This window comes from Castor canadensis, chromosome 8 (genome assembly GCF_047511655.1).
Source record: "Castor canadensis chromosome 8, mCasCan1.hap1v2, whole genome shotgun sequence".
Taxonomy (NCBI): domain Eukaryota; kingdom Metazoa; phylum Chordata; class Mammalia; order Rodentia; family Castoridae; genus Castor; species Castor canadensis.
The window spans coordinates 69,723,102-69,795,190 of record NC_133393.1 but is presented as its reverse complement, the minus strand read 5'-3'; positions in this window follow the sequence as shown (position 1 = coordinate 69,795,190).

The window sequence follows — 72,089 nt, the reverse complement described above, 5'->3', positions numbered from 1 at the left end:
ACAATCTCCACTGCCTTTAACCTTGATTCCCTGTGAGATTAGAGGTAGTTTTTGAGTGGAATACTTCTGCAAAGGAGAATTTTCAGGCTGGAAAAGCCTCTTTTTGTTGGACTAAGCCTATTCAGCTGAGTTGAAGAAGCACATTTTTCTCTCTAAAGAAAATCATCTGTGTTAGAAGAAGGAGAATCTAGCACATTGTTTCCTATGAGAAGTGAGTTAGTGTTTGAAAAGAACGCTGACTGCAACCTAGGTGTTTCAAGGTGGAGATTGGCTCTATTTCCTCCAATAAGCCTATTCAGATGAGTTTGAGAAACTCATGTATCTCTCCAAGGAAAATGGTCTACGTGAGCAGCATCAAATCGACCACATTGTTTCCTTCTGAGTATTGAGTTAGGTTTTGAAAGCAACACGTTTAGCAAATCAGAATTTTCAAGCTAGAGAAAGGCTCATTTTGTCCAAAGAGGACGATTCGGCTCAATTGAAGACAGACATGTATCTCTCCACACAATACCATCTATGCTTCAACCTGCAGCAATTACCACATTGTTTCCCTGCAAGAATTGACTTAGTTTTTGAAAGGACTACTACTGGCAACTTTTGAGTTTCACTGTGGAGATAGTCTCTGTTTGCTTCAAACAGGCCTTTTTAGCTGAGATGAAGAAGCACATGTGTATCTTGAAAAAGTACCATCTACGTTGGAAGCTGTAATTTCTATCACACTGTTTCCCTCTGACAATTTAGTTTGTTTTAGAAAGGAGTATTTCCTGCAAATCAGAATTTACAACATGGATTGAAGTTCACTTGCTCCAAACAAGCCTAGGTTGAAGAAACACACCTATTTCTTGAAAGAAAACCATCTGTGTTAGAAGAAAGTGCATCTAGCACATTGTTTCCCTGTGAGAACTGAGTTAGTTTTTAAAGGAACTCGTCCTGCAAATTAGCACTTTGAAGGGGGCCATATGTTTCTTTGTTTCAAATTGGCCTATTCACCTGAATTGTCTAAACACGTGTTCCTCTTGAAACATCACAATATGTTTTAGAAAGAGGAACAACTAGCCTATTGCTTCCTTGTGAGAAGACTTAGTCTTGGAAAGGAATGTACCTGCAACTGACAGATTTCAATGTGGAGATATGCCCTGATTGCTGCAAATAGGCCTATATAGCTGAGTTGAAGAAACACATGTCTAACTCTAATGACAACCATCTATGCTAGAAACTGTAGCGTCAAGCACATTGTTCCCCTATGAAATTTCAATTAGTTATGGAAATGAATAACTTCTGAATAACAGATTTTCAAAGTGTAGGAAAGCTCATTTTGTCCAAATAGGCCATTTCAGCTATGTTGAAGAAACACATGCATCTCTCCAACGAAATCATGTAGGTTAGAATCAGCATCATCTAGAACACGGTTTCCTTGTGAGAATTGATTTAGTTCGTGAAAGGCGTATTTCCTGCAAATCATCCTTTTCAAGATGAAGTAAGGCTCATTTTGTTCCAAATAGGTCTATACAGCTGAGTTGAAGAAACACATGTACCTTTCCAAAGAAAACCATCTATGGTAGATCTACCACTTTATTTCCCTGTGTGAATTGACATAGATTTCAAAGGAACATTTAATGGAAATGATAACTTAGAAGGCAGAGAAAGGATCATTTTTTCCAAATGGGCCAAATCACATGAGATGTCAAAAACCATTTGTGTGGAAAGGAAAACTGTCATAGAAACAGGTGTTTCCTGCACATTCTTTCCCTGTGAAAATTGAGTTAATTTTTAAAAGCATACTTCCTACATCTTAAGTGTTTCAATGTGGAGATAGGTTCTGTTTACTCCAGGGAGGCGTATTCAAGGTGGTTTGAGAAACGCATGTATCTCCCAAAGAAAGAGATCTATGTTAAATGCTTCACAATCCCGCCTGTTGTTTGCCTGTGAGAATTGAATGAGTTTTTGAATGCAATACTTCTGGAAATCCTCATTTTCAAGAAGAAGAAAGGCTCCTTTTGTCCCAAGTATGCGTATTTTGCTGAGGTGAAGAAACACATTTAGCTCTCCACAGAAAGCCATCTGTGCCAGAAGTCAAAACATTAACAACATTGCTTCATTCTGTAAATGAGTTACTTTTGGAAAGGAATATTTCCTGAAAATTAGAACTTTCAAGGTGGAGAGATGTTCATTTTCTTCCAAATAAGCCTATTGACCTGAAAGTGGGAACACATTTGTCTCTCGAAAGAAAATGGTCAGTGTTAGAAAGAGAGAAGTGTCTAGACCATTGTTTCCGTGTGAGAATTGACTTAGTTTTGAAAGGAATACTTACTGCAAATCCTAATTTTCAAGGTGGAGAAAGGGTGATTTTCCTCAAATGGGCCTCTTTATCTGAGGGGAAGAAACACATGTATCCCTCCAAAGAAAACCATTTCTGCTAGAAGCTGCAGCATCTGACACATTTTTACCTGTGAGAATTGAGTTCACTTTTGAAAGGAATATTTCCTGCATATCGTGGTTATCATGGTAGGGGAAGGCTCATTTTGGTACAAAAATGCCTAATCAGCTGATTTGAAGAAACACATTTATTTCTCCAAATAACACCATCTAAGCTTGAAGCTACAGTTGCTAGCACATTGTTTCCCTGTGACAATTGGCTTAGTTTTTGAAAGGAAGACTTCCTGACAATCTGAATTTTCAGGGTATTCTTAGGCTGAGTGTGTCCAAGTAGGCCCATTCAGCTAAGTTGTATAGAGACATGTATCTCTCAAAGAAAAATCTTTGTTAGAACAACGAGCATCTAGGGCATTGTTTCCCTGTGAGAACTGAGTAAGATATTGAAAGGAATACTTCCTGCGACTTAAGATGTTTCAAAGTGGAGAAAGGCTCATTTTGTTCCAAATGGGGCCGTTCATCATTGGGGAAGAAACACAAGTATCCCTCCGAAGAAACCCATTTATGGTAGAAGCTGCAGCATCTACCATATTGTTTTCCTGTGAGAATTGAGTTCGTTTTGGGAAGAATACTTCCTGCAAATCAGAAATTCCAACGTGAACAAAGGTTCATTTTGTTTCCCAAAGGCCTATTCACCTAAGATGAAGAAAGGCCTGTATGTCCAAAAGAGGACAAGCTGGGTCCGAAGCTCAAGCACGTAGAACGTTGTTTACCAGTGATACTTGAATTACTTTTTGAATGGAATGCTCCTGCAAATCAGAATTGTCGGGGTGGATGAAGATCATTTTGTTCTGAATAGGCCTATTTGCCTGAGTTGAAAAAACACATGTACCTCTCAAAAGAAAACCAGCAGTGTTAGAAGCAGGAGCATCTAGCACATTGTTTTCCTGTGAGAATTCAGTGCGTTTTTGAAAGGAAGACTGCTGCAAATCAGCGTTTTCGAGGTGTAGAAAGCTTCATTTTGTTCCAAATAGGACAGTTTAGAACAGTTGAAGAAACAAATGTAAATCTCAAAAGAAAACTATGTGTGTTAGAAACCAGAGCATCTATCACATTCTTTGCTGTGAGAATAGTGTTAGTTTTTGGAAGGAATATACCTGCAACTTAGGGGATCAACGTGGAGATAGCCTCTTTCTGTTCCAAATTGGCCTATTCAGCTAAGTTGAAGGAACACATGTACCTCTCAAAAAAAACCATCTCTGTATGATGCTGGAATATCTAGAACATTGTTTCCCTGTGAGAACTGAGTGTGGTTTTGAAATAACTACTACAGGAAACCTGAGAGTTTCAAAGGGGCGATAGGCTCTGTTTGCTCGAAATAGGTCTTTTCAGCTGAGTTGAAGACACACGCATCTTTCTCAAGAAAACCATCTATGTTAGAAAGTGCAGCAGCTACCACATGGTTTCTCTGTCACAATTGAGAGAGCTTTTGAAAGGAGTACTTCCTGCAATTCAGAACTTGCAAGGTCAACAAAGGTTCATTCTGTGCCAAATAGGTGTTTTCACCTGACATGTTGAAACACATGTTTCTCTCACAAGAAACTCTCTGTGTTAGACGGTCCATCGCATAGAACATTGTTTACCTGTGAGATTTGAGTTCGTTTTCATTGGAGAACTTTTGCAAATCAGAATTTCAGGGTGGAAAAGGCTACTTTGTTCCTAATAGCCCTATTGAGCTGCATTGAAAAAACACATGGATCTCGCGAGAGAAAACCATCTGTGTTAGAAGCAGGATCATCCGGCACATTGTTTCCCTGTGAGAATCGAGTGAATATTTGAAAGGAGTACTTCCTGCCAATCATGGATTTCAAGGTGTACAACAGCTCACTTTACTCCAAATAGGACTATTTAGCTGAGTGGAAGAAACAACATGTATATCTCGCAAGAGAACTATATGTGTAAGAAGCCTGAGCATCTAGAACATTTTGAAAGGAATACCTCCTGCAAATGCTAGATTTGAAGGTGGAGAAAGGCTGCTTTTGTTCAAAATAGGCCTATTGATTTGAGGGGAAGTAACAAATGGATACTTCCAAAGAAAACCATTTCTGGTAGAAGCTGAAGCATGTACATATTGCTTCCCTGGGAGAATTCAGTTCGTTTGGAAAAGAATATTCCTGCAAATCAGAACTTCCAAGGTGCACCAAGCTTCATTTCATTCTAAACAGGCCTATTCCACTGAGATGTTGAAACACATGTTTCTCTGGAAAGAAAACAATCCATGTTACAATCTCCACTGCCTTTAACCTTGATTCCCTGTGAGATTAGAGGTAGTTTTTGAGTGGAATACTTCTGCAAAGGAGAATTTTCAGGCTGGAAAAGCCTCTTTTTGTTGGACTAAGCCTATTCAGCTGAGTTGAAGAAGCACATTTTTCTCTCTAAAGAAAATCATCTGTGTTAGAAGAAGGAGAATCTAGCACATTGTTTCCTATGAGAAGTGAGTTAGTGTTTGAAAAGAACGCTGACTGCAACCTAGGTGTTTCAAGGTGGAGATTGGCTCTATTTCCTCCAATAAGCCTATTCAGATGAGTTTGAGAAACTCATGTATCTCTCCAAGGAAAATGGTCTACGTGAGCAGCATCAAATCGACCACATTGTTTCCTTCTGAGTATTGAGTTAGGTTTTGAAAGCAACACGTTTAGCAAATCAGAATTTTCAAGCTAGAGAAAGGCTCATTTTGTCCAAAGAGGACGATTCGGCTCAATTGAAGACAGACATGTATCTCTCCACACAATACCATCTATGCTTCAACCTGCAGCAATTACCACATTGTTTCCCTGCAAGAATTGACTTAGTTTTTGAAAGGACTACTACTGGCAACTTTTGAGTTTCACTGTGGAGATAGTCTCTGTTTGCTTCAAACAGGCCTTTTTAGCTGAGATGAAGAAGCACATGTGTATCTTGAAAAAGTACCATCTACGTTGGAAGCTGTAATTTCTATCACACTGTTTCCCTCTGACAATTTAGTTTGTTTTAGAAAGGAGTATTTCCTGCAAATCAGAATTTCCAACATGGATTGAAGTTCACTTGCTCCAAACAAGCCTAGGTTGAAGAAACACACATATTTCTTGAAAGAAAACCATCTGTGTTAGAAGAAAGTGCATCTAGCACATTGTTTCCCTGTGAGAACTGAGTTAGTTTTTAAAGGAACTCGTCCTGCAAATTAGCACTTTGAAGGGGGCCATATGTTTCTTTGTTTCAAATTGGCCTATTCACCTGAATTGTCTAAACACGTGTTCCTCTTGAAACATCACAATATGTTTTAGAAAGAGGAACAACTAGCCTATTGCTTCCTTGTGAGAAGACTTAGTCTTGGAAAGGAATGTACCTGCAACTGACAGATTTCAATGTGGAGATATGCCCTGATTGCTGCAAATAGGCCTATATAGCTGAGTTGAAGAAACACATGTCTAACTCTAATGACAACCATCTATGCTAGAAACTGTAGCGTCAAGCACATTGTTCCCCTATGAAATTTCAATTAGTTATGGAAATGAATAACTTCTGAATAACAGATTTTCAAAGTGTAGGAAAGCTCATTTTGTCCAAATAGGCCATTTCAGCTATGTTGAAGAAACACATGCATCTCTCCAACGAAATCATGTAGGTTAGAATCAGCATCATCTAGAACACGGTTTCCTTGTGAGAATTGATTTAGTTCGTGAAAGGCGTATTTCCTGCAAATCATCCTTTTCAAGATGAAGTAAGGCTCATTTTGTTCCAAATAGGTCTATACAGCTGAGTTGAAGAAACACATGTACCTTTCCAAAGAAAACCATCTATGGTAGATCTACCACTTTATTTCCCTGTGTGAATTGACATAGATTTCAAAGGAACATTTAATGGAAATGATAACTTAGAAGGCAGAGAAAGGATCATTTTTTCCAAATGGGCCAAATCACATGAGATGTCAAAAACCATTTGTGTGGAAAGGAAAACTGTCATAGAAACAGGTGTTTCCTGCACATTCTTTCCCTGTGAAAATTGAGTTAATTTTTAAAAGCATACTTCCTACATCTTAAGTGTTTCAATGTGGAGATAGGTTCTGTTTACTCCAGGGAGGCGTATTCAAGGTGGTTTGAGAAACGCATGTATCTCCCAAAGAAAGAGATCTATGTTAAATGCTTCACAATCCCGCCTGTTGTTTGCCTGTGAGAATTGAATGAGTTTTTGAATGCAATACTTCTGGAAATCCTCATTTTCAAGAAGAAGAAAGGCTCCTTTTGTCCCAAGTATGCGTATTTTGCTGAGGTGAAGAAACACATTTAGCTCTCCACAGAAAGCCATCTGTGCCAGAAGTCAAAACATTAACAACATTGCTTCATTCTGTAAATGAGTTACTTTTGGAAAGGAATATTTCCTGAAAATTAGAACTTTCAAGGTGGAGAGATGTTCATTTTCTTCCAAATAAGCCTATTGACCTGAAAGTGGGAACACATTTGTCTCTCGAAAGAAAATGGTCAGTGTTAGAAAGAGAGAAGTGTCTAGACCATTGTTTCCGTGTGAGAATTGACTTAGTTTTGAAAGGAATACTTACTGCAAATCCTAATTTTCAAGGTGGAGAAAGGGTGATTTTCCTCAAATGGGCCTCTTTATCTGAGGGGAAGAAACACATGTATCCCTCCAAAGAAAACCATTTCTGCTAGAAGCTGCAGCATCTGACACATTTTTACCTGTGAGAATTGAGTTCACTTTTGAAAGGAATATTTCCTGCATATCGTGGTTATCATGGTAGGGGAAGGCTCATTTTGGTACAAAAATGCCTAATCAGCTGATTTGAAGAAACACATTTATTTCTCCAAATAACACCATCTAAGCTTGAAGCTACAGTTGCTAGCACATTGTTTCCCTGTGACAATTGGCTTAGTTTTTGAAAGGAAGACTTCCTGACAATCTGAATTTTCAGGGTATTCTTAGGCTGAGTGTGTCCAAGTAGGCCCATTCAGCTAAGTTGTATAGAGACATGTATCTCTCAAAGAAAAATCTTTGTTAGAACAACGAGCATCTAGGGCATTGTTTCCCTGTGAGAACTGAGTAAGATATTGAAAGGAATACTTCCTGCGACTTAAGATGTTTCAAAGTGGAGAAAGGCTCATTTTGTTCCAAATGGGGCCGTTCATCATTGGGGAAGAAACACAAGTATCCCTCCGAAGAAACCCATTTATGGTAGAAGCTGCAGCATCTACCATATTGTTTTCCTGTGAGAATTGAGTTCGTTTTGGGAAGAATACTTCCTGCAAATCAGAAATTCCAACGTGAACAAAGGTTCATTTTGTTTCCCAAAGGCCTATTCACCTAAGATGAAGAAAGGCCTGTATGTCCAAAAGAGGACAAGCTGGGTCCGAAGCTCAAGCACGTAGAACGTTGTTTACCAGTGATACTTGAATTACTTTTTGAATGGAATGCTCCTGCAAATCAGAATTGTCGGGGTGGATGAAGATCATTTTGTTCTGAATAGGCCTATTTGCCTGAGTTGAAAAAACACATGTACCTCTCAAAAGAAAACCAGCAGTGTTAGAAGCAGGAGCATCTAGCACATTGTTTTCCTGTGAGAATTCTGTGAGTTTTTGAAAGGAAGACTGCTGCAAATCAGCGTTTTCGAGGTGTAGAAAGCTTCATTTTGTTCCAAATAGGACAGTTTAGAACAGTTGAAGAAACAAATGTAAATCTCAAAAGAAAACTATGTGTGTTAGAAACCAGAGCATCTATCACATTGTTTGCTGTGAGAATAGTGTTAGTTTTTGGAAGGAATATACCTGCAACTTAGGGGATCAACGTGGAGATAGCCTCTTTCTGTTCCAAATTGGCCTATTCAGCTAAGTTGAAGGAACACATGTACCTCTCAAAAAAAACCATCTCTGTATGATGCTGGAATATCTAGAACATTGTTTCCCTGTGAGAACTGAGTGTGGTTTTGAAATGACTACTACAGGAAACCTGAGAGTTTCAAAGGGGCGATAGGCTCTGTTTGCTCGAAATAGGTCTTTTCAGCTGAGTTGAAGACACACGCATCTTTCCCAAGAAAACCATCTATGTTAGAAAGTGCAGCAGCTACCACATGGTTTCTCTGTCACAATTGAGAGAGCTTTTGAAAGGAGTACTTCCTGCAATTCAGAACTTGCAAGGTCAACAAAGGTTCATTCTGTGCCAAATAGGCGTTTTCACCTGACATGTTGAAACACATGTTTCTCTCACAAGAAACTCTCTGTGTTAGACGGTCCATCGCATAGAACATTGTTTACCTGTGAGATTTGAGTTCGTTTTCATTGGAGAACTTTTGCAAATCAGAATTTCAGGGTGGAAAAGGCTACTTTGTTCCTAATAGCCCTATTGAGCTGCATTGAAAAAACACATGGATCTCGCGAGAGAAAACCATCTGTGTTAGAAGCAGGATCATCCGGCACATTGTTTCCCTGTGAGAATCGAGTGAATATTTGAAAGGAGTACTTCCTGCCAATCATGGATTTCAAGGTGTACAACAGCTCACTTTACTCCAAATAGGACTATTTAGCTGAGTGGAAGAAACAACATGTATATCTCGCAAGAGAACTATATGTGTAAGAAGCCTGAGCATCTAGAACATTGATTCCTTGTGAGAACCGAGTTACGTTTGAAAGGAATACCTCCTGCAAATGCTAGATTTGAAGGTGGAGAAAGGCTGCTTTTGTTCAAAATAGGCCTATTGATTTGAGGGGAAGTAACAAATGGATACTTCCAAAGAAAACCATTTCTGGTAGAAGCTGAAGCATGTACATATTGCTTCCCTGGGAGAATTCAGTTCGTTTGGAAAAGAATATTCCTGCAAATCAGAACTTCCAAGGTGCACCAAGCTTCATTTCATTCTAAATAGGCCTATTCCACTGAGATGTTGAAACACATGTTTCTCTGGAAAGAAAACAATCCATGTTACAATCTCCACTGCCTTTAACCTTGATTCCCTGTGAGATTAGAGGTAGTTTTTGAGTGGAATACTTCTGCAAAGGAGAATTTTCAGGCTGGAAAAGCCTCTTTTTGTTGGACTAAGCCTATTCAGCTGAGTTGAAGAAGCACATTTTTCTCTCTAAAGAAAATCATCTGTGTTAGAAGAAGGAGAATCTAGCACATTGTTTCCTATGAGAAGTGAGTTAGTGTTTGAAAAGAACGCTGACTGCAACCTAGGTGTTTCAAGGTGGAGATTGGCTCTATTTCCTCCAATAAGCCTATTCAGATGAGTTTGAGAAACTCATGTATCTCTCCAAGGAAAATGGTCTACGTGAGCAGCATCAAATCGACCACATTGTTTCCTTCTGAGTATTGAGTTAGGTTTTGAAAGCAACACGTTTAGCAAATCAGAATTTTCAAGCTAGAGAAAGGCTCATTTTGTCCAAAGAGGACGATTCGGCTCAATTGAAGACAGACATGTATCTCTCCTCACAATACCATCTATGCTTCAACCTGCAGCAATTACCACATTGTTTCCCTGCAAGAATTGACTTAGTTTTTGAAAGGACTACTACTGGCAACTTTTGAGTTTCACTGTGGAGATAGTCTCTGTTTGCTTCAAACAGGCCTTTTTAGCTGAGATGAAGAAGCACGTGTGTATCTTGAAAAAGTACCATCTACGTTGGAAGCTGTAATTTCTATCACACTGTTTCCCTCTGACGATTTAGTTTGTTTTAGAAAGGAGTATTTCCTGCAAATCAGAATTTCCAACATGGATTGAAGTTCACTTGCTCCAAACAAGCCTAGGTTGAAGAAACACACCTATTTCTTGAAAGAAAACCATCTGTGTTAGAAGAAAGTGCATCTAGCACATTGTTTCCCTGTGAGAACTGAGTTAGTTTTTAAAGGAACTCGTCCTGCAAATTAGCACTTTGAAGGGGGCCATATGTTTCTTTGTTTCAAATTGGCCTATTCACCTGAATTGTCTAAACACGTGTTCCTCTTGAAACATCACAATATGTTTTAGAAAGAGGAACAACTAGCCTATTGCTTCCTTGTGAGAAGACTTAGTCTTGGAAAGGAATGTACCTGCAACTGACAGATTTCAATGTGGAGATATGCCCTGATTGCTGCAAATAGGCCTATATAGCTGAGTTGAAGAAACACATGTCTAACTCTAATGACAACCATCTATGCTAGAAACTGTAGCGTCAAGCACATTGTTCCCCTATGAAATTTCAATTAGTTATGGAAATGAATAACTTCTGAATAACAGATTTTCAAAGTGTAGGAAAGCTCATTTTGTCCAAATAGGCCATTTCAGCTATGTTGAAGAAACACATGCATCTCTCCAACGAAATCATGTAGGTTAGAATCAGCATCATCTAGAACACGGTTTCCTTGTGAGAATTGATTTAGTTCGTGAAAGGCGTATTTCCTGCAAATCATCCTTTTCAAGATGAAGTAAGGCTCATTTTGTTCCAAATAGGTCTATACAGCTGAGTTGAAGAAACACATGTACCTTTCCAAAGAAAACCATCTATGGTAGATCTACCACTTTATTTCCCTGTGTGAATTGACATAGATTTCAAAGGAACATTTAATGGAAATGATAACTTAGAAGGCAGAGAAAGGATCATTTTTTCCAAATGGGCCAAATCACATGAGATGTCAAAAACCATTTGTGTGGAAAGGAAAACTGTCATAGAAACAGGTGTTTCCTGCACATTCTTTCCCTGTGAAAATTGAGTTAATTTTTAAAAGCATACTTCCTACATCTTAAGTGTTTCAATGTGGAGATAGGTTCTGTTTACTCCAGGGAGGCGTATTCAAGGTGGTTTGAGAAACGCATGTATCTCCCAAAGAAAGAGATCTATGTTAAATGCTTCACAATCCCGCCTGTTGTTTGCCTGTGAGAATTGAATGAGTTTTTGAATGCAATACTTCTGGAAATCCTCATTTTCAAGAAGAAGAAAGGCTCCTTTTGTCCCAAGTATGCGTATTTTGCTGAGGTGAAGAAACACATTTAGCTCTCCACAGAAAGCCATCTGTGCCAGAAGTCAAAACATTAACAACATTGCTTCATTCTGTAAATGAGTTACTTTTGGAAAGGAATATTTCCTGAAAATTAGAACTTTCAAGGTGGAGAGATGTTCATTTTCTTCCAAATAAGCCTATTGACCTGAAAGTGGGAACACATTTGTCTCTCGAAAGAAAATGGTCAGTGTTAGAAAGAGAGAAGTGTCTAGACCATTGTTTCCGTGTGAGAATTGACTTAGTTTTGAAAGGAATACTTACTGCAAATCCTAATTTTCAAGGTGGAGAAAGGGTGATTTTCCTCAAATGGGCCTCTTTATCTGAGGGGAAGAAACACATGTATCCCTCCAAAGAAAACCATTTCTGCTAGAAGCTGCAGCATCTGACACATTGTTACCTGTGAGAATTGAGTTCACTTTTGAAAGGAATATTTCCTGCATATCGTGGTTATCATGGTAGGGGAAGGCTCATTTTGGTACAAAAATGCCTAATCAGCTGATTTGAAGAAACACATTTATTTCTCCAAATAACACCATCTAAGCTTGAAGCTACAGTTGCTAGCACATTGTTTCCCTGTGACAATTGGCTTAGTTTTTGAAAGGAAGACTTCCTGACAATCTGAATTTTCAGGGTATTCTTAGGCTGAGTGTGTCCAAGTAGGCCCATTCAGCTAAGTTGTATAGAAACATGTATCTCTCAAAGAAAAATCTTTGTTAGAACCACGAGCATCTAGGGCATTGTTTCCCTGTGAGAACTGAGTAAGTTATTGAAAGGAATACTTCCTGCGACTTAAGATGTTTCAAAGTGGAGAAAGGCTCATTTTGTTCCAAATGGGGCCGTTCATCATTGGGGAAGAAACACAAGTATCCCTCCGAAGAAACCCATTTATGGTAGAAGCTGCAGCATCTACCATATTGTTTTCCTGTGAGAATTGAGTTCGTTTTGGGAAGAATACTTCCTGCAAATCAGAAATTCCAACGTGAACAAAGGTTCATTTTGTTTCCCAAAGGCCTATTCACCTAAGATGAAGAAAGGCCTGTATGTCCAAAAGAGGACAAGCTGGGTCCGAAGCTCAAGCACGTAGAACGTTGTTTACCAGTGATACTTGAATTACTTTTTGAATGGAATGCTCCTGCAAATCAGAATTGTCGGGGTGGATGAAGATCATTTTGTTCTGAATAGGCCTATTTGCCTGAGTTGAAAAAACACATGTACCTCTCAAAAGAAAACCAGCAGTGTTAGAAGCAGGAGCATCTAGCACATTGTTTTCCTGTGAGAATTCAGTGAGTTTTTGAAAGGAAGACTGCTGCAAATCAGCGTTTTCGAGGTGTAGAAAGCTTCATTTTGTTCCAAATAGGACAGTTTAGAACAGTTGAAGAAACAAATGTAAATCTCAAAAGAAAACTATGTGTGTTAGAAACCAGAGCATCTATCACATTGTTTGCTGTGAGAATAGTGTTAGTTTTTGGAAGGAATATACCTGCAACTTAGGGGATCAACGTGGAGATAGCCTCTTTCTGTTCCAAATTGGCCTATTCAGCTAAGTTGAAGGAACACATGTACCTCTCAAAAAAAACCATCTCTGTATGATGCTGGAATATCTAGAACATTGTTTCCCTGTGAGAACTGAGTGTGGTTTTGAAATGACTACTACAGGAAACCTGAGAGTTTCAAAGGGGCGATAGGCTCTGTTTGCTCGAAATAGGTCTTTTCAGCTGAGTTGAAGACACACGCATCTTTCCCAAGAAAACCATCTATGTTAGAAAGTGCAGCAGCTACCACATGGTTTCTCTGTCACAATTGAGAGAGCTTTTGAAAGGAGTACTTCCTGCAATTCAGAACTTGCAAGGTCAACAAAGGTTCATTCTGTGCCAAATAGGCGTTTTCACCTGACATGTTGAAACACATGTTTCTCTCACCAGAAACTCTCTGTGTTAGACGGTCCATCGCATAGAACATTGTTTACCTGTGAGATTTGAGTTCGTTTTCATTGGAGAACTTTTGCAAATCAGAATTTCAGGGTGGAAAAGGCTACTTTGTTCCTAATAGCCCTATTGAGCTGCATTGAAAAAACACATGGATCTCGCGAGAGAAAACCATCTGTGTTAGAAGCAGGATCATCCGGCACATTGTTTCCCTGTGAGAATCGAGTGAATATTTGAAAGGAGTACTTCCTGCCAATCATGGATTTCAAGGTGTACAACAGCTCACTTTACTCCAAATAGGACTATTTAGCTGAGTGGAAGAAACAACATGTATATCTCGCAAGAGAACTATATGTGTAAGAAGCCTGAGCATCTAGAACATTGATTCCCTGTGAGAACCGAGTTACGTTTGAAAGGAATACCTCCTGCAAATGCTAGATTTGAAGGTGGAGAAAGGCTGCTTTTGTTCAAAATAGGCCTATTGATTTGAGGGGAAGTAACAAATGGATACTTCCAAAGAAAACCATTTCTGGTAGAAGCTGAAACATGTACATATTGCTTCCCTGGGAGAATTCAGTTCGTTTGGAAAAGAATATTCCTGCAAATCAGAACTTCCAAGGTGCACCAAGCTTCATTTCATTCTAAATAGGCCTATTCCACTGAGATGTTGAAACACATGTTTCTCTGGAAAGAAAACAATCCATGTTACAATCTCCACTGCCTTTAACCTTGATTCCCTGTGAGATTAGAGGTAGTTTTTGAGTGGAATACTTCTGCAAAGTAGAATTTTCAGGCTGGAAAAGCCTCTTTTTGTTGGACTAAGCCTATTCAGCTGAGTTGAAGAAGCACATTTTTCTCTCTAAAGAAAATCATCTGTGTTAGAAGAAGGAGAATCTAGCACATTGTTTCCTATGAGAAGTGAGTTAGTGTTTGAAAAGAACGCTGACTGCAACCTAGGTGTTTCAAGGTGGAGATTGGCTCTATTTCCTCCAATAAGCCTATTCAGATGAGTTTGAGAAACTCATGTATCTCTCCAAGGAAAATGGTCTACGTGAGCAGCATCAAATCGACCACATTGTTTCCTTCTGAGTATTGAGTTAGGTGTTGAAAGCAACACGTTTAGCAAATCAGAATTTTCAAGCTAGAGAAAGGCTCATTTTGTCCAAAGAGGACGATTCGGCTCAATTGAAGACAGACATGTATCTCTCCACACAATACCATCTATGCTTCAACCTGCAGCAATTACCACATTGTTTCCCTGCAAGAATTGACTTAGTTTTTGAAAGGACTACTACTGGCAACTTTTGAGTTTCACTGTGGAGATAGTCTCTGTTTGCTTCAAACAGGCCTTTTTAGCTGAGATGAAGAAGCACATGTGTATCTTGAAAAAGTACCATCTACGTTGGAAGCTGTAATTTCTATCACACTGTTTCCCTCTGACAATTTAGTTTGTTTTAGAAAGGAGTATTTCCTGCAAATCAGAATTTCCAACATGGATTGAAGTTCACTTGCTCCAAACAAGCCTAGGTTGAAGAAACACACCTATTTCTTGAAAGAAAACCATCTGTGTTAGAAGAAAGTGCATCTAGCACATTGTTTCCCTGTGAGAACTGAGTTAGTTTTTAAAGGAACTCGTCCTGCAAATTAGCACTTTGAAGGGGGCCATATGTTTCTTTGTTTCAAATTGGCCTATTCACCTGAATTGTCTAAACACGTGTTCCTCTTGAAACATCACAATATGTTTTAGAAAGAGGAACAACTAGCCTATTGCTTCCTTGTGAGAAGACTTAGTCTTGGAAAGGAATGTACCTGCAACTGACAGATTTCAATGTGGAGATATGCCCTGATTGCTGCAAATAGGCCTATATAGCTGAGTTGAAGAAACACATGTCTAACTCTAATGACAACCATCTATGCTAGAAACTGTAGCGTCAAGCACATTGTTCCCCTATGAAATTTCAATTAGTTATGGAAATGAATAACTTCTGAATAACAGATTTTCAAAGTGTAGGAAAGCTCATTTTGTCCAAATAGGCCATTTCAGCTATGTTGAAGAAACACATGCATCTCTCCAACGAAATCATGTAGGTTAGAATCAGCATCATCTAGAACACGGTTTCCTTGTGAGAATTGATTTAGTTCGTGAAAGGCATATTTCCTGCAAATCATCCTTTTCAAGATGAAGTAAGGCTCATTTTGTTCCAAATAGGTCTATACAGCTGAGTTGAAGAAACACATGTACCTTTCCAAAGAAAACCATCTATGGTAGATCTACCACTTTATTTCCCTGTGTGAATTGACATAGATTTCAAAGGAACATTTAATGGAAATGATAACTTAGAAGGCAGAGAAAGGATCATTTTTTCCAAATGGGCCAAATCACATGAGATGTCAAAAACCATTTGTGTGGAAAGGAAAACTGTCATAGAAACAGGTGTTTCCTGCACATTCTTTCCCTGTGAAAATTGAGTTAATTTTTAAAAGCATACTTCCTACATCTTAAGTGTTTCAATGTGGAGATAGGTTCTGTTTACTCCAGGGAGGCGTATTCAAGGTGGTTTGAGAAACGCATGTATCTCCCAAAGAAAGAGATCTATGTTAAATGCTTCACAATCCCGCCTGTTGTTTGCCTGTGAGAATTGAATGAGTTTTTGAATGCAATACTTCTGGAAATCCTCATTTTCAAGAAGAAGAAAGGCTCCTTTTGTCCCAAGTATGCGTATTTTGCTGAGGTGAAGAAGCACATTTAGCTCTCCACAGAAAGCCATCTGTGCTAGAAGTCAAAACATTAACAACATTGCTTCATTCTGTAAATGAGTTACTTTTGGAAAGGAATATTTCCTGAAAATTAGAACTTTCAAGGTGGAGAGATGTTCATTTTCTTCCAAATAAGCCTATTGACCTGAAAGTGGGAACACATTTGTCTCTCGAAAGAAAATGGTCAGTGTTAGAAAGAGAGAAGTGTCTAGACCATTGTTTCCGTGTGAGAATTGACTTAGTTTTGAAAGGAATACTTACTGCAAATCCTAATTTTCAAGGTGGAGAAAGGGTGATTTTCCTCAAATGGGCCTCTTTATCTGGGGGGAAGAAACACATGTATCCCTCCAAAGAAAACCATTTCTGCTAGAAGCTGCAGCATCTGACACATTGTTACCTGTGAGAATTGAGTTCACTTTTGAAAGGAATATTTCCTGCATATCGTGGTTATCATGGTAGGGGAAGGCTCATTTTGGTACAAAAATGCCTAATCAGCTGATTTGAAGAAACACATTTATTTCTCCAAATAACACCATCTAAGCTTGAAGCTACAGTTGCTAGCACATTGTTTCCCTGTGACAATTGGCTTAGTTTTTGAAAGGAAGACTTCCTGACAATCTGAATTTTCAGGGTATTCTTAGGCTGAGTGTGTCCAAGTAGGCCCATTCAGCTAAGTTGTATAGAGACATGTATCTCTCAAAGAAAAATCTTTGTTAGAACCACGAGCATCTAGGGCATTGTTTCCCTGTGAGAACTGAGTAAGTTATTGAAAGGAATACTTCCTGCGACTTAAGATGTTTCAAAGTGGAGAAAGGCTCATTTTGTTCCAAATGGGGCCGTTCATCATTGGGGAAGAAACACAAGTATCCCTCCGAAGAAACCCATTTATGGTAGAAGCTGCAGCATCTACCATATTGTTTTCCTGTGAGAATTGAGTTCATTTTGGGAAGAATACTTCCTGCAAATCAGAAATTCCAACGTGAACAAAGGTTCATTTTGTTTCCCAAATGCCTATTCACCTAAGATGATGAAAGGCCTGTATGTCCAAAAGAGGACAAGCTGGGTCCGAAGCTCAAGCACGTAGAACGTTGTTTACCAGTGATACTTGAATTACTTTTTGAATGGAATGCTCCTGCAAATCAGAATTGTCGGGGTGGATGAAGATCATTTTGTTCTGAATAGGCCTATTTGCCTGAGTTGAAAAAACACATGTACCTCTCAAAAGAAAACCAGCAGTGTTAGAAGCAGGAGCATCTAGCACATTGTTTTCCTGTGAGAATTCTGTGAGTTTTTGAAAGGAAGACTGCTGCAAATCAGCGTTTTCGAGGTGTAGAAAGCTTCATTTTGTTCCAAATAGGACAGTTTAGAACAGTTGAAGAAACAAATGTAAATCTCAAAAGAAAACTATGTGTGTTAGAAACCAGAGCATCTATCACATTGTTTGCTGTGAGAATAGTGTTAGTTTTTGGAAGGAATATACCTGCAACTTAGGGGATCAACGTGGAGATAGCCTCTTTCTGTTCCAAATTGGCCTATTCAGCTAAGTTGAAGGAACACATGTACCTCTCAAAAAAAACCATCTCTGTGTGATGCTGGAATATCTAGAACATTGTTTCCCTGTGAGAACTGAGTGTGGTTTTGAAATGACTACTACAGGAAACCTGAGAGTTTCAAAGGGGCGATAGGCTCTGTTTGCTCGAAATAGGTCTTTTCAGCTGAGTTGAAGACACACGCATCTTTCCCAAGAAAACCATCTATGTTAGAAAGTGCAGCAGCTACCACATGGTTTCTCTGTCACAATTGAGAGAGCTTTTGAAAGGAGTACTTCCTGCAATTCAGAACTTGCAAGGTCAACAAAGGTTCATTCTGTGCCAAATAGGCGTTTTCACCTGACATGTTGAAACACATGTTTCTCTCACAAGAAACTCTCTGTGTTAGACGGTCCATCGCATAGAACATTGTTTACCTGTGAGATTTGAGTTCGTTTTCATTGGAGAACTTTTGCAAATCAGAATTTCAGGGTGGAAAAGGCTACTTTGTTCCTAATAGCCCTATTGAGCTGCATTGAAAAAACACATGGATCTCGCGAGAGAAAACCATCTGTGTTAGAAGCAGGATCATCCGGCACATTGTTTCCCTGTGAGAATCGAGTGAATATTTGAAAGGAGTACTTCCTGCCAATCATGGATTTCAAGGTGTACAACAGCTCACTTTACTCCAAATAGGACTATTTAGCTGAGTGGAAGAAACAACATGTATATCTCGCAAGAGAACTATATGTGTAAGAAGCCTGAGCATCTAGAACATTGATTCCCTGTGAGAACCGAGTTACGTTTGAAAGGAATACCTCCTGCAAATGCTAGATTTGAAGGTGGAGAAAGGCTGCTTTTGTTCAAAATAGGCCTATTGATTTGAGGGGAAGTAACAAATGGATACTTCCAAAGAAAACCATTTCTGGTAGAAGCTGAAGCATGTACATATTGCTTCCCTGGGAGAATTCAGTTCGTTTGGAAAAGAATATTCCTGCAAATCAGAACTTCCAAGGTGCACCAAGCTTCATTTCATTCTAAATAGGCCTATTCCACTGAGATGTTGAAACACATGTTTCTCTGGAAAGAAAACAATCCATATTACAATCTCCACTGCCTTTAACCTTGATTCCCTGTGAGATTAGAGGTAGTTTTTGAGTGGAATACTTCTGCAAAGGAGAATTTTCAGGCTGGAAAAGCCTCTTTTTGTTGGACTAAGCCTATTCAGCTGAGTTGAAGAAGCACATTTTTCTCTCTAAAGAAAATCATCTGTGTTAGAAGAAGGAGAATCTAGCACATTGTTTCCTATGAGAAGTGAGTTAGTGTTTGAAAAGAACGCTGACTGCAACCTAGGTGTTTCAAGGTGGAGATTGGCTCTATTTCCTCCAATAAGCCTATTCAGATGAGTTTGAGAAACTCATGTATCTCTCCATGGAAAATGGTCTACGTGAGCAGCATCAAATCGACCACATTGTTTCCTTCTGAGTATTGAGTTAGGTTTTGAAAGCAACACGTTTAGCAAATCAGAATTTTCAAGCTAGAGAAAGGCTCATTTTGTCCAAAGAGGACAATTCGGCTCAATTGAAGACAGACATGTATCTCTCCACACAATACCATCTGTGCTTCAACCTGCAACAATTACCACATTGTTTACCTGCAAGAATTGACTTAGTTTTTGAAAGGACTACTACTGGCAACTTTTGAGTTTCACTGTGGAGATAGTCTCTGTTTGCTTCAAACAGGCCTTTTTAGCTGAGATGAAGAAGCACATGTGTATCTTGAAAAAGTACCATCTACGTTGGAAGCTGTAATTTCTATCACACTGTTTCCCTCTGACAATTTAGTTTGTTTTAGAAAGGAGTATTTCCTGCAAATCAGAATTTCCAACATGGATTGAAGTTCACTTGCTCCAAACAAGCCTAGGTTGAAGAAACACACCTATTTCTTGAAAGAAAACCATCTGTGTTAGAAGAAAGTGCATCTAGCACATTGTTTCCCTGTGAGAACTGAGTTAGTTTTTAAAGGAACTCGTCCTGCAAATTAGCACTTTGAAGGGGGCCATATGTTTCTTTGTTTCAAATTGGCCTATTCACCTGAATTGTCTAAACACGTGTTCCTCTTGAAACATCACAATATGTTTTAGAAAGAGGAACAACTAGCCTATTGCTTCCTTGTGAGAAGACTTAGTCTTGGAAAGGAATGTACCTGCAACTGACAGATTTCAATGTGGAGATATGCCCTGATTGCTGCAAATAGGCCTATATAGCTGAGTTGAAGAAACACATGTCTAACTCTAATGACAACCATCTATGCTAGAAACTGTAGCGTCAAGCACATTGTTCCCTTATGAAATTTCAATTAGTTATGGAAATGAATAACTTCTGAATAACAGATTTTCAAAGTGTAGGAAAGCTCATTTTGTCCAAATAGGCCATTTCAGCTATGTTGAAGAAACACATGCATCTCTCCAACGAAATCATGTAGGTTAGAATCAGCATCATCTAGAACACGGTTTCCTTGTGAGAATTGATTTAGTTCGTGAAAGGCGTATTTCCTGCAAATCATCCTTTTCAAGATGAAGTAAGGCTCATTTTGTTCCAAATAGGTCTATACAGCTGAGTTGAAGAAACACATGTACCTTTCCAAAGAAAACCATCTATGGTAGATCTACCACTTTATTTCCCTGTGTGAATTGACATAGATTTCAAAGGAACATTTAATGGAAATGATAACTTAGAAGGCAGAGAAAGGATCATTTTTTCCAAATGGGCCAAATCACATGAGATGTCAAAAACCATTTGTGTGGAAAGGAAAACTGTCATAGAAACAGGTGTTTCCTGCACATTCTTTCCCTGTGAAAATTGAGTTAATTTTTAAAAGCATACTTCCTACATCTTAAGTGTTTCAATGTGGAGATAGGTTCTGTTTACTCCAGGGAGGCGTATTCAAGGTGGTTTGAGAAACGCATGTATCTCCCAAAGAAAGAGATCTATGTTAAATGCTTCACAATCCCGCCTGTTGTTTGCCTGTGAGAATTGAATGAGTTTTTGAATGCAATACTTCTTAAAATCCTCATTTTCAAGAAGAAGAAAGGCTCCTTTTGTCCCAAGTATGCGTATTTTGCTGAGGTGAAGAAACACATTTAGCTCTCCACAGAAAGCCATCTGTGCCAGAAGTCAAAACATTAACAACATTGCTTCATTCTGGAAATGAGTTACTTTTGGAAAGGAATATTTCCTGAAAATTAGAACTTTCAAGGTGGAGAGATGTTCATTTTCTTCCAAATAAGCCTATTGACCTGAAAGTGGGAACACATTTGTCTCTCGAAAGAAAATGGTCAGTGTTAGAAAGAGAGAAGTGTCTAGACCATTGTTTCCGTGTGAGAATTGACTTAGTTTTGAAAGGAATACTTACTGAAAATCCTAATTTTCAAGGTGGAGAAAGGGTGATTTTCCTCAAATGGGCCTCTTTATCTGAGGGGAAGAAACACATGTATCCCTCCAAAGAAAACCATTTCTGCTAGAAGCTGCAGCATCTGACACATTGTTACCTGTGAGAATTGAGTTCACTTTTGAAAGGAATATTTCCTGCATATCGTGGTTATCATGGTAGGGGAAGGCTCATTTTGGTACAAAAATGCCTAATCAGCTGATTTGAAGAAACACATTTATTTCTCCAAATAACACCATCTAAGCTTGAAGCTACAGTTGCTAGCACATGGTTTCCCTGTGACAATTGGCTTAGTTTTTGAAAGGAAGACTTCCTGACAATCTGAATTTTCAGGGTATTCTTAGGCTGAGTGTGTCCAAGTAGGCCCATTCAGCTAAGTTGTATAGAAACATGTATCTCTCAAAGAAAAATCTTTGTTGGAACCACGAGCATCTAGGGCATTGTTTCCCTGTGAGAACTGAGTAAGTTATTGAAAGGAATACTTCCTGCGACTTAAGATGTTTCAAAGTGGAGAAAGGCTCATTTTGTTCCAAATGGGGCCGTTCATCATTGGGGAAGAAACACAAGTATCCCTCCGAAGAAACCCATTTATGGTAGAAGCTGCAGCATCTACCATATTGTTTTCCTGTGAGAATTGAGTTCGTTTTGGGAAGAATACTTCCTGCAAATCAGAAATTCCAACGTGAACAAAGGTTCATTTTGTTTCCCAAAGGCCTATTCACCTAAGATGAAGAAAGGCCTGTATGTCCAAAAGAGAACAAGCTGGGTCCGAAGCTCAAGCACGTAGAACGTTGTTTACCAGTGATACTTGAATTACTTTTTGAATGGAATGCTCCTGCAAATCAGAATTGTCGGGGTGGATGAAGATCATTTTGTTCTGAATAGGCCTATTTGCCTGAGTTGAAAAAACACATGTACCTCTCAAAAGAAAACCAGCAGTGTTAGAAGCAGGAGCATCTAGCACATTGTTTTACTGTGAGAATTCTGTGAGTTTTTGAAAGGAAGACTGCTGCAAATCAGCGTTTTCGAGGTGTAGAAAGCTTCATTTTGTTCCAAATAGGACAGTTTAGAACAGTTGAAGAAACAAATGTAAATCTCAAAAGAAAACTATGTGTGTTAGAAACCAGAGCATCTATCACATTGTTTGCTGTGAGAATAGTGTTAGTTTTTGGAAGGAATATACCTGCAACTTAGGGGATCAACGTGGAGATAGCCTCTTTCTGTTCCAAATTGGCCTATTCAGCTAAGTTGATGGAACACATGTAACTCTCAAAAAAAACCATCTCTGTATGATGCTGGAATATCTAGAACATTGTTTCCCTGTGAGAACTGAGTGTGGTTTTGAAATGACTACTACAGGAAACCTGAGGGTTTCAAAGGGGCAATAGGCTCTGTTTGCTCGAAATAGGTCTTTTCAGCTGTGTTGAAGACACACGCATCTTTCCCAAGAAAACCATCTATGTTAGAAAGTGCAGCAGCTACCACATGGTTTCTCTGTCACAATTGAGAGAGCTTTTGAAAGGAGTACTTCCTGCAATTCAGAACTTGCAAGGTCAACAAAGATTCATTCTGTGCCAAATAGGCGTTTTCACCTGACATGTTGAAACACATGTTTCTCTCACAAGAAACTCTCTGTGTTAGACGGTCCATCGCATAGAACATTGTTTACCTGTGAGATTTGAGTTCGTTTTCATTGGAGAACTTTTGCAAATCAGAATGTCAGGGTGGAAAAGGCTACTTTGTTCCTAATAGCCCTATTGAGCTGCATTGAAAAAACACATGGATCTCGCGAGAGAAAACCATCTGTGTTAGAAGCAGGATCATCCGGCACATTGTTTCCCTGTGAGAATCGAGTGAATATTTGAAAGGAGTACTTCCTGCCAATCATGGATTTCAAGGTGTACAACAGCTCACTTTACTCCAAATAGGACTATTTAGCTGAGTGGAAGAAACAACATGTATATCTCGCAAGAGAACTATATGTGTAAGAAGCCTGAGCATCTAGAACATTGATTCCCTGTGAGAACCGAGTTACGTTTGAAAGGAATACCTCCTGCAAATGCTAGATTTGAAGGTGGAGAAAGGCTGCTTTTGTTCAAAATAGGCCTATTGATTTGAGGGGAAGTAACAAATGGATACTTCCAAAGAAAACCATTTCTGGTAGAAGCTGAAGCATGTACATATTGCTTCCCTGGGAGAATTCAGTTCGTTTGGAAAAGAATATTCCTGCAAATCAGAACTTCCAAGGTGCACCAAGCTTCATTTCATTCTAAATAGGCCTATTCCACTGAGATGTTGAAACACATGTTTCTCTGGAAAGAAAACAATCCATGTTACAATCTCCACTGCCTTTAACCTTGATTCCCTGTGAGATTAGAGGTAGTTTTTGAGTGGAATACTTCTGCAAAGGAGAATTTTCAGGCTGGAAAAGCCTCTTTTTGTTGGACTAAGCCTATTCAGCTGAGTTGAAGAAGCACATTTTTCTCTCTAAAGAAAATCATCTGTGTTAGAAGAAGGAGAATCTAGCACATTGTTTCCTATGAGAAGTGAGTTAGTGTTTGAAAAGAACGCTGACTGCAACCTAGGTGTTTCAAGGTGGAGATTGGCTCTATTTCCTCCAATAAGCCTATTCAGATGAGTTTGAGAAACTCATGTATCTCTCCAAGGAAAATGGTCTACGTGAGCAGCATCAAATCGACCACATTGTTTCCTTCTGAGTATTGAGTTAGGTTTTGAAAGCTACACGTTTAGCAAATCAGAATTTTCAAGCTAGAGAAAGGCTCATTTTGTCCAAAGAGGACGATTCGGCTCAATTGAAGACATACATGTATCTGTCCTCACAATACCATCTATGCTTCAACCTGCAGCAATTACCACATTGTTTCCCTGCAAGAATTGACTTAGTTTTTGAAAGGACTACTACTGGCAACTTTTGAGTTTCACTGTGGAGATAGTCTCTGTTTGCTTCAAACAGGCCTTTTTAGCTGAGATGAAGAAGCACATGTGTATCTTGAAAAAGTACCATCTACGTTGGAAGCTGTAATTTCTATCACACTGTTTCCCTCTGACAATTTAGTTTGTTTTAGAAAGGAGTATTTCCTGCAAATCAGAATTTCCAACATGGATTGAAGTTCACTTGCTCCAAACAAGCCTAGGTTGAAGAAACACACCTATTTCTTGAAAGAAAACCATCTGTGTTAGAAGAAAGTGCATCTAGCACATTGTTTCCCTGTGAGAACTGAGTTAGTTTTTAAAGGAACTCGTCCTGCAAATTAGCACTTTGAAGGGGGCCATATGTTTCTTTGTTTCAAATTGGCCTATTCACCTGAATTGTCTAAACACGTGTTCCTCTTGAAACATCACAATATGTTTTAGAAAGAGGAACAACTAGCCTATTGCTTCCTTGTGAGAAGACTTAGTCTTGGAAAGGAATGTACCTGCAACTGACAGATTTCAATGTGGAGATATGCCCTGATTGCTGCAAATAGGCCTATATAGCTGAGTTGAAGAAACACATGTCTAACTCTAATGACAACCATCTATGCTAGAAACTGTAGCGTCAAGCACATTGTTCCCCTATGAAATTTCAATTAGTTATGGAAATGAATAACTTCTGAATAACAGATTTTCAAAGTGTAGGAAAGCTCATTTTGTCCAAATGGGCCATTTCAGCTATGTTGAAGAAACACATGCATCTCTCCAACGAAATCATGTAGGTTAGAATCAGCATCATCTAGAACACGGTTTCCTTGTGAGAATTGATTTAGTTCGTGAAAGGCGTATTTCCTGCAAATCATCCTTTTCAAGATGAAGTAAGGCTCATTTTGTTCCAAATAGGTCTATACAGCTGAGTTGAAGAAACACATGTACCTTTCCAAAGAAAACCATCTATGGTAGATCTACCACTTTATTTCCCTGTGTGAATTGACATAGATTTCAAAGGAACATTTAATGGAAATGATAACTTAGAAGGCAGAGAAAGGATCATTTTTTCCAAATGGGCCAAATCACATGAGATGTCAAAAACCATTTGTGTGGAAAGGAAAACTGTCATAGAAACAGGTGTTTCCTGCACATTCTTTCCCTGTGAAAATTGAGTTAATTTTTAAAAGCATACTTCCTACATCTTAAGTGTTTCAATGTGGAGATAGGTTCTGTTTACTCCAGGGAGGCGTATTCAAGGTGGTTTGAGAAACGCATGTATCTCCCAAAGAAAGAGATCTATGTTAAATGCTTCACAATCCCGCCTGTTGTTTGCCTGTGAGAATTGAATGAGTTTTTGAATGCAATACTTCTGGAAATCCTCATTTTCAAGAAGAAGAAAGGCTCCTTTTGTCCCAAGTATGCGTATTTTGCTGAGGTGAAGAAACACATTTAGCTCTCCACAGAAAGCCATCTGTGCCAGAAGTCAAAACATTAACAACATTGCTTCATTCTGTAAATGAGTTACTTTTGGAAAGGAATATTTCCTGAAAATTAGAACTTTCAAGGTGGAGAGATGTTCATTTTCTTCCAAATAAGCCTATTGACCTGAAAGTGGGAACACATTTGTCTCTCGAAAGAAAATGGTCAGTGTTAGAAAGAGAGAAGTGTCTAGACCATTGTTTCCGTGTGAGAATTGACTTAGTTTTGAAAGGAATACTTACTGCAAATCCTAATTTTCAAGGTGGAGAAAGGGTGATTTTCCTCAAATGGGCCTCTTTATCTGAGGGGAAGAAACACATGTATCCCTCCAAAGAAAACCATTTCTGCTAGAAGCTGCAGCATCTGACACATTGTTACCTGTGAGAATTGAGTTCACTTTTGAAAGGAATATTTCCTGCATATCGTGGTTATCATGGTAGGGGAAGGCTCATTTTGGTACAAAAATGCCTAATCAGCTGATTTGAAGAAACACATTTATTTCTCCAAATAACACCATCTAAGCTTGAAGCTACAGTTGCTAGCACATTGTTTCCCTGTGACAATTGGCTTAGTTTTTGAAAGGAAGACTTCCTGACAATCTGAATTTTCAGGGTATTCTTAGGCTGAGTGTGTCCAAGTAGGCCCATTCAGCTAAGTTGTATAGAAACATGTATCTCTCAAAGAAAAATCTTTGTTAGAACCACGAGCATCTAGGGCATTGTTTCCCTGTGAGAACTGAGTAAGTTATTGAAAGGAATACTTCCTGCGACTTAAGATGTTTCAAAGTGGAGAAAGGCTCATTTTGTTCCAAATGGGGCCGTTCATCATTGGGGAAGAAACACAAGTATCCCTCCGAAGAAACCCATTTATGGTAGAAGCTGCAGCATCTACCATATTGTTTTCCTGTGAGAATTGAGTTCGTTTTGGGAAGAATACTTCCTGCAAATCAGAAATTCCAACGTGAACAAAGGTTCATTTTGTTTCCCAAAGGCCTATTCACCTAAGATGAAGAAAGGCCTGTATGTCCAAAAGAGGACAAGCTGGGTCCGAAGCTCAAGCACGTAGAACGTTGTTTACCAGTGATACTTGAATTACTTTTTGAATGGAATGCTCCTGCAAATCAGAATTGTCGGGGTGGATGAAGATCATTTTGTTCTGAATAGGCCTATTTGCCTGAGTTGAAAAAACACATGTACCTCTCAAAAGAAAACCAGCAGTGTTAGAAGCAGGAGCATCTAGCACATTGTTTTCCTGTGAGAATTCAGTGAGTTTTTGAAAGGAAGACTGCTGCAAATCAGCGTTTTCGAGGTGTAGAAAGCTTCATTTTGTTCCAAATAGGACAGTTTAGAACAGTTGAAGAAACAAATGTAAATCTCAAAAGAAAACTATGTGTGTTAGAAACCAGAGCATCTATCACATTGTTTGCTGTGAGAATAGTGTTAGTTTTTGGAAGGAATATACCTGCAACTTAGGGGATCAACGTGGAGATAGCCTCTTTCTGTTCCAAATTGGCCTATTCAGCTAAGTTGAAGGAACACATGTACCTCTCAAAAAAAACCATCTCTGTATGATGCTGGAATATCTAGAACATTGTTTCCCTGTGAGAACTGAGTGTGGTTTTGAAATGACTACTACAGGAAACCTGAGAGTTTCAAAGGGGCGATAGGCTCTGTATGCTCGAAATAGGTCTTTTCAGCTGAGTTGAAGACACACGCATCTTTCCCAAGAAAACCATCTATGTTAGAAAGTGCAGCAGCTACCACATGGTTTCTCTGTCACAATTGAGAGAGCTTTTGAAAGGAGTACTTCCTGCAATTCAGAACTTGCAAGGTCAACAAAGGTTCATTCTGTGCCAAATAGGCGTTTTCACCTGACATGTTGAAACACATGTTTCTCTCACCAGAAACTCTCTGTGTTAGACGGTCCATCGCATAGAACATTGTTTACCTGTGAGATTTGAGTTCGTTTTCATTGGAGAACTTTTGCAAATCAGAATTTCAGGGTGGAAAAGGCTACTTTGTTCCTAATAGCCCTATTGAGCTGCATTGAAAAAACACATGGATCTCGCGAGAGAAAACCATCTGTGTTAGAAGCAGGATCATCCGGCACATTGTTTCCCTGTGAGAATCGAGTGAATATTTGAAAGGAGTACTTCCTGCCAATCATGGATTTCAAGGTGTACAACAGCTCACTTTACTCCAAATAGGACTATTTAGCTGAGTGGAAGAAACAACATGTATATCTCGCAAGAGAACTATATGTGTAAGAAGCCTGAGCATCTAGAACATTGATTCCCTGTGAGAATCCAGTTACGTTTGAAAGGAATACCTCCTGCAAATGCTAGATTTGAAGGTGGAGAAAGGCTGCTTTTGTTCAAAATAGGCCTATTGATTTGAGGGGAAGTAACAAATGGATACTTCCAAAGAAAACCATTTCTGGTAGAAGCTGAAGCATGTACATATTGCTTCCCTGGGAGAATTCAGTTCGTTTGGAAAAGAATATTCCTGCAAATCAGAACTTCCAAGGTGCACCAAGCTTCATTTCATTCTAAATAGGCCTATTCCACTGAGATGTTGAAACACATGTTTCTCTGGAAAGAAAACAATCCATGTTACAATCTCCACTGCCTTTAACCTTGATTCCCTGTGAGATTAGAGGTAGTTTTTGAGTGGAATACTTCTGCAAAGTAGAATTTTCAGGCTGGAAAAGCCTCTTTTTGTTGGACTAAGCCTATTCAGCTGAGTTGAAGAAGCACATTTTTCTCTCTAAAGAAAATCATCTGTGTTAGAAGAAGGAGAATCTAGCACATTGTTTCCTATGAGAAGTGAGTTAGTGTTTGAAAAGAACGCTGACTGCAACCTAGGTGTTTCAAGGTGGAGATTGGCTCTATTTCCTCCAATAAGCCTATTCAGATGAGTTTGAGAAACTCATGTATCTCTCCAAGGAAAATGGTCTACGTGAGCAGCATCAAATCGACCACATTGTTTCCTTCTGAGTATTGAGTTAGGTGTTGAAAGCAACACGTTTAGCAAATCAGAATTTTCAAGCTAGAGAAAGGCTCATTTTGTCCAAAGAGGACGATTCGGCTCAATTGAAGACAGACATGTATCTCTCCACACAATACCATCTATGCTTCAACCTGCAGCAATTACCACATTGTTTCCCTGCAAGAATTGACTTAGTTTTTGAAAGGACTACTACTGGCAACTTTTGAGTTTCACTGTGGAGATAGTCTCTGTTTGCTTCAAACAGGCCTTTTTAGCTGAGATGAAGAAGCACATGTGTATCTTGAAAAAGTACCATCTACGTTGGAAGCTGTAATTTCTATCACACTGTTTCCCTCTGACAATTTAGTTTGTTTTAGAAAGGAGTATTTCCTGCAAATCAGAATTTCCAACATGGATTGAAGTTCACTTGCTCCAAACAAGCCTAGGTTGAAGAAACACACCTATTTCTTGAAAGAAAACCATCTGTGTTAGAAGAAAGTGCATCTAGCACATTGTTTCCCTGTGAGAACTGAGTTAGTTTTTAAAGGAACTCGTCCTGCAAATTAGCACTTTGAAGGGGGCCATATGTTTCTTTGTTTCAAATTGGCCTATTCACCTGAATTGTCTAAACACGTGTTCCTCTTGAAACATCACAATATGTTTTAGAAAGAGGAACAACTAGCCTATTGCTTCCTTGTGAGAAGACTTAGTCTTGGAAAGGAATGTACCTGCAACTGACAGATTTCAATGTGGAGATATGCCCTGATTGCTGCAAATAGGCCTATATAGCTGAGTTGAAGAAACACATGTCTAACTCTAATGACAACCATCTATGCTAGAAACTGTAGCGTCAAGCACATTGTTCCCCTATGAAATTTCAATTAGTTATGGAAATGAATAACTTCTGAATAACAGATTTTCAAAGTGTAGGAAAGCTCATTTTGTCCAAATGGGCCATTTCAGCTATGTTGAAGAAACACATGCATCTCTCCAACGAAATCATGTAGGTTAGAATCAGCATCATCTAGAACACGGTTTCCTTGTGAGAATTGATTTAGTTCGTGAAAGGCATATTTCCTGCAAATCATCCTTTTCAAGATGAAGTAAGGCTCATTTTGTTCCAAATAGGTCTATACAGCTGAGTTGAAGAAACACATGTACCTTTCCAAAGAAAACCATCTATGGTAGATCTACCACTTTATTTCCCTGTGTGAATTGACATAGATTTCAAAGGAACATTTAATGGAAATGATAACTTAGAAGGCAGAGAAAGGATCATTTTTTCCAAATGGGCCAAATCACATGAGATGTCAAAAACCATTTGTGTGGAAAGGAAAACTGTCATAGAAACAGGTGTTTCCTGCACATTCTTTCCCTGTGAAAATTGAGTTAATTTTTAAAAGCATACTTCCTACATCTTAAGTGTTTCAATGTGGAGATAGGTTCTGTTTACTCCAGGGAGGCGTATTCAAGGTGGTTTGAGAAACGCATGTATCTCCCAAAGAAAGAGATCTATGTTAAATGCTTCACAATCCCGCCTGTTGTTTGCCTGTGAGAATTGAATGAGTTTTTGAATGCAATACTTCTGGAAATCCTCATTTTCAAGAAGAAGAAAGGCTCCTTTTGTCCCAAGTATGCGTATTTTGCTGAGGTGAAGAAGCACATTTAGCTCTCCACAGAAAGCCATCTGTGCTAGAAGTCAAAACATTAACAACATTGCTTCATTCTGTAAATGAGTTACTTTTGGAAAGGAATATTTCCTGAAAATTAGAACTTTCAAGGTGGAGAGATGTTCATTTTCTTCCAAATAAGCCTATTGACCTGAAAGTGGGAACACATTTGTCTCTCGAAAGAAAATGGTCAGTGTTAGAAAGAGAGAAGTGTCTAGACCATTGTTTCCGTGTGAGAATTGACTTAGTTTTGAAAGGAATACTTACTGCAAATCCTAATTTTCAAGGTGGAGAAAGGGTGATTTTCCTCAAATGGGCCTCTTTATCTGGGGGGAAGAAACACATGTATCCCTCCAAAGAAAACCATTTCTGCTAGAAGCTGCAGCATCTGACACATTGTTACCTGTGAGAATTGAGTTCACTTTTGAAAGGAATATTTCCTGCATATCGTGGTTATCATGGTAGGGGAAGGCTCATTTTGGTACAAAAATGCCTAATCAGCTGATTTGAAGAAACACATTTATTTCTCCAAATAACACCATCTAAGCTTGAAGCTACAGTTGCTAGCACATTGTTTCCCTGTGACAATTGGCTTAGTTTTTGAAAGGAAGACTTCCTGACAATCTGAATTTTCAGGGTATTCTTAGGCTGAGTGTGTCCAAGTAGGCCCATTCAGCTAAGTTGTATAGAGACATGTATCTCTCAAAGAAAAATCTTTGTTAGAACCACGAGCATCTAGGGCATTGTTTCCCTGTGAGAACTGAGTAAGTTATTGAAAGGAATACTTCCTGCGACTTAAGATGTTTCAAAGTGGAGAAAGGCTCATTTTGTTCCAAATGGGGCCGTTCATCATTGGGGAAGAAACACAAGTATCCCTCCGAAGAAACCCATTTATGGTAGAAGCTGCAGCATCTACCATATTGTTTTCCTGTGAGAATTGAGTTCATTTTGGGAAGAATACTTCCTGCAAATCAGAAATTCCAACGTGAACAAAGGTTCATTTTGTTTCCCAAAGGCCTATTCACCTAAGATGAAGAAAGGCCTGTATGTCCAAAAGAGGACAAGCTGGGTCCGAAGCTCAAGCACGTAGAACGTTGTTTACCAGTGATACTTGAATTTCTTTTTGAATGGAATGCTCCTGCAAATCAGAATTGTCGGGGTGGATGAAGATCATTTTGTTCTGAATAGGCCTATTTGCCTGAGTTGAAAAAACACATGTACCTCTCAAAAGAAAACCAGCAGTGTTAGAAGCAGGAGCATCTAGCACATTGTTTTCCTGTGAGAATTCTGTGAGTTTTTGAAAGGAAGACTGCTGCAAATCAGCGTTTTCGAGGTGTAGAGAGCTTCATTTTGTTCCATATAGGACAGTTTAGAACAGTTGAAGAAACAAATGTAAATCTCAAAAGAAAACTATGTGTGTTAGAAACCAGAGCATCTATCACATTGTTTGCTTTGAGAATAGTGTTAGTTTTTGGAAGGAATATACCTGCAACTTAGGGGATCAACGTGGAGATAGCCTCTTTCTGTTCCAAATTGGCCTATTCAGCTAAGTTGAAGGAACACATGTACCTCTCAAAAAAAACCATCTCTGTATGATGCTGGAATATCTAGAACATTGTTTCCCTGTGAGAACTGAGTGTGGTTTTGAAATGACTACTACAGGAAACCTGAGAGTTTCAAAGGGGCGATAGGCTCTGTTTGCTCGAAATAGGTCTTTTCAGCTGAGTTGAAGACACACGCATCTTTCCGAAGAAAACCATCTATGTTAGAAAGTGCAGCAGCTACCACGTGGTTTCTCTGTCACAATTGAGAGAGCTTTTGAAAGGAGTACTTCCTGCAATTCAGAACTTGCAAGGTCAACAAAGGTTCATTCTGTGCCAAATAGGCGTTTTCACCTGACATGTTGAAACACGTTTCTCTCACAAGAAACTCTCTGTGTTAGACGGTCCATCGCATAGAACATTGTTTACCTGTGAGATTTGAGTTCGTTTTCCTTGGAGAACTTTTGCAAATCAGAATTTCAGGGTGGAAAAGGCTACTTTGTTCCTAATAGCCCTATTGAGCTGCATTGAAAAAACACATGGATCTCGCGAGAGAAAACCATCTGTGTTAGAAGCAGGATCATCCGGCACATTGTTTCCCTGTGAGAATCGAGTGAATATTTGAAAGGAGTACTTCCTGCCAATCATGGATTTCAAGGTGTACAACAGCTCACTTTACTCCAAATAGGACTATTTAGCTGAGTGGAAGAAACAACATGTATATCTCGCAAGAGAACTATATGTGTAAGAAGCCTGAGCATCTAGAACATTGATTCCCTGTGAGAATCGAGTTACGTTTGAAAGGAATACCTCCTGCAAATGCTAGATTTGAAGGTGGAGAAAGGCTGCTTTTGTTCAAAATAGGCCTATTGATTTGAGGGGAAGTAACACATGGATACTTCCAAAGAAAACCATTTCTGGTAGAAGCTGAAGCATGTACATATTGCTTCCCTGGGAGAATTCAGTTCGTTTGGAAAAGAATATTCCTGCAAATCAGAACTTCCAAGGTGCACCAAGCTTCATTTCATTCTAAATAGGCCTATTCCACTGAGATGTTGAAACACATGTTTCTCTGGAAAGAAAACAATCCATGTTACAATCTCCACTGCCTTTAACCTTGATTCCCTGTGAGATTAGAGGTAGTTTTTGAGTGGAATACTTCTGCAAAGGAGAATTTTCAGGCTGGAAAAGCCTCTTTTTGTTGGACTAAGCCTATTCAGCTGAGTTGAAGAAGCACATTTTTCTCTCTAAAGAAAATCATCTGTGTTAGAAGAAGGAGAATCTAGCACATTGTTTCCTATGAGAAGTGAGTTAGTGTTTGAAAAGAACGCTGACTGCAACCTAGGTGTTTCAAGGTGGAGATTGGCTCTATTTCCTCCAATAAGCCTATTCAGATGAGTTTGAGAAACTCATGTATCTCTCCAAGGAAAATGGTCTATGTGAGCAGCATCAAATCGACCACATTGTTTCCTTCTGAGTATTGAGTTAGGTTTTGAAAGCAACACGTTTAGCAAATCAGAATTTTCAAGCTAGAGAAAGGCTCATTTTGTCCAAAGAGGACAATTCGGCTCAATTGAAGACAGACATGTATCTCTCCACACAATACCATCTGTGCTTCAACCTGCAACAATTACCACATTGTTTACCTGCAAGAATTGACTTAGTTTTTGAAAGGACTACTACTGGCAACTTTTGAGTTTCACTGTGGAGATAGTCTCTGTTTGCTTCAAACAGGCCTTTTTAGCTGAGATGAAGAAGCACATGTGTATCTTGAAAAAGTACCATCTACGTTGGAAGCTGTAATTTCTATCACACTGTTTCCCTCTGACAATTTAGTTTGTTTTAGAAAGGAGTATTTCCTGCAAATCAGAATTTCCAACATGGATTGAAGTTCACTTGCTCCAAACAAGCCTAGGTTGAAGAAACACACATATTTCTTGAAAGAAAACCATCTGTGTTAGAAGAAAGTGCATCTAGCACATTGTTTCCCTGTGAGAACTGAGTTAGTTTTTAAAGGAACTCGTCCTGCAAATTAGCACTTTGAAGGGGGCCATATGTTTCTTTGTTTCAAATTGGCCTATTCACCTGAATTGTCTAAACACGTGTTCCTCTTGAAACATCACAATATGTTTTAGAAAGAGGAACAACTAGCCTATTGCTTCCTTGTGAGAAGACTTAGTCTTGGAAAGGAATGTACCTGCAACTGACAGATTTCAATGTGGAGATATGCCCTGATTGCTGCAAATAGGCCTATATAGCTGAGTTGAAGAAACACATGTCTAACTCTAATGACAACCATCTATGCTAGAAACTGTAGCGTCAAGCACATTGTTCCCTTATGAAATTTCAATTAGTTATGGAAATGAATAACTTCTGAATAACAGATTTTCAAAGTGTAGGAAAGCTCATTTTGTCCAAATAGGCCATTTCAGCTATGTTGAAGAAACACATGCATCTCTCCAACGAAATCATGTAGGTTAGAATCAGCATCATCTAGAACACGGTTTCCTTGTGAGAATTGATTTAGTTCGTGAAAGGCGTATTTCCTGCAAATCATCCTTTTCAAGATGAAGTAAGGCTCATTTTGTTCCAAATAGGTCTATACAGCTGAGTTGAAGAAACACATGTACCTTTCCAAAGAAAACCATCTATGGTAGATCTACCACTTTATTTCCCTGTGTGAATTGACATAGATTTCAAAGGAACATTTAATGGAAATGATAACTTAGAAGGCAGAGAAAGGATCATTTTTTCCAAATGGGCCAAATCACATGAGATGTCAAAAACCATTTGTGTGGAAAGGAAAACTGTCATAGAAACAGGTGTTTCCTGCACATTCTTTCCCTGTGAAAATTGAGTTAATTTTTAAAAGCATACTTCCTACATCTTAAGTGTTTCAATGTGGAGATAGGTTCTGTTTACTCCAGGGAGGCGTATTCAAGGTGGTTTGAGAAACGCATGTATCTCCCAAAGAAAGAGATCTATGTTAAATGCTTCACAATCCCGCCTGTTGTTTGCCTGTGAGAATTGAATGAGTTTTTGAATGCAATACTTCTGGAAATCCTCATTTTCAAGAAGAAGAAAGGCTCCTTTTGTCCCAAGTATGCGTATTTTGCTGAGGTGAAGAAACACATTTAGCTCTCCACAGAAAGCCATCTGTGCCAGAAGTCAAAACATTAACAACATTGCTTCATTCTGTAAATGAGTTACTTTTGGAAAGGAATATTTCCTGAAAATTAGAACTTTCAAGGTGGAGAGATGTTCATTTTCTTCCAAATAAGCCTATTGACCTGAAAGTGGGAACACATTTGTCTCTCGAAAGAAAATGGTCAGTGTTAGAAAGAGAGAAGTGTCTAGACCATTGTTTCCGTGTGAGAATTGACTTAGTTTTGAAAGGAATACTTACTGCAAATCCTAATTTTCAAGGTGGAGAAAGGGTGATTTTCCTCAAATGGGCCTCTTTATCTGAGGGGAAGAAGCACATGTATCCCTCCAAAGAAAACCATTTCTGCTAGAAGCTGCAGCATCTGACACATTGTTACCTGTGAGAATTGAGTTCACTTTTGAAAGGAATATTTCCTGCATATCGTGGTTATCATGGTAGGGGAAGGCTCATTTTGGTACAAAAATGCCTAATCAGCTGATTTGAAGAAACACATTTATTTCTCCAAATAACACCATCTAAGCTTGAAGCTACAGTTGCTAGCACATTGTTTCCCTGTGACAATTGGCTTAGTTTTTGAAAGGAAGACTTCCTGACAATCTGAATTTTCAGGGTATTCTTAGGCTGAGTGTGTCCAAGTAGGCCCATTCAGCTAAGTTGTATAGAAACATGTATCTCTCAAAGAAAAATCTTTGTTGGAACCACGAGCATCTAGGGCATTGTTTCCCTGTGAGAACTGAGTAAGTTATTGAAAGGAATACTTCCTGCGACTTAAGATGTTTCAAAGTGGAGAAAGGCTCATTTTGTTCCAAATGGGGCCGTTCATCATTGGGGAAGAAACACAAGTATCCCTCCGAAGAAACCCATTTATGGTAGAAGCTGCAGCATCTACCATATTGTTTTCCTGTGAGAATTCAGTTCGTTTTGGGAAGAATACTTCCTGCAAATCCGAAATTCCAACGTGAACAAAGGTTCATTTTGTTTCGCAAAGGCCTATTCACCTAAGATGAAGAAAGGCCTGTATGTCCAAAAGAGAACAAGCTGGGTCCGAAGCTCAAGCACGTAGAACGTTGTTTACCAGTGATACTTGAATTACTTTTTGAATGGAATGCTCCTGCAAATCAGAATTGTCGGGGTGGATGAAGATCATTTTGTTCTGAATAGGCCTATTTGCCTGAGTTGAAAAAACACATGTACCTCTCAAAAGAAAACCAGCAGTGTTAGAAGCAGGAGCATCTAGCACATTGTTTTCCTGTGAGAATTCAGTGAGTTTTTGAAAGGAAGACTGCTGCAAATCAGCGTTTTCGAGGTGTAGAGAGCTTCATTTTGTTCCAAATAGGACAGTTTAGAACAGTTGAAGAAACAAATGTAAATCTCAAAAGAAAACTATGTGTGTTAGAAACCAGAGCATCTATCACATTGTTTGCTGTGAGAATAGTGTTAGTTTTTGAAAGGAATATACCTGCAACTTAGGGGATCAACGTGGAGATAGCCTCTTTCTGTTCCAAATTGGCCTATTCAGCTAAGTTGAAGAAACACATGTACCTCTCAAAAAAAACCATCTCTGTATGATGCTGGAATATCTAGAACATTGTTTCCCTGTGAGAACTGAGTGTGGTTTTGAAATGACTACTACAGGAAACCTGAGAGTTTCAAAGGGGCGATAGGCTCTGTATGCTCGAAATAGGGCTTTTCAGCTGAGTTGAAGACACACGCATCTTTCCCAAGAAAACCATCTATGTTAGAAAGTGCAGCAGCTACCACATGGTTTCTCTGTCATAATTGAGAGAGCTTTTGAAAGGAGTACTTCCTGCAATTCAGAACTTGCAAGGTCAACAAAGGTTCATTCTGTGCCAAATAGGCGTTTTCACCTGACATGTTGAAACACATGTTTCTCTCACAAGAAACTCTCTGTGTTAGACGGTCCATCGCATAGAACATTGTTTACCTGTGAGATTTGAGTTCGTTTTCTTTGGAGAACTTTTGCAAATCAGAATGTCAGGGTGGAAAAGGCTACTTTGTTCCTAATAGCGCTATTGAGCTGCATTGAAAAAACACATGGATCTCGCGAGAGAAAACCATCTGTGTTAGAAGCAGGATCATCTGGCACATTGTTTCCCTGTGAGAATCAAGTGAATATTTGAAAGGAGTACTTCCTGCCAATCATGGATTTCAAGGTGTACAACAGCTCACTTTACTCCAAATAGGACTATTTAGCTGAGTGGAAGAAACAACATGTATATCTCACAAGAGAACTATATGTGTAAGAAGCCTGAGCATCTAGAACATTGATTCCCTGTGAGAACCGAGTTACGTTTGAAAGGAATACCTCCTGCAAATGCTAGATTTGAAGGTGGAGAAAGGCTGCTTTTGTTCAAAATAGGCCTATTGATTTGAGGGGAAGTAACAAATGGATACTTCCAAAGAAAACCATTTCTGGTAGAAGCTGAAGCATGTACATATTGCTTCCCTGGGAGAATTCAGTTCGTTTGGAAAAGAATATTCCTGCAAATCAGAACTTCCAAGGTGCACCAAGCTTCATTTCATTCTAAATAGGCCTATTCCACTGAGATGTTGAAACACATGTTTCTCTGGAAAGAAAACAATCCATGTTACAATCTCCACTGCCTTTAACCTTGATTCCCTGTGAGATTAGAGGTAGTTTTTGAGTGGAATACTTCTGCAAAGGAGAATTTTCAGGCTGGAAAAGCCTCTTTTTGTTGGACTAAGCCTATTCAGCTGAGTTGAAGAAGCACATTTTTCTCTCTAAAGAAAATCATCTGTGTTAGAAGAAGGAGAATCTAGCACATTGTTTCCTATGAGAAGTGAGTTAGTGTTTGAAAAGAACGCTGACTGCAACCTAGGTGTTTCAAGGTGGAGATTGGCTCTATTTCCTCCAATAAGCCTATTCAGATGAGTTTGAGAAACTCATGTATCTCTCCAAGGAAAATGGTCTACGTTAGCAGCATCAAATCGACCACATTGTTTCCTTCTGAGTATTGAGTTAGGTTTTGAAAGCAACACGTTTAGCAAATCAGAATTTTCAAGCTAGAGAAAGGCTCATTTTGTCCAAAGAGGACGATTCGGCTCAATTGAAGACAGACATGTATCTCTCCACACAATACCATCTATGCTTCAACCTGCAGCAATTACCACATTGTTTCCCTGCAAGAATTGACTTAGTTTTTGAAAGGACTACTACTGGCAACTTTTGAGTTTCACTGTGGAGATAGTCTCTGTTTGCTTCAAACAGGCCTTTTTAGCTGAGATGAAGAAGCACATGTGTATCTTGAAAAAGTACCATCTACGTTGGAAGCTGTAATTTCTATCACACTGTTTCCCTCTGACAATTTAGTTTGTTTTAGAAAGGAGTATTTCCTGCAAATCAGAATTTCCAACATGGATTGAAGTTCACTTGCTCCAAACAAGCCTAGGTTGAAGAAACACACATATTTCTTGAAAGAAAACCATCTGTGTTAGAAGAAAGTGCATCTAGCACATTGTTTCCCTGTGAGAACTGAGTTAGTTTTTAAAGGAACTCGTCCTGCAAATTAGCACTTTGAAGGGGGCCATATGTTTCTTTGTTTCAAATTGGCCTATTCACCTGAATTATCTAAACACGTGTTCCTCTTGAAACATCACAATATGTTTTAGAAAGAGGAACAACTAGCCTATTGCTTCCTTGTGAGAAGACTTAGTCTTGGAAAGGAATGTACCTGCAACTGACAGATTTCAATGTGGAGATATGCCCTGATTGCTGCAAATAGGCCTATATAGCTGAGTTGAAGAAACACATGTCTAACTCTAATGACAACCATCTATGCTAGAAACTGTAGCGTCAAGCACATTGTTCCCCTATGAAATTTCAATTAGTTATGGAAATGAATAACTTCTGAATAACAGATTTTCAAAGTGTAGGAAAGCTCATTTTGTCCAAATGGGCCATTTCAGCTATGTTGAAGAAACACATGCATCTCTCCAACGAAATCATGTAGGTTAGAATCAGCATCATCTAGAACACAGTTTCCTTGTGAGAATTGATTTAGTTCGTGAAAGGCGTATTTCCTGCAAATCATCCTTTTCAAGATGAAGTAAGGCTCATTTTGTTCCAAATAGGTCTATACAGCTGAGTTGAAGAAACACATGTACCTTTCCAAAGAAAATCATCTATGGTAGATCTATCACTTTATTTCCCTGTGTGAATTGACATAGATTTCAAAGGAACATTTAATGGGAATGATAACTTAGAAGGCAGAGAAAGGATCATTTTTTCCAAATGGGCCAAATCACATGAGATGTCAAAAACCATTTGTGTGGAAAGGAAAACTGTCATAGAAACAGGTGTTTCCTGCACATTCTTTCCCTGTGAAAATTGAGTTAATTTTGAAAAGCATACTTCCTACATCTTAAGTGTTTCAATGTGGAGATAGGTTCTGTTTACTCCAGGGAGGCGTATTCAAGGTGGTTTGAGAAACGCATGTATCTCCCAAAGAAAGAGATCTATGTTAAATGCTTCACAATCCCGCCTGTTGTTTGCCTGTGAGAATTGAATGAGTTTTTGAATGCAATACTTCTGGAAATCCTCATTTTCAAGAAGAAGAAAGGCTCCTTTTGTCCCAAGTATGCGTATTTTGCTGAGGTGAAGAAACACATTTAGCTCTCCACAGAAAGCCATCTGTGTCAGAAGTCAAAACATTAACAACATTGCTTCATTGTGTAAATGAGTTACTTTTGGAAAGGAATATTTCCTGAAAATTAGAACTTTCAAGGTGGAGAGATGTTCATTTTCTTCCAAATAAGCCTATTGACCTGAAAGTGGGAACACATTTGTCTCTCGAAAGAAAATGGTCAGTGTTAGAAAGAGAGAAGTGTCTAGACCATTGTTTCCGTGTGAGAATTGACTTAGATTTGAAAGGAATACTTACTGCAAATCCTACTTTTCAAGGTGGAGAAAGGGTGATTTTCCTCAAATGGGCCTCTTTATCTGAGGGGAAGAAACACATGTATCCCTCCAAAGAAAACCATTTCTGCTAGAAGCTGCAGCATCTGACACATTGTTACCTGTGAGAATTGAGTTCACTTTTGAAAGGAATATTTCCTGCATATCGTGGTTATCATGGTAGGGGAAGGCTCATTTTGGTACAAACATGCCTAATCAGCTGATTTGAAGAAACACATTTATTTCTCCAAATAACACCATCTAAGCTTGAAGCTACAGTTGCTAGCACATTGTTTCCCTGTGACAATTGGCTTAGTTTTTGAAAGGAAGACTTCCTGACAATCTGAATTTTCAGGGTATTCTTAGGCTGAGTGTGTCCAAGTAGGCCCATTCAGCTAAGTTGTATAGAAACATGTATCTCTCAAAGAAAAATCTTTGTTAGAACCACGAGCATCTAGGGCATTGTTTCCCTGTGAGAACTGAGTAAGTTATTGAAAGGAATACTTCCTGCGACTTAAGATGTTTCAAAGTGGAGAAAGGCTCATTTTGTTCCAAATGGGGCCGTTCATCATTGGGGAAGAAACCCAAGTATCCCTCCGAAGAAACCCATTTATGCTAGAAGATGCAGCATCTACCATATTGTTTTCCTGTGAGAATTGAGTTCGTTTTGGGAAGAATACTTCCTGCAAATCCGAAATTCCAACGTGAACAAAGGTTCATTTTGTTTCGCAAAGGCCTATTCACCTAAGATGAAGAAAGGCCTGTATGTCCAAAAGAGAACAAGCTGGGTCCGAAGTTCAAGCACGTAGAACGTTGTTTACCAGTGATACTTGAATTACTTTTTGAATGGAATGCTCCTGCAAATCAGAATTGTCGGGGTGGATGAAGATCATTTTGTTCTGAATAGGCCTATTTGCCTGAGTTGAAAAAACACATGTACCTCTCAAAAGAAAACCAGCAGTGTTAGAAGCAGGAGCATCTAGCACATTGTTTTCCTGTGAGAATTCAGTGAGTTTTTGAAAGGAAGACTGCTGCAAATCAGCGTTTTCGAGGTGTAGAAAGCTTCATTTTGTTCCAAATAGGACAGTTTAGAACAGTTGAAGAAACAAATGTAAATCTCAAAAGAAAACTATGTGTGTTAGAAACCAGAGCATCTATCACATTGTTTGCTGTGAGAATAGTGTTAGTTTTTGAAAGGAATATACCTGCAACTTAGGGGATCAACGTGGAGATAGCCTCTTTCTGTTCCAAATTGGCCTATTCAGCTAAGTTGAAGAAACACATGTACCTCTCAAAAAAAACCATCTCTGTATGATGCTGGAATATCTAGAACATTGTTTCCCTGTGAGAACTGAGTGTGGTTTTGAAATGACTACTACAGGAAACCTGAGAGTTTCAAAGGGGCGATAGGCTCTGTATGCTCGAAATAGGGCTTTTCAGCTGAGTTGAAGACACACGCATCTTTCCCAAGAAAACCCTCTATGTTAGAAAGTGCAGCAGCTACCACATGGTTTCTCTGTCATAATTGAGAGAGCTTTTGAAAGGAGTACTTCCTGCAATTCAGAACTTGCAAGGTCAACAAAGGTTCATTCTGTGCCAAATAGGCGTTTTCACCTGACATGTTGAAACACATGTTTCTCTCACAAGAAACTCTCTGTGTTAGACGGTCCATCGCATAGAACATTGTTTACCTGTGAGATTTGAGTTCGTTTTCTTTGGAGAACTTTTGCAAATCAGAATGTCAGGGTGGAAAAGGCTACTTTGTTCCTAATAGCGCTATTGAGCTGCATTGAAAAAACACATGGATCTCGCGAGAGAAAACCATCTGTGTTAGAAGCAGGATCATCTGGCACATTGTTTCCCTGTGAGAATCAAGTGAATATTTGAAAGGAGTACTTCCTGCCAATCATGGATTTCAAGGTGTACAACAGCTCACTTTACTCCAAATAGGACTATTTAGCTGAGTGGAAGAAACAACATGTATATCTCACAAGAGAACTATATGTGTAAGAAGCCTGAGCATCTAGAACATTGATTCCCTGTGAGAACCGAGTTACGTTTGAAAGGAATACCTCCTGCAAATGCTAGATTTGAAGGTGGAGAAAGGCTGCTTTTGTTCAAAATAGGCCTATTGATTTGAGGGGAAGTAACAAATGGATACTTCCAAAGAAAACCATTTCTGGTAGAAGCTGAAGCATGTACATATTGCTTCCCTGGGAGAATTCAGTTCGTTTGGAAAAGAATATTCCTGCAAATCAGAACTTCCAAGGTGCACCAAGCTTCATTTCATTCTAAATAGGCCTATTCCACTGAGATGTTGAAACACATGTTTCTCTGGAAAGAAAACAATCCATGTTACAATCTCCACTGCCTTTAACCTTGATTCCCTGTGAGATTAGAGGTAGTTTTTGAGTGGAATACTTCTGCAAAGGAGAATTTTCAGGCTGGAAAAGCCTCTTTTTGTTGGACTAAGCCTATTCAGCTGAGTTGAAGAAGCACATTTTTCTCTCTAAAGAAAATCATCTGTGTTAGAAGAAGGAGAATCTAGCACATTGTTTCCTATGAGAAGTGAGTTAGTGTTTGAAAAGAACGCTGACTGCAACCTAGGTGTTTCAAGGTGGAGATTGGCTCTATTTCCTCCAATAAGCCTATTCAGATGAGTTTGAGAAACTCATGTATCTCTCCAAGGAAAATGGTCTACGTTAGCAGCATCAAATCGACCACATTGTTTCCTTCTGAGTATTGAGTTAGGTTTTGAAAGCAACACGTTTAGCAAATCAGAATTTTCAAGCTAGAGAAAGGCTCATTTTGTCCAAAGAGGACGATTCGGCTCAATTGAAGACAGACATGTATCTCTCCACACAATACCATCTATGCTTCAACCTGCAGCAATTACCACATTGTTTCCCTGCAAGAATTGACTTAGTTTTTGAAAGGACTACTACTGGCAACTTTTGAGTTTCACTGTGGAGATAGTCTCTGTTTGCTTCAAACAGGCCTTTTTAGCTGAGATGAAGAAGCACATGTGTATCTTGAAAAAGTACCATCTACGTTGGAAGCTGTAATTTCTATCACACTGTTTCCCTCTGACAATTTAGTTTGTTTTAGAAAGGAGTATTTCCTGCAAATCAGAATTTCCAACATGGATTGAAGTTCACTTGCTCCAAGCAAGCCTAGGTTGAAGAAACACACATATTTCTTGAAAGAAAACCATCTGTGTTAGAAGAAAGTGCATCTAGCACATTGATTCCCTGTGAGAACTGAGTTAGTTTTTAAAGGAACTCGTCCTGCAAATTAGCACTTTGAAGGGGGCCATATGTTTCTTTGTTTCAAATTGGCCTATTCACCTGAATTGTCTAAACACGTGTTCCTCTTGAAACATCACAATATGTTTTAGAAAGAGGAACAACTAGCCTATTGCTTCCTTGTGAGAAGACTTAGTCTTGGAAAGGAATGTACCTGCAACTGACAGATTTCAATGTGGAGATATGCCCTGATTGCTGCAAATAGGCCTATATAGCTGAGTTGAAGAAACACATGTCTAACTCTAATGACAACCATCTATGCTAGAAACTGTAGCGTCAAGCACATTGTTCCCCTATGAAATTTCAATTAGTTATGGAAATGAATAACTTCTGAATAACAGATTTTCAAAGTGTAGGAAAGCTCATTTTGTCCAAATAGGCCATTTCAGCTATGTTGAAGAAACACATGCATCTCTCCAACGAAATCATGTAGGTTAGAATCAGCATCATCGAGAACACGGTTTCCTTGTGAGAATTGATTTAGTTCGTGAAAGGCGTATTTCCTGCAAATCATCCTTTTCAAGATGAAGTAAGGCTCATTTTGTTCCAAATAGGTCTATACAGCTGAGTTGAAGAAACACATGTACCTTTCCAAAGAAAACCATCTATGGTAGATCTACCACTTTATTTCCCTGTGTGAATTGACATAGATTTCAAAGGAACATTTAATGGAAATGATAACTTAGAAGGCAGAGAAAGGATCATTTTTTCCAAATGGGCCAAATCACATGAGATGTCAAAAACCATTTGTGTGGAAAGGAAAACTGTCATAGAAACAGGTGTTTCCTGCACATTCTTTCCCTGTGAAAATTGAGTTAATTTTTAAAAGCATACTTCCTACATCTTAAGTGTTTCAATGTGGAGATAGGTTCTGTTTACTCCAGGGAGGCGTATTCAAGGTGGTTTGAGAAACGCATGTATCTCCCAAAGAAAGAGATCTATGTTAAATGCTTCACAATCCCGCCTGTTGTTTGCCTGTGAGAATTGAATGAGTTTTTGAATGCAATACTTCTGGAAATCCTCATTTTCAAGAAGAAGAAAGGCTCCTTTTGTCCCAAGTATGCGTATTTTGCTGAGGTGAAGAAACACATTTAGCTCTCCACAGAAAGCCATCTGTGCCAGAAGTCAAAACATTAACAACATTGCTTCAATCTGTAAATGAGTTACTTTTGGAAAGGAATATTTCCTGAAAATTAGAACTTTCAAGGTGGAGAGATGTTCATTTTCTTCCAAATAAGCCTATTGACCTGAAAGTGGGAACACATTTGTCTCTCGAAAGAAAATGGTCAGTGTTAGAAAGAGAGAAGTGTCTAGACCATTGTTTCCGTGTGAGAATTGACTTAGATTTGAAAGGAATACTTACTGCAAATCCTAATTTTCAAGGTGGAGAAAGGGTGATTTTCCTCAAATGGGCCTCTTTATCTGAGGGGAAGAAACACATGTATCCCTCCAAAGAAAACCATTTCTGCTAGAAGCTGCAGCATCTGACACATTGTTACCTGTGAGAATTGAGTTCACTTTTGAAAGGAATATTTCCTGCATATCGTGGTTATCATGGTAGGGGAAGGCTCATTTTGGTACAAAAATGCCTAATCAGCTGATTTGAAGAAACACATTTATTTCTCCAAATAACACCATCTAAGCTTGAAGCTACAGTTGCTAGCACATTGTTTCCCTGTGACAATTGGCTTAGTTTTTGAAAGGAAGACTTCCTGACAATCTGAATTTTCAGGGTATTCTTAGGCTGAGTGTGTCCAAGTAGGCCCATTCAGCTAAGTTGTATAGAAACATGTATCTCTCAAAGAAAAATCTTTGTTAGAACCACGAGCATCTAGGGCATTGTTTCCCTGTGAGAACTGAGTAAGTTATTGAAAGGAATACTTCCTGCGACTTAAGATGTTTCAAAGTGGAGAAAGGCTCATTTTGTTCCAAATGGGGCCGTTCATCATTGGGGAAGAAACCCAAGTATCCCTCCGAAGAAACCCATTTATGCTAGAAGATGCAGCATCTACCATATTGTTTTCCTGTGAGAATTGAGTTCGTTTTGGGAAGAATACTTCCTGCAAATCCGAAATTCCAACGTGAACAAAGGTTCATTTTGTTTCGCAAAGGCCTATTCACCTAAGATGAAGAAAGGCCTGTATGTCCAAAAGAGAACAAGCTGGGTCCGAAGTTCAAGCACGTAGAACGTTGTTTACCAGTGATACTTGAATTACTTTTTGAATGGAATGCTCCTGCAAATCAGTATTGTCGGGGTGGATGAAGATCATTTTGTTCTGAATAGGCCTATTTGCCTGAGTTGAAAAAACACATGTACCTCTCAAAAGAAAACCAGCAGTGTTAGAAGCAGGAGCATCTAGCACATTGTTTTCCTGTGAGAATTCAGTGAGTTTTTGAAAGGAAGACTGCTGCAAATCAGCGTTTTCGAGGTGTAGAAAGCTTCATTTTGTTCCAAATAGGACAGTTTAGAACAGTTGAAGAAACAAATGTAAATCTCAAAAGAAAACTATGTGTGTTAGAAACCAGAGCATCTATCACATTGTTTGCTGTGAGAATAGTGTTAGTTTTTGAAAGGAATATACCTGCAACTTAGGGGATCAACGTGGAGATAGCCTCTTTCTGTTCCAAATTGGCCTATTCAGCTAAGTTGAAGAAACACATGTACCTCTCAAAAAAAACCATCTCTGTATGATGCTGGAATATCTAGAACATTGTTTCCCTGTGAGAACTGAGTGTGGTTTTGAAATGACTACTACAGGAAACCTGAGAGTTTCAAAGGGGCGATAGGCTCTGTATGCTCGAAATAGGGCTTTTCAGCTGAGTTGAAGACACACGCATCTTTCCCAAGAAAACCCTCTATGTTAGAAAGTGCAGCAGCTACCACATGGTTTCTCTGTCATAATTGAGAGAGCTTTTGAAAGGAGTACTTCCTGCAATTCAGAACTTGCAAGGTCAACAAAGGTTCATTCTGTGCCAAATAGGCGTTTTCACCTGACATGTTGAAACACATGTTTCTCTCACAAGAAACTCTCTGTGTTAGACGGTCCATCGCATAGAACATTGTTTACCTGTGAGATTTGAGTTCGTTTTCTTTGGAGAACTTTTGCAAATCAGAATGTCAGGGTGGAAAAGGCTACTTTGTTCCTAATAGCGCTATTGAGCTGCATTGAAAAAACACATGGATCTCGCGAGAGAAAACCATCTGTGTTAGAAGCAGGATCATCTGGCACATTGTTTCCCTGTGAGAATCAAGTGAATATTTGAAAGGAGTACTTCCTGCCAATCATGGATTTCAAGGTGTACAACAGCTCACTTTACTCCAAATAGGACTATTTAGCTGAGTGGAAGAAACAACATGTATATCTCACAAGAGAACTATATGTGTAAGAAGCCTGAGCATCTAGAACATTGATTCCCTGTGAGAACCGAGTTACGTTTGAAAGGAATACCTCCTGCAAATGCTAGATTTGAAGGTGGAGAAAGGCTGCTTTTGTTCAAAATAGGCCTATTGATTTGAGGGGAAGTAACAAATGGATACTTCCAAAGAAAACCATTTCTGGTAGAAGCTGAAGCATGTACATATTGCTTCCCTGGGAGAATTCAGTTCGTTTGGAAAAGAATATTCCTGCAAATCAGAACTTCCAAGGTGCACCAAGCTTCATTTCATTCTAAATAGGCCTATTCCACTGAGATGTTGAAACACATGTTTCTCTGGAAAGAAAACAATCCATGTTACAATCTCCACTGCCTTTAACCTTGATTCCCTGTGAGATTAGAGGTAGTTTTTGAGTGGAATACTTCTGCAAAGGAGAATTTTCAGGCTGGAAAAGCCTCTTTTTGTTGGACTAAGCCTATTCAGCTGAGTTGAAGAAGCACATTTTTCTCTCTAAAGAAAATCATCTGTGTTAGAAGAAGGAGAATCTAGCACATTGTTTCCTATGAGAAGTGAGTTAGTGTTTGAAAAGAACGCTGACTGCAACCTAGGTGTTTCAAGGTGGAGATTGGCTCTATTTCCTCCAATAAGCCTATTCAGATGAGTTTGAGAAACTCATGTATCTCTCCAAGGAAAATGGTCTACGTTAGCAGCATCAAATCGACCACATTGTTTCCTTCTGAGTATTGAGTTAGGTTTTGAAAGCAACACGTTTAGCAAATCAGAATTTTCAAGCTAGAGAAAGGCTCATTTTGTCCAAAGAGGACGATTCGGCTCAATTGAAGACAGACATGTATCTCTCCACACAATACCATCTATGCTTCAACCTGCAGCAATTACCACATTGTTTCCCTGCAAGAATTGACTTAGTTTTTGAAAGGACTACTACTGGCAACTTTTGAGTTTCACTGTGGAGATAGTCTCTGTTTGCTTCAAACAGGCCTTTTTAGCTGAGATGAAGAAGCACATGTGTATCTTGAAAAAGTACCATCTACGTTGGAAGCTGTAATTTCTATCACACTGTTTCCCTCTGACAATTTAGTTTGTTTTAGAAAGGAGTATTTCCTGCAAATCAGAATTTCCAACATGGATTGAAGTTCACTTGCTCCAAACAAGCCTAGGTTGAAGAAACACACATATTTCTTGAAAGAAAACCATCTGTGTTAGAAGAAAGTGCATCTAGCACATTGATTCCCTGTGAGAACTGAGTTAGTTTTTAAAGGAACTCGTCCTGCAAATTAGCACTTTGAAGGGGGCCATATGTTTCTTTGTTTCAAATTGGCCTATTCACCTGAATTGTCTAAACACGTGTTCCTCTTGAAACATCACAATATGTTTTAGAAAGAGGAACAACTAGCCTATTGCTTCCTTGTGAGAAGACTTAGTCTTGGAAAGGAATGTACCTGCAACTGACAGATTTCAATGTGGAGATATGCCCTGATTGCTGCAAATAGGCCTATATAGCTGAGTTGAAGAAACACATGTCTAACTCTAATGACAACCATCTATGCTAGAAACTGTAGCGTCAAGCACATTGTTCCCCTATGAAATTTCAATTAGTTATGGAAATGAATAACTTCTGAATAACAGATTTTCAAAGTGTAGGAAAGCTCATTTTGTCCAAATAGGCCATTTCAGCTATGTTGAAGAAACACATGCATCTCTCCAACGAAATCATGTAGGTTAGAATCAGCATCATCGAGAACACGGTTTCCTTGTGAGAATTGATTTAGTTCGTGAAAGGCGTATTTCCTGCAAATCATCCTTTTCAAGATGAAGTAAGGCTCATTTTGTTCCAAATAGGTCTATACAGCTGAGTTGAAGAAACACATGTACCTTTCCAAAGAAAACCATCTATGGTAGATCTACCACTTTATTTCCCTGTGTGAATTGACATAGATTTCAAAGGAACATTTAATGGAAATGATAACTTAGAAGGCAGAGAAAGGATCATTTTTTCCAAATGGGCCAAATCACATGAGATGTCAAAAACCATTTGTGTGGAAAGGAAAACTCATAGAAACAGGTGTTTCCTGCACATTCTTTCCCTGTGAAAATTGAGTTAATTTTTAAAAGCATACTTCCTACATCTTAAGTGTTTCAATGTGGAGATAGGTTCTGTTTACTCCAGGGAGGCGTATTCAAGGTGGTTTGAGAAACGCATGTATCTCCCAAAGAAAGAGATCTATGTTAAATGCTTCACAATCCCGCCTGTTGTTTGCCTGTGAGAATTGAATGAGTTTTTGAATGCAATACTTCTGGAAATCCTCATTTTCAAGAAGAAGAAAGGCTCCTTTTGTCCCAAGTATGCGTATTTTGCTGAGGTGAAGAAACACATTTAGCTCTCCACAGAAAGCCATCTGTGCCAGAAGTCAAAACATTAACAACATTGCTTCAATCTGTAAATGAGTTACTTTTGGAAAGGAATATTTCCTGAAAATTAGAACTTTCAAGGTGGAGAGATGTTCATTTTCTTCCAAATAAGCCTATTGACCTGAAAGTGGGAACACATTTGTCTCTCGAAAGAAAATGGTCAGTGTTAGAAAGAGAGAAGTGTCTAGACCATTGTTTCCGTGTGAGAATTGACTTAGATTTGAAAGGAATACTTACTGCAAATCCTAATTTTCAAGGTGGAGAAAGGGTGATTTTCCTCAAATGGGCCTCTTTATCTGAGGGGAAGAAACACATGTATCCCTCCAAAGAAAACCATTTCTGCTAGAAGCTGCAGCATCTGACACATTGTTACCTGTGAGAATTGAGTTCACTTTTGAAAGGAATATTTCCTGCATATCGTGGTTATCATGGTAGGGGAAGGCTCATTTTGGTACAAAAATGCCTAATCAGCTGATTTGAAGAAACACATTTATTTCTCCAAATAACACCATCTAAGCTTGAAGCTACAGTTGCTAGCACATTGTTTCCCTGTGACAATTGGCTTAGTTTTTGAAAGGAAGACTTCCTGACAATCTGAATTTTCAGGGTATTCTTAGGCTGAGTGTGTCCAAGTAGGCCCATTCAGCTAAGTTGTATAGAAACATGTATCTCTCAAAGAAAAATCTTTGTTAGAACCACGAGCATCTAGGGCATTGTTTCCCTGTGAGAACTGAGTAAGTTATTGAAAGGAATACTTCCTGCGACTTAAGATGTTTCAAAGTGGAGAAAGGCTCATTTTGTTCCAAATGGGGCCGTTCATCATTGGGGAAGAAACCCAAGTATCCCTCCGAAGAAACCCATTTATGCTAGAAGATGCAGCATCTACCATATTGTTTTCCTGTGAGAATTGAGTTCGTTTTGGGAAGAATACTTCCTGCAAATCCGAAATTCCAACGTGAACAAAGGTTCATTTTGTTTCGCAAAGGCCTATTCACCTAAGATGAAGAAAGGCCTGTATGTCCAAAAGAGAACAAGCTGGGTCCGAAGTTCAAGCACGTAGAACGTTGTTTACCAGTGATACTTGAATTACTTTTTGAATGGAATGCTCCTGCAAATCAGTATTGTCGGGGTGGATGAAGATCATTTTGTTCTGAATAGGCCTATTTGCCTGAGTTGAAAAAACACATGTACCTCTCAAAAGAAAACCAGCAGTGTTAGAAGCAGGAGCATCTAGCACATTGTTTTCCTGTGAGAATTCAGTGAGTTTTTGAAAGGAAGACTGCTGCAAATCAGCGTTTTCGAGGTGTAGAAAGCTTCATTTTGTTCCAAATAGGACAGTTTAGAACAGTTGAAGAAACAAATGTAAATCTCAAAAGAAAACTATGTGTGTTAGAAACCAGAGCATCTATCACATTGTTTGCTGTGAGAATAGTGTTAGTTTTTGAAAGGAATATACCTGCAACTTAGGGGATCAACGTGGAGATAGCCTCTTTCTGTTCCAAATTGGCCTATTCAGCTAAGTTGAAGAAACACATGTACCTCTCAAAAAAAACCATCTCTGTATGATGCTGGAATATCTAGAACATTGTTTCCCTGTGAGAACTGAGTGTGGTTTTGAAATGACTACTACAGGAAACCTGAGAGTTTCAAAGGGGCGATAGGCTCTGTATGCTCGAAATAGGGCTTTTCAGCTGAGTTGAAGACACACGCATCTTTCCCAAGAAAACCCTCTATGTTAGAAAGTGCAGCAGCTACCACATGGTTTCTCTGTCATAATTGAGAGAGCTTTTGAAAGGAGTACTTCCTGCAATTCAGAACTTGCAAGGTCAACAAAGGTTCATTCTGTGCCAAATAGGCGTTTTCACCTGACATGTTGAAACACATGTTTCTCTCACAAGAAACTCTCTGTGTTAGACGGTCCATCGCATAGAACATTGTTTACCTGTGAGATTTGAGTTCGTTTTCTTTGGAGAACTTTTGCAAATCAGAATGTCAGGGTGGAAAAGGCTACTTTGTTCCTAATAGCGCTATTGAGCTGCATTGAAAAAACACATGGATCTCGCGAGAGAAAACCATCTGTGTTAGAAGCAGGATCATCCGGCACATTGTTTCCCTGTGAGAATCAAGTGAATATTTGAAAGGAGTACTTCCTGCCAATCATGGATTTCAAGGTGTACAACAGCTCACTTTACTCCAAATAGGACTATTTAGCTGAGTGGAAGAAACAACATGTATATCTCACAAGAGAACTATATGTGTAAGAAGCCTGAGCATCTAGAACATTGATTCCCTGTGAGAACCGAGTTACGTTTGAAAGGAATACCTCCTGCAAATGCTAGATTTGAAGGTGGAGAAAGGCTGCTTTTGTTCAAAATAGGCCTATTGATTTGAGGGGAAGTAACAAATGGATACTTCCAAAGAAAACCATTTCTGGTAGAAGCTGAAGCATGTACATATTGCTTCCCTGGGAGAATTCAGTTCGTTTGGAAAAGAATATTCCTGCAAATCAGAACTTCCAAGGTGCACCAAGCTTCATTTCATTCTAAATAGGCCTATTCCACTGAGATGTTGAAACACATGTTTCTCTGGAAAGAAAACAATCCATGTTACAATCTCCACTGCCTTTAACCTTGATTCCCTGTGAGATTAGAGGTAGTTTTTGAGTGGAATACTTCTGCAAAGGAGAATTTTCAGGCTGGAAAAGCCTCTTTTTGTTGGACTAAGCCTATTCAGCTGAGTTGAAGAAGCACATTTTTCTCTCTAAAGAAAATCATCTGTGTTAGAAGAAGGAGAATCTAGCACATTGTTTCCTATGAGAAGTGAGTTAGTGTTTGAAAAGAACGCTGACTGCAACCTAGGTGTTTCAAGGTGGAGATTGGCTCTATTTCCTCCAATAAGCCTATTCAGATGAGTTTGAGAAACTCATGTATCTCTCCAAGGAAAATGGTCTACGTTAGCAGCATCAAATCGACCACATTGTTTCCTTCTGAGTATTGAGTTAGGTTTTGAAAGCAACACGTTTAGCAAATCAGAATTTTCAAGCTAGAGAAAGGCTCATTTTGTCCAAAGAGGACGATTCGGCTCAATTGAAGACAGACATGTATCTCTCCACACAATACCATCTATGCTTCAACCTGCAGCAATTACCACATTGTTTCCCTGCAAGAATTGACTTAGTTTTTGAAAGGACTACTACTGGCAACTTTTGAGTTTCACTGTGGAGATAGTCTCTGTTTGCTTCAAACAGGCCTTTTTAGCTGAGATGAAGAAGCACATGTGTATCTTGAAAAAGTACCATCTACGTTGGAAGCTGTAATTTCTATCACACTGTTTCCCTCTGACAATTTAGTTTGTTTTAGAAAGGAGTATTTCCTGCAAATCAGAATTTCCAACATGGATTGAAGTTCACTTGCTCCAAACAAGCCTAGGTTGAAGAAACACACATATTTCTTGAAAGAAAACCATCTGTGTTAGAAGAAAGTGCATCTAGCACATTGATTCCCTGTGAGAACTGAGTTAGTTTTTAAAGGAACTCGTCCTGCAAATTAGCACTTTGAAGGGGGCCATATGTTTCTTTGTTTCAAATTGGCCTATTCACCTGAATTGTCTAAACACGTGTTCCTCTTGAAACATCACAATATGTTTTAGAAAGAGGAACAACTAGCCTATTGCTTCCTTGTGAGAAGACTTAGTCTTGGAAAGGAATGTACCTGCAACTGACAGATTTCAATGTGGAGATATGCCCTGATTGCTGCAAATAGGCCTATATAGCTGAGTTGAAGAAACACATGTCTAACTCTAATGACAACCATCTATGCTAGAAACTGTAGCGTCAAGCACATTGTTCCCCTATGAAATTTCAATTAGTTATGGAAATGAATAACTTCTGAATAACAGATTTTCAAAGTGTAGGAAAGCTCATTTTGTCCAAATAGGCCATTTCAGCTATGTTGAAGAAACACATGCATCTCTCCAACGAAATCATGTAGGTTAGAATCAGCATCATCGAGAACACGGTTTCCTTGTGAGAATTGATTTAGTTCGTGAAAGGCGTATTTCCTGCAAATCATCCTTTTCAAGATGAAGTAAGGCTCATTTTGTTCCAAATAGGTCTATACAGCTGAGTTGAAGAAACACATGTACCTTTCCAAAGAAAACCATCTATGGTAGATCTACCACTTTATTTCCCTGTGTGAATTGACATAGATTTCAAAGGAACATTTAATGGAAATGATAACTTAGAAGGCAGAGAAAGGATCATTTTTTCCAAATGGGCCAAATCACATGAGATGTCAAAAACCATTTGTGTGGAAAGGAAAACTCATAGAAACAGGTGTTTCCTGCACATTCTTTCCCTGTGAAAATTGAGTTAATTTTTAAAAGCATACTTCCTACATCTTAAGTGTTTCAATGTGGAGATAGGTTCTGTTTACTCCAGGGAGGCGTATTCAAGGTGGTTTGAGAAACGCATGTATCTCCCAAAGAAAGAGATCTATGTTAAATGCTTCACAATCCCGCCTGTTGTTTGCCTGTGAGAATTGAATGAGTTTTTGAATGCAATACTTCTGGAAATCCTCATTTTCAAGAAGAAGAAAGGCTCCTTTTGTCCCAAGTATGCGTATTTTGCTGAGGTGAAGAAACACATTTAGCTCTCCACAGAAAGCCATCTGTGCCAGAAGTCAAAACATTAACAACATTGCTTCATTCTGTAAATGAGTTACTTTTGGAAAGGAATATTTCCTGAAAATTAGAACTTTCAAGGTGGAGAGATGTTCATTTTCTTCCAAATAAGCCTATTGACCTGAAAGTGGGAACACATTTGTCTCTCGAAAGAAAATGGTCAGTGTTAGAAAGAGAGAAGTGTCTAGACCATTGTTTCCGTGTGAGAATTGACTTAGTTTTGAAAGGAATACTTACTGCAAATCCTAATTTTCAAGGTGGAGAAAGGGTGATTTTCCTCAAATGGGCCTCTTTATCTGGGGGGAAGAAACACATGTATCCCTCCAAAGAAAACCATTTCTGCTAGAAGCTGCAGCATCTGACACATTGTTACCTGTGAGAATTGAGTTCACTTTTGAAAGGAATATTTCCTGCATATCGTGGTTATCATGGTAGGGGAAGGCTCATTTTGGTACAAAAATGCCTAATCAGCTGATTTGAAGAAACACATTTATTTCTCCAAATAACACCATCTAAGCTTGAAGCTACAGTTGCTAGCACATTGTTTCCCTGTGACAATTGGCTTAGTTTTTGAAAGGAAGACTTCCTGACAATCTGAATTTTCAGGGTATTCTTAGGCTGAGTGTGTCCAAGTAGGCCCATTCAGCTAAGTTGTATAGAAACATGTATCTCTCAAAGAAAAATCTTTGTTAGAACCACGAGCATCTAGGGCATTGTTTCCCTGTGAGAACTGAGTAAGTTATTGAAAGGAATACTTCCTGCGACTTAAGATGTTTCAAAGTGGAGAAAGGCTCATTTTGTTCCAAATGGGGCCGTTCATCATTGGGGAAGAAACACAAGTATCCCTCCGAAGAAACCCATTTATGCTACAAGCTGCAGCATCTACCATATTGTTTTCCTGTGAGAATTGAGTTCGTTTTGGGAAGAATACTTCCTGCAAATCCGAAATTCCAACGTGAACAAAGGTTCATTTTGTTTCCCAAAGGCCTATTCACCTAAGATGAAGAAAGGCCTGTATGTCCAAAAGAGAACAAGCTGGGTCCGAAGCTCAAGCACGTAGAACGTTGTTTACCAGAGATACTTGAATTACTTTTTGAATGGAATGCTCCTGCAAATCAGAATTGTCGGGGTGGATGAAGATCATTTTGTTCTGAATAGGCCTATTTGCCTGAGTTGAAAAAACACATGTACCTCTCAAAAGAAAACCAGCAGTGTTAGAAGCAGGAGCATCTAGCACATTGTTTTACTGTGAGAATTCTGTGAGTTTTTGAAAGGAAGACTGCTGCAAATCAGCGTTTTCGAGGTGTAGAAAGCTTCATTTTGTTCCAAATAGGACAGTTTAGAACAGTTGAAGAAACAAATGTAAATCTCAAAAGAAAACTATGTGTGTTAGAAACCAGAGCATCTATCACATTGTTTGCTGTGAGAATAGTGTTAGTTTTTGAAAGGAATATACGTGCAACTTAGGGGATCAACGTGGAGATAGCCTCTTTCTGTTCCAAATTGGCCTATTCAGCTAAGTTGAAGAAACACATGTACCTCTCAAAAAAAACCATCTCTGTATGATGCTGGAATATCTAGAACATTGTTTCCCTGTGAGAACTGAGTGTGGTTTTGAAATGACTACTACAGGAAACCTGAGAGTTTCAAAGGGGCGATAGGCTCTGTTTGCTCGAAATAGGTCTTTTCAGCTGAGTTGAAGACACACGCATCTTTCCCAAGAAAACCATCTATGTTAGAAAGTGCAGCAGCTACCACATGGTTTCTCTGTCACAATTGAGAGAGCTTTTGAAAGGAGTACTTCCTGCAATTCAGAACTTGCAAGGTCAACAAAGGTTCATTCTGTGCCAAATAGGCGTTTTCACCTGACATGTTGAAACACATGTTTCTCTCACAAGAAACTCTCTGTGTTAGACGGTCCGTCGCATAGAACATTGTTTACCTGTGAGATTTGAGTTCGTTTTCATTGGAGAACTTTTGCAAATCAGAATTTCAGGGTGGAAAAGGCTACTTTGTTCCTAATAGCCCTATTGAGCTGCATTGAAAAAACACATGGATCTCGCGAGAGAAAACCATCTGTGTTAGAAGCAGGATCATCCGGCACATTGTTTCCCTGTGAGAATCGAGTGAATATTTGAAAGGAGTACTTCCTGCCAATCATGGATTTCAAGGTGTACAACAGCTCACTTTACTCCAAATAAGACTATTTAGCTGAGTGGAAGAAACAACATGTATATCTCGCAAGAGAACTATATGTGTAAGAAGCCTGAGCATCTAGAACATTGATTCCCTGTGAGAACCGAGTTACGTTTGAAAGGAATACCTCCTGCAAATGCTAGATTTGAAGGTGGAGAAAGGCTGCTTTTGTTCAAAATAGGCCTATTGATTTGAGGGGAAGTAACAAATGGATACTTCCAAAGAAAACCATTTCTGGTAGAAGCTGAAGCATGTACATATTGCTTCCCTGGGAGAATTCACTTCGTTTGGAAAAGAATATTCCTGCAAATCAGAACTTCCAAGGTGCACCAAGCTTCATTTCATTCTAAATAGGCCTATTCCACTGAGATGTAGAAACACATGTTTCTCTGGAAAGAAAACAATCCATGTTACAATCTCCACTGCCTTTAACCTTGATTCCCTATGAGATTAGAGGTAGTTTTTTAGTTGAATACTTCTGCAAAGGAGAATTTTCAGGCTGGAAAAGCCTCTTTTTGTTGGACTAAGCCTATTCAGCTGAGTTGAAGAAGCACATTTTTCTCTCTAAAGAAAATCATCTGTGTTAGAAGAAGGAGAATCTAGCACATTGTTTCCTATGAGAAGTGAGTTAGTGTTTGAAAAGAACGCTGACTGCAACCTAGGTGTTTCAAGGTGGAGATTGGCTCTATTTCCTCCAATAAGCCTATTCAGATGAGTTTGAGAAACTCATGTATCTCTCCAAGGAAAATGGTCTACGTTAGCAGCATCAAATCGACCACATTGTTTCCTTCTGAGTATTGAGTTAGGTTTTGAAAGCAACACGTTTAGCAAATCAGAATTTTCAAGCTAGAGAAAGGCTCATTTTGTCCAAAGAGGACGATTCGGCTCAATTGAAGACAGACATGTATCTCTCCTCACAATACCATCTATGCTTCAACCTGCAGCAATTACCACATTGTTTCCCTGCAAGAACTGACTTAGTTTTTGAAAGGACTACTACTGGCAACTTTTGAGTTTCACTGTGGAGATAGTCTCTGTTTGCTTCAAACAGGCCTTTTTAGCTGAGATGAAGAAGCACATGTGTATCTTGAAAAAGTACCATCTACGTTGGAAGCTGTAATTTCTATCACACTGCTTCCCTCTGACAATTTAGTTTGTTTTAGAAAGGAGTATTTCCTGCAAATCAGAATTTCCAACATGGATTGAAGTTCACTTGCTCCAAACAAGCCTAGGTTGAAGAAACACACATATTTCTTGAAAGAAAACCATCTGTGTTAGAAGAAAGTGCATCTAGCACATTGTTTCCCTGTGAGAACTGAGTTAGTTTTTAAAGGAACTCGTCCTGCAAATTAGCACTTTGAAGGGGGCCATATGTTTCTTTGTTTCAAATTGGCCTATTCACCTGAATTGTCTAAACACGTGTTCCTCTTGAAACATCACAATATGTTTTAGAAAGAGGAACAACTAGCCTATTGCTTCCTTGTGAGAAGACTTAGTCTTGGAAAGGAATGTACCTGCAACTGACAGATTTCAATGTGGAGATATGCCCTGATTGCTGCAAATAGGCCTATATAGCTGAGTTGAAGAAACACATGTCTAACTCTAATGACAACCATCTATGCTAGAAACTGTAGCGTCAAGCACATTGTTCCCCTATGAAATTTCAATTAGTTATGGAAATGAATAACTTCTGAATAACAGATTTTCAAAGTGTAGGAAAGCTCATTTTGTCCAAATAGGCCATTTCAGCTATGTTGAAGAAACACATGCATCTCTCCAACGAAATCATGTAGGTTAGAATCAGCATCATCTAGAACACGGTTTCCTTGTGAGAATTGATTTAGTTCGTGAAAGGCGTATTTCCTGCAAATCATCCTTTTCAAGATGAAGTAAGGCTCATTTTGTTCCAAATAGGTCTATACAGCTGAGTTGAAGAAACATATGTACCTTTCCAAAGAAAACCATCTATGGTAGATCTACCACTTTATTTCCCTGTGTGAATTGACATAGATTTCAAAGGAACATTTAATGGAAATGATAACTTAGAAGGCAGAGAAAGGATCATTTTTTCCAAATGGGCCAAATCACATGAGATGTCAAAAACCATTTGTGTGGAAAGGAAAACTGTCATAGAAACAGGTGTTTCCTGCACATTCCTTCCCTGTGAAAATTGAGTTAATTTTTAAAAGCATACTTCCTACATCTTAAGTGTTTCAATGTGGAGATAGGTTCTGTTTACTCCAGGGAGGCGTATTCAAGGTGGTTTGAGAAACGCATGTATCTCCCAAAGAAAGAGATCTATGTTAAATGCTTCACAATCCCGCCTGTTGTTTGCCTGTGAGAATTGAATGAGTTTTTGAATGCAATACTTCTGGAAATCCTCATTTTCAAGAAGAAGAAAGGCTCCTTTTGTCCCAAGTATGCATATTTTGCTGAGGTGAAGAAACACATTTAGCTCTCCACAGAAAGCCGTCTGTGCCAGAAGTCAAAACATTAACAACATTGCTTCATTCTGTAAATGAGTTACTTTTGGAAAGGAATATTTCCTGAAAATTAGAACTTTCAAGGTGGAGAGATGTTCATTTTCTTCCAAATAAGCCTATTGACCTGAAAGTGGGAACACATTTGTCTCTCGAAAGAAAATGGTCAGTGTTAGAAAGAGAGAAGTGTCTAGACCATTGTTTCCGTGTGAGAATTGACTTAGTTTTGAAAGGAATACTTACTGCAAATCCTAATTTTCAAGGTGGAGAAAGGGTGATTTTCCTCAAATGGGCCTCTTTATCTGGGGGGAAGAAACACATGTATCCCTCCAAAGAAAACCATTTCTGCTAGAAGCTGCAGCATCTGACACATTGTTACCTGTGAGAATTGAGTTCACTTTTGAAAGGAATATTTCCTGCATATCGTGGTTATCATGGTAGGGGAAGGCTCATTTTGGTACAAAAATGCCTAATCAGCTGATTTGAAGAAACACATTTATTTCTCCAAATAACACCATCTAAGCTTGAAGCTACAGTTGCTAGCACATTGTTTCCCTGTGACAATTGGCTTAGTTTTTGAAAGGAAGACTTCCTGACAATCTGAATTTTCAGGGTATTCTTAGGCTGAGTGTGTCCAAGTAGGCCCATTCAGCTAAGTTGTATAGAAACATGTATCTCTCAAAGAAAAATCTTTCTTAGAACCACGAGCATCTAGGGCATTGTTTCCCTGTGAGAACTGAGTAAGTTATTGAAAGGAATACTTCCTGCGACTTAAGATGTTTCAAAGTGGAGAAAGGCTCATTTTGTTCCAAATGGGGCCGTTCATCATTGGGGAAGAAACACAAGTATCCCTCCGAAGAAACCCATTTATGGTAGAAGCTGCAGCATCTACCATATTGTTTTCCTGTGAGAATTGAGATCGTTTTGGGAAGAATACTTCCTGCAAATCCGAAATTCCAACGTGAACAAAGGTTCATTTTGTTTCGCAAAGGCCTATTCACCTAAGATGAAGAAAGGCCTGTATGTCCAAAAGAGAACAAGCTGGGTCCGAAGCTCAAGCACGTAGAACGTTGTTTACCAGTGATACTTGAATTACTTTTTAAATGGAATGCTCCTGCAAATCAGAATTGTCGGGGTGGATGAAGATCATTTTGTTCTGAATAGGCCTATTTGCCTGAGTTGAAAAAACACATGTACCTCTCAAAAGAAAACCAGCAGTGTTAGAAGCAGGAGCAGCTAGCACATTGTTTTACTGTGAGAATTCTGTGAGTTTTTGAAAGGAAGACTGCTGCAAATCAGCGTTTTCGAGGTGTAGAAAGCTTCATTTTGTTCCAAATAGGACAGTTTAGAACAGTTGAAGAAACAAATGTAAATCTCAAAAGAAAACTATGTGTGTTAGAAACCAGAGCATCTATCACATTGTTTGCTGTGAGAATAGTGTTAGTTTTTGAAAGGAATATACCTGCAACTTAGGGGATCAACGTGGAGATAGCCTCTTTCTGTTCCAAATTGGCCTATTCAGCTAAGTTGAAGAAACACATGTACCTCTCAAAAAAAACCATCTCTGTATGATGCTGGAATATCTAGAACATTGTTTCCCTGTGAGAACTGAGTGTGGTTTTGAAATGACTACTACAGGAAACCTGAGAGTTTCAAAGGGGCGATAGGCTCTGTTTGCTCGAAATAGGTCTTTTCAGCTGAGTTGAAGACACACGCATCTTTCCCAAGAAAACCATCTATGTTAGAAAGTGCAGCAGCTACCACATGGTTTCTCTGTCACAATTGAGAGAGCTTTTGAAAGGAGTACTTCCTGCAATTCAGAACTTGCAAGGTCAACAAAGGTTCATTCTGTGCCAAATAGGCGTTTTCACCTGACATGTTGAAACACATGTTTCTCTCACAAGAAACTCTCTGTGTTAGACGGTCCGTCGCATAGAACATTGTTTACCTGTGAGATTTGAGTTCGTTTTCATTGGAGAACTTTTGCCAATCAGAATTTCAGGGTGGAAAAGGCTACTTTGTTCCTAATAGCCCTATTGAGCTGCATTGAAAAAACACATGGATCTCGCGAGAGAAAACCATCTGTGTTAGAAGCAGGATCATCCGGCACATTGTTTCCCTGTGAGAATCGAGTGAATATTTGAAAGGAGTACTTCCTGCCAATCATGGATTTCAAGGTGTACAACAGCTCACTTTACTCCAAATAGGACTATTTAGCTGAGTGGAAGAAACAACATGTATATCTCGCAAGAGAACTATATGTGTAAGAAGCCTGAGCATCTAGAACATTGATTCCCTGTGAGAACCGAGTTACGTTTGAAAGGAATACCTCCTGCAAATGCTAGATTTGAAGGTGGAGAAAGGCTGCTTTTGTTCAAAATAGGCCTATTGATTTGAGGGGAAGTAACAAATGGATACTTCCAAAGAAAACCATTTCTGGTAGAAGCTGAAGCATGTACATATTGCTTCCCTGGGAGAATTCAGTTCGTTTGGAAAAGAATATTCCTGCAAATCAGAACTTCCAAGGTGCACCAAGCTTCATTTCATTCTAAATAGGCCTATTCCACTGAGATGTTGAAACACATGTTTCTCTGGAAAGAAAACAATCCATGTTACAAACTCCACTGCCTTTAACCTTGATTCCCTGTGAGATTAGAGGTAGTTTTTGAGTGGAATACTTCTGCAAAGGAGAATTTTCAGGCTGGAAAAGCCTCTTTTTGTTGGACTAAGCCTATTCAGCTGAGTTGAAGAAGCACATTTTTCTCTCTAAAGAAAATCATCTGTGTTAGAAGAAGGAGAATCTAGCACATTGTTTCCTTTGAGAAGTGAGTTAGTGTTTGAAAAGAACGTTGACTGCAACCTAGGTGTTTCAAGGTGGAGATTGGCTCTATTTCCTCCAATAAGCCTATTCAGATGAGTTTGAGAAACTCATGTATCTCTCCAAGGAAAATGGTCTACGTGAGCAGCATCAAATCGACCACATTGTTTCCTTCTGAGTATTGAGTTAGGTGTTGAAAGCAACACGTTTAGCAAATCAGAATTTTCAAGCTAGAGAAAGGCTCATTTTGTCCAAAGAGGACGATTCGGCTCAATTGAAGACAGACATGTATCTCTCCACACAATACCATCTATGCTTCAACCTGCAGCAATTACCACATTGTTTCCCTGCAAGAATTGACTTAGTTTTTGAAAGGACTACTACTGGCAACTTTTGAGTTTCACTGTGGAGATAGTCTCTGTTTGCTTCAAACAGGCCTTTTTAGCTGAGATGAAGAAGCACATGTGTATCTTGAAAAAGTACCATCTACGTTGGAAGCTGTAATTTCTATCACACTGTTTCCCTCTGACAATTTAGTTTGTTTTAGAAAGGAGTATTTCCTGCAAATCAGAATTTCCAACATGGATTGAAGTTCACTTGCTCCAAACAAGCCTAGGTTGAAGAAACACACCTATTTCTTGAAAGAAAACCATCTGTGTTAGAAGAAAGTGCATCTAGCACATTGTTTCCCTGTGAGAACTGAGTTAGTTTTTAAAGGAACTCGTCCTGCAAATTAGCACTTTGAAGGGGGCCATATGTTTCTTTGTTTCAAATTGGCCTATTCACCTGAATTGTCTAAACACGTGTTCCTCTTGAAACATCACAATATGTTTTAGAAAGAGGAACAACTAGCCTATTGCTTCCTTGTGAGAAGACTTAGTCTTGGAAAGGAATGTACCTGCAACTGACAGATTTCAATGTGGAGATATGCCCTGATTGCTGCAAATAGGCCTATATAGCTGAGTTGAAGAAACACATGTCTAACTCTAATGACAACCATCTATGCTAGAAACTGTAGCGTCAAGCACATTGTTCCCCTATGAAATTTCAATTAGTTATGGAAATGAATAACTTCTGAATAACAGATTTTCAAAGTGTAGGAAAGCTCATTTTGTCCAAATGGGCCATTTCAGCTATGTTGAAGAAACACATGCATCTCTCCAACGAAATCATGTAGGTTAGAATCAGCATCATCTAGAACACGGTTTCCTTGTGAGAATTGATTTAGTTCGTGAAAGGCATATTTCCTGCAAATCATCCTTTTCAAGATGAAGTAAGGCTCATTTTGTTCCAAATAGGTCTATACAGCTGAGTTGAAGAAACACATGTACCTTTCCAAAGAAAACCATCTATGGTAGATCTACCACTTTATTTCCCTGTGTGAATTGACATAGATTTCAAAGGAACATTTAATGGAAATGATAACTTAGAAGGCAGAGAAAGGATCATTTTTTCCAAATGGGCCAAATCACATGAGATGTCAAAAACCATTTGTGTGGAAAGGAAAACTGTCATAGAAACAGGTGTTTCCTGCACATTCTTTCCCTGTGAAAATTGAGTTAATTTTTAAAAGCATACTTCCTACATCTTAAGTGTTTCAATGTGGAGATAGGTTCTGTTTACTCCAGGGAGGCGTATTCAAGGTGGTTTGAGAAACGCATGTATCTCCCAAAGAAAGAGATCTATGTTAAATGCTTCACAATCCCGCCTGTTGTTTGCCTGTGAGAATTGAATGAGTTTTTGAATGCAATACTTCTGGAAATCCTCATTTTCAAGAAGAAGAAAGGCTCCTTTTGTCCCAAGTATGCGTATTTTGCTGAGGTGAAGAAGCACATTTAGCTCTCCACAGAAAGCCATCTGTGCTAGAAGTCAAAACATTAACAACATTGCTTCATTCTGTAAATGAGTTACTTTTGGAAAGGAATATTTCCTGAAAATTAGAACTTTCAAGGTGGAGAGATGTTCATTTTCTTCCAAATAAGCCTATTGACCTGAAAGTGGGAACACATTTGTCTCTCGAAAGAAAATGGTCAGTGTTAGAAAGAGAGAAGTGTCTAGACCATTGTTTCCGTGTGAGAATTGACTTAGTTTTGAAAGGAATACTTACTGCAAATCCTAATTTTCAAGGTGGAGAAAGGGTGATTTTCCTCAAATGGGCCTCTTTATCTGGGGGGAAGAAACACATGTATCCCTCCAAAGAAAACCATTTCTGCTAGAAGCTGCAGCATCTGACACATTGTTACCTGTGAGAATTGAGTTCACTTTTGAAAGGAATATTTCCTGCATATCGTGGTTATCATGGTAGGGGAAGGCTCATTTTGGTACAAAAATGCCTAATCAGCTGATTTGAAGAAACACATTTATTTCTCCAAATAACACCATCTAAGCTTGAAGCTACAGTTGCTAGCACATTGTTTCCCTGTGACAATTGGCTTAGTTTTTGAAAGGAAGACTTCCTGACAATCTGAATTTTCAGGGTATTCTTAGGCTGAGTGTGTCCAAGTAGGCCCATTCAGCTAAGTTGTATAGAGACATGTATCTCTCAAAGAAAAATCTTTGTTAGAACCACGAGCATCTAGGGCATTGTTTCCCTGTGAGAACTGAGTAAGTTATTGAAAGGAATACTTCCTGCGACTTAAGATGTTTCAAAGTGGAGAAAGGCTCATTTTGTTCCAAATGGGGCCGTTCATCATTGGGGAAGAAACACAAGTATCCCTCCGAAGAAACCCATTTATGGTAGAAGCTGCAGCATCTACCATATTGTTTTCCTGTGAGAATTGAGTTCATTTTGGGAAGAATACTTCCTGCAAATCAGAAATTCCAACGTGAACAAAGGTTCATTTTGTTTCCCAAATGCCTATTCACCTAAGATGATGAAAGGCCTGTATGTCCAAAAGAGGACAAGCTGGGTCCGAAGCTCAAGCACGTAGAACGTTGTTTACCAGTGATACTTGAATTACTTTTTGAATGGAATGCTCCTGCAAATCAGAATTGTCGCGGTGGATGAAGATCATTTTGTTCTGAATAGGCCTATTTGCCTGAGTTGAAAAAACACATGTACCTCTCAAAAGAAAACCAGCAGTGTTAGAAGCAGGAGCATCTAGCACATTGTTTTACTGTGAGAATTCTGTGAGTTTTTGAAAGGAAGACTGCTGCAAATCAGCGTTTTCGAGGTGTAGAAAGCTTCATTTTGTTCCAAATAGGACAGTTTAGAACAGTTGAAGAAACAAATGTAAATCTCAAAAGAAAACTATGTGTGTTAGAAACCAGAGCATCTATCACATTGTTTGCTGTGAGAATAGTGTTAGTTTTTGGAAGGAATATACCTGCAACTTAGGGGATCAACGTGGAGATAGCCTCTTTCTGTTCCAAATTGGCCTATTCAGCTAAGTTGAAGGAACACATGTACCTCTCAAAAAAAACCATCTCTGTGTGATGCTGGAATATCTAGAACATTGTTTCCCTGTGAGAACTGAGTGTGGTTTTGAAATGACTACTACAGGAAACCTGAGAGTTTCAAAGGGGCGATAGGCTCTGTTTGCTCGAAATAGGTCTTTTCAGCTGAGTTGAAGACACACGCATCTTTCCCAAGAAAACCATCTATGTTAGAAAGTGCAGCAGCTACCACATGGTTTCTCTGTCACAATTGAGAGAGCTTTTGAAAGGAGTACTTCCTGCAATTCAGAACTTGCAAGGTCAACAAAGGTTCATTCTGTGCCAAATAGGCGTTTTCACCTGACATGTTGAAACACATGTTTCTCTCACAAGAAACTGTCTGTGTTAGACGGTCCATCGCATAGAACATTGTTTACCTGTGAGATTTGAGTTCGTTTTCATTGGAGAACTTTTGCAAATCAGAATTTCAGGGTGGAAAAGGCTACTTTGTTCCTAATAGCCCTATTGAGCTGCATTGAAAAAACACATGGATCTCGCGAGAGAAAACCATCTGTGTTAGAAGCAGGATCATCCGGCACATTGTTTCCCTGTGAGAATCGAGTGAATATTTGAAAGGAGTACTTCCTGCCAATCATGGATTTCAAGGTGTACAACAGCTCACTTTACTCCAAATAGGACTATTTAGCTGAGTGGAAGAAACAACATGTATATCTCGCAAGAGAACTATATGTGTAAGAAGCCTGAGCATCTAGAACATTGATTCCCTGTGAGAACCGAGTTACGTTTGAAAGGAATACCTCCTGCAAATGCTAGATTTGAAGGTGGAGAAAGGCTGCTTTTGTTCAAAATAGGCCTATTGATTTGAGGGGAAGTAACAAATGGATACTTCCAAAGAAAACCATTTCTGGTAGAAGCTGAAGCATGTACATATTGCTTCCCTGGGAGAATTCAGTTCGTTTGGAAAAGAATATTCCTGCAAATCAGAACTTCCAAGGTGCACCAAGCTTCATTTCATTCTAAATAGGCCTATTCCACTGAGATGTTGAAACACATGTTTCTCTGGAAAGAAAACAATCCATATTACAATCTCCACTGCCTTTAACCTTGATTCCCTGTGAGATTAGAGGTAGTTTTTGAGTGGAATACTTCTGCAAAGGAGAATTTTCAGGCTGGAAAAGCCTCTTTTTGTTGGACTAAGCCTATTCAGCTGAGTTGAAGAAGCACATTTTTCTCTCTAAAGAAAATCATCTGTGTTAGAAGAAGGAGAATCTAGCACATTGTTTCCTATGAGAAGTGAGTTAGTGTTTGAAAAGAACGCTGACTGCAACCTAGGTGTTTCAAGGTGGAGATTGGCTCTATTTCCTCCAATAAGCCTATTCAGATGAGTTTGAGAAACTCATGTATCTCTCCAAGGAAAATGGTCTACGTGAGCAGCATCAAATCGACCACATTGTTTCCTTCTGAGTATTGAGTTAGGTTTTGAAAGCAACACGTTTAGCAAATCAGAATTTTCAAGCTAGAGAAAGGCTCATTTTGTCCAAAGAGGACAATTCGGCTCAATTGAAGACAGACATGTATCTCTCCACACAATACCATCTGTGCTTCAACCTGCAACAATTACCACATTGTTTACCTGCAAGAATTGACTTAGTTTTTGAAAGGACTACTACTGGCAACTTTTGAGTTTCACTGTGGAGATAGTCTCTGTTTGCTTCAAACAGGCCTTTTTAGCTGAGATGAAGAAGCACATGTGTATCTTGAAAAAGTACCATCTACGTTGGAAGCTGTAATTTCTATCACACTGTTTCCCTCTGACAATTTAGTTTGTTTTAGAAAGGAGTATTTCCTGCAAATCAGAATTTCCAACATGGATTGAAGTTCACTTGCTCCAAACAAGCCTAGGTTGAAGAAACACACATATTTCTTGAAAGAAAACCATCTGTGTTAGAAGAAAGTGCATCTAGCACATTGTTTCCCTGTGAGAACTGAGTTAGTTTTTAAAGGAACTCGTCCTGCAAATTAGCACTTTGAAGGGGGCCATATGTTTCTTTGTTTCAAATTGGCCTATTCACCTGAATTGTCTAAACACGTGTTCCTCTTGAAACATCACAATATGTTTTAGAAAGAGGAACAACTAGCCTATTGCTTCCTTGTGAGAAGACTTAGTCTTGGAAAGGAATGTACCTGCAACTGACAGATTTCAATGTGGAGATATGCCCTGATTGCTGCAAATAGGCCTATATAGCTGAGTTGAAGAAACACATGTCTAACTCTAATGACAACCATCTATGCTAGAAACTGTAGCGTCAAGCACATTGTTCCCTTATGAAATTTCAATTAGTTATGGAAATGAATAACTTCTGAATAACAGATTTTCAAAGTGTAGGAAAGCTCATTTTGTCCAAATAGGCCATTTCAGCTATGTTGAAGAAACACATGCATCTCTCCAACGAAATCATGTAGGTTAGAATCAGCATCATCTAGAACACGGTTTCCTTGTGAGAATTGATTTAGTTCGTGAAAGGCGTATTTCCTGCAAATCATCCTTTTCAAGATGAAGTAAGGCTCATTTTGTTCCAAATAGGTCTATACAGCTGAGTTGAAGAAACACATGTACCTTTCCAAAGAAAACCATCTATGGTAGATCTACCACTTTATTTCCCTGTGTGAATTGACATAGATTTCAAAGGAACATTTAATGGAAATGATAACTTAGAAGGCAGAGAAAGGATCATTTTTTCCAAATGGGCCAAATCACATGAGATGTCAAAAACCATTTGTGTGGAAAGGAAAACTGTCATAGAAACAGGTGTTTCCTGCACATTCTTTCCCTGTGAAAATTGAGTTAATTTTTAAAAGCATACTTCCTACATCTTAAGTGTTTCAATGTGGAGATAGGTTCTGTTTACTCCAGGGAGGCGTATTCAAGGTGGTTTGAGAAACGCATGTATCTCCCAAAGAAAGAGATCTATGTTAAATGCTTCACAATCCCGCCTGTTGTTTGCCTGTGAGAATTGAATGAGTTTTTGAATGCAATACTTCTGGAAATCCTCATTTTCAAGAAGAAGAAAGGCTCCTTTTGTCCCAAGTATGCGTATTTTGCTGAGGTGAAGAAACACATTTAGCTCTCCACAGAAAGCCATCTGTGCCAGAAGTCAAAACATTAACAACATTGCTTCATTCTGTAAATGAGTTACTTTTGGAAAGGAATATTTCCTGAAAATTAGAACTTTCAAGGTGGAGAGATGTTCATTTTCTTCCAAATAAGCCTATTGACCTGAAAGTGGGAACACATTTGTCTCTCGAAAGAAAATGGTCAGTGTTAGAAAGAGAGAAGTGTCTAGACCATTGTTTCCGTGTGAGAATTGACTTAGTTTTGAAAGGAATACTTACTGCAAATCCTAATTTTCAAGGTGGAGAAAGGGTGATTTTCCTCAAATGGGCCTCTTTATCTGAGGGGAAGAAGCACATGTATCCCTCCAAAGAAAACCATTTCTGCTAGAAGCTGCAGCATCTGACACATTGTTACCTGTGAGAATTGAGTTCACTTTTGAAAGGAATATTTCCTGCATATCGTGGTTATCATGGTAGGGGAAGGCTCATTTTGGTACAAAAATGCCTAATCAGCTGATTTGAAGAAACACATTTATTTCTCCAAATAACACCATCTAAGCTTGAAGCTACAGTTGCTAGCACATTGTTTCCCTGTGACAATTGGCTTAGTTTTTGAAAGGAAGACTTCCTGACAATCTGAATTTTCAGGGTATTCTTAGGCTGAGTGTGTCCAAGTAGGCCCATTCAGCTAAGTTGTATAGAGACATGTATCTCTCAAAGAAAAATCTTTGTTAGAACCACGAGCATCTAGGGCATTGTTTCCCTGTGAGAACTGAGTAAGTTATTGAAAGGAATACTTCCTGCGACTTAAGATGTTTCAAAGTGGAGAAAGGCTCATTTTGTTCCAAATGGGGCCGTTCATCATTGGGGAAGAAACACAAGTATCCCTCCGAAGAAACCCATTTATGGTAGAAGCTGCAGCATCTACCATATTGTTTTCCTGTGAGAATTGAGTTCGTTTTGGGAAGAATACTTCCTGCAAATCGGAAATTCCAACGTGAACAAAGGTTCATTTTGTTTCGCAAAGGCCTATTCACCTAAGATGAAGAAAGGCCTGTATGTCCAAAAGAGGACAAGCTGGGTCCGAAGCTCAAGCACGTAGAACGTTGTTTACCAGTGATACTTGAATTTCTTTTTGAATGGAATGCTCCTGCAAATCAGAATTGTCGGGGTGGATGAAGATCATTTTGTTCTGAATAGGCCTATTTGCCTGAGTTGAAAAAACACATGTACCTCTCAAAAGAAAACCAGCAGTGTTAGAAGCAGGAGCATCTAGCACATTGTTTTCCTGTGAGAATTCTGTGAGTTTTTGAAAGGAAGACTGCTGCAAATCAGCGTTTTCGAGGTGTAGAGAGCTTCATTTTGTTCCATATAGGACAGTTTAGAACAGTTGAAGAAACAAATGTAAATCTCAAAAGAAAACTATGTGTGTTAGAAACAAGAGCATCTATCACATTGTTTGCTTTGAGAATAGTGTTAGTTTTTGGAAGGAATATACCTGCAACTTAGGGGATCAACGTGGAGATAGCCTCTTTCTGTTCCAAATTGGCCTATTCAGCTAAGTTGAAGGAACACATGTACCTCTCAAAAAAAACCATCTCTGTATGATGCTGGAATATCTAGAACATTGTTTCCCTGTGAGAACTGAGTGTGGTTTTGAAATGACTACTACAGGAAACCTGAGAGTTTCAAAGGGGCGATAGGCTCTGTTTGCTCGAAATAGGTCTTTTCAGCTGAGTTGAAGACACACGCATCTTTCCGAAGAAAACCATCTATGTTAGAAAGTGCAGCAGCTACCACGTGGTTTCTCTGTCACAATTGAGAGAGCTTTTGAAAGGAGTACTTCCTGCAATTCAGAACTTGCAAGGTCAACAAAGGTTCATTCTGTGCCAAATAGGCGTTTTCACCTGACATGTTGAAACACGTTTCTCTCACAAGAAACTCTCTGTGTTAGACGGTCCATCGCATAGAACATTGTTTACCTGTGAGATTTGAGTTCGTTTTCCTTGGAGAACTTTTGCAAATCAGAATTTCAGGGTGGAAAAGGCTACTTTGTTCCTAATAGCCCTATTGAGCTGCATTGAAAAAACACATGGATCTCGCGAGAGAAAACCATCTGTGTTAGAAGCAGGATCATCCGGCACATTGTTTCCCTGTGAGAATCGAGTGAATATTTGAAAGGAGTACTTCCTGCCAATCATGGATTTCAAGGTGTACAACAGCTCACTTTACTCCAAATAGGACTATTTAGCTGAGTGGAAGAAACAACATGTATATCTCGCAAGAGAACTATATGTGTAAGAAGCCTGAGCATCTAGAACATTGATTCCCTGTGAGAATCGAGTTACGTTTGAAAGGAATACCTCCTGCAAATGCTAGATTTGAAGGTGGAGAAAGGCTGCTTTTGTTCAAAATAGGCCTATTGATTTGAGGGGAAGTAACACATGGATACTTCCAAAGAAAACCATTTCTGGTAGAAGCTGAAGCATGTACATATTGCTTCCCTGGGAGAATTCAGTTCGTTTGGAAAAGAATATTCCTGCAAATCAGAACTTCCAAGGTGCACCAAGCTTCATTTCATTCTAAATAGGCCTATTCCACTGAGATGTTGAAACACATGTTTCTCTGGAAAGAAAACAATCCATGTTACAATCTCCACTGCCTTTAACCTTGATTCCCTGTGAGATTAGAGGTAGTTTTTGAGTGGAATACTTCTGCAAAGGAGAATTTTCAGGCTGGAAAAGCCTCTTTTTGTTGGACTAAGCCTATTCAGCTGAGTTGAAGAAGCACATTTTTCTCTCTAAAGAAAATCATCTGTGTTAGAAGAAGGAGAATCTAGCACATTGTTTCCTATGAGAAGTGAGTTAGTGTTTGAAAAGAACGCTGACTGCAACCTAGGTGTTTCAAGGTGGAGATTGGCTCTATTTCCTCCAATAAGCCTATTCAGATGAGTTTGAGAAACTCATGTATCTCTCCAAGGAAAATGGTCTACGTGAGCAGCATCAAATCGACCACATTGTTTCCTTCTGAGTATTGAGTTAGGTTTTGAAAGCAACACGTTTAGCAAATCAGAATTTTCAAGCTAGAGAAAGGCTCATTTTGTCCAAAGAGGACAATTCGGCTCAATTGAAGACAGACATGTATCTCTCCACACAATACCATCTGTGCTTCAACCTGCAACAATTACCACATTGTTTACCTGCAAGAATTGACTTAGTTTTTGAAAGGACTACTACTGGCAACTTTTGAGTTTCACTGTGGAGATAGTCTCTGTTTGCTTCAAACAGGCCTTTTTAGCTGAGATGAAGAAGCACATGTGTATCTTGAAAAAGTACCATCTACGTTGGAAGCTGTAATTTCTATCACACTGTTTCCCTCTGACAATTTAGTTTGTTTTAGAAAGGAGTATTTCCTGCAAATCAGAATTTCCAACATGGATTGAAGTTCACTTGCTCCAAACAAGCCTAGGTTGAAGAAACACACATATTTCTTGAAAGAAAACCATCTGTGTTAGAAGAAAGTGCATCTAGCACATTGTTTCCCTGTGAGAACTGAGTTAGTTTTTAAAGGAACTCGTCCTGCAAATTAGCACTTTGAAGGGGGCCATATGTTTCTTTGTTTCAAATTGGCCTATTCACCTGAATTGTCTAAACACGTGTTCCTCTTGAAACATCACAATATGTTTTAGAAAGAGGAACAACTAGCCTATTGCTTCCTTGTGAGAAGACTTAGTCTTGGAAAGGAATGTACCTGCAACTGACAGATTTCAATGTGGAGATATGCCCTGATTGCTGCAAATAGGCCTATATAGCTGAGTTGAAGAAACACATGTCTAACTCTAATGACAACCATCTATGCTAGAAACTGTAGCGTCAAGCACATTGTTCCCCTATGAAATTTCAATTAGTTATGGAAATGAATAACTTCTGAATAACAGATTTTCAAAGTGTAGGAAAGCTCATTTTGTCCAAATAGGCCATTTCAGCTATGTTGAAGAAACACATGCATCTCTCCAACGAAATCATGTAGGTTAGAATCAGCATCATCTAGAACACGGTTTCCTTGTGAGAATTGATTTAGTTCGTGAAAGGCGTATTTCCTGCAAATCATCCTTTTCAAGATGAAGTAAGGCTCATTTTGTTCCAAATAGGTCTATACAGCTGAGTTGAAGAAACACATGTACCTTTCCAAAGAAAACCATCTATGGTAGATCTACCACTTTATTTCCCTGTGTGAATTGACATAGATTTCAAAGGAACATTTAATGGAAATGATAACTTAGAAGGCAGAGAAAGGATCATTTTTTCCAAATGGGCCAAATCACATGAGATGTCAAAAACCATTTGTGTGGAAAGGAAAACTGTCATAGAAACAGGTGTTTCCTGCACATTCTTTCCCTGTGAAAATTGAGTTAATTTTTAAAAGCATACTTCCTACATCTTAAGTGTTTCAATGTGGAGATAGGTTCTGTTTACTCCAGGGAGGCGTATTCAAGGTGGTTTGAGAAACGCATGTATCTCCCAAAGAAAGAGATCTATGTT